The 70,908-nt window shown below is 47.2% G+C and overlaps 1 protein-coding gene across 3 annotated transcripts; it reads left to right on the top strand.

Moving 5' to 3' along the window:
* The first annotated feature begins 34,325 nt into the window (after positions 1–34,325).
* On the top strand, positions 34,326–61,337 carry ATP1A1 (ATPase Na+/K+ transporting subunit alpha 1). 3 transcript variants are annotated; one of them, XM_080613081.1, is made up of 23 exons: positions 34,326–34,586; positions 41,633–41,737; positions 43,006–43,065; positions 44,013–44,216; positions 44,550–44,663; positions 45,186–45,320; positions 45,516–45,633; positions 47,180–47,448; positions 48,472–48,670; positions 50,057–50,166; positions 51,632–51,766; positions 52,271–52,463; positions 52,925–53,100; positions 53,637–53,773; positions 55,624–55,774; positions 56,310–56,478; positions 57,094–57,248; positions 57,592–57,715; positions 58,506–58,651; positions 58,774–58,904; positions 59,472–59,573; positions 60,641–60,732; positions 61,165–61,337. In XM_080613081.1, exons 1-23 carry the CDS (start codon positions 34,575–34,577, stop codon positions 61,191–61,193), a joined length of 3,066 nt encoding a protein of 1,021 aa, XP_080469207.1. In that variant the 5' UTR covers positions 34,326–34,574; the 3' UTR covers positions 61,194–61,337. The 3 variants fall into 3 exon arrangements, 2 of the variants coding, with proteins under 2 accessions (XP_080469207.1, XP_080469208.1); XR_013956422.1 differs by lacking the exons at positions 58,774–58,904; positions 61,165–61,337 and having other exon boundaries at positions 60,641–60,722; XM_080613082.1 differs by lacking the exons at positions 58,774–58,904; positions 60,641–60,732; positions 61,165–61,337 and having other exon boundaries at positions 59,472–60,048.
* Positions 61,338–70,908: the final 9,571 nt, after the last annotated feature.

The raw sequence follows: 70,908 nt of genomic DNA, 5'->3' as shown, positions 1-70,908 counted from the left end.
TCACTCAGAAGGCACACAGATGAGGGGGACAGGGGCTGGTTTCCATCCTCATTTTGCTCTCAAATAGGCACTGTGTGCTTGCAAACAGTGCAGTGGAGAAGGCAAAACTCCTTCCCAAGCTTCTGTGCTTTCTATGGCAGGGATACTAGGACAGCCAGCTGCTGCATGGGGATGCTCGCCCAGCTGAGCTGTGGCTTGGCTTTCAAACCAAACCAGGCACACTGGGTGTAACGGAGACCCTGCTGGTGCCCCTTGCTGAAAGGAGCATTGTTATTCCACGGAAATGACCTTTGGAGCCCAAGTGTCTTTATTTAAAATGAAACAAAACCAACCCTAACCGCTCTTTAGGCAAAAACAAATTAGCTGTTATTGCTGCACAGCTCTGGATACACTGCGGTCGTGTCCCATGCTTCTCTCTGTGACAGGCCAGTCAATACATGGTGCTGCCTTAACTCATTGCTACCCTGCTCCCACGCAGGTGAGAATGGCAGGAAAAGCTGCAAGTCTCCTCCCGCACCTCATATTTAATTTCCCCTGGGTTAAATGACCACAAAAAGAGGAAAGCTGTTGTGTTGGTTTAAAACTGTTGAGCAGGAAGCAGAAAACCATTGCAAGTCTGAAGTATATTATTTTTCATTTAAAAAACCCACTTTTGTGAGGGGTTTTAAAACCCCACTTAGGGTTCTCTTCTTTCTTATTTCCCTCCAGTGAGTTGATGGCTCTTTTCAAGCATCTCCCTTTGCTGCCACTCTAGCGGAAGGTCGCAAGAGCTCTGCTTCATCTGCCTCTTGGCTGGGCGGTGAGCTGTAAAAGCAAATTTGGAAACAAGTTGCTCTGGCTGCACTGCTTGTTTGCTTTCTTTTTAGAGTATCTAACCCTTTACTTGTACGTTTATGTCCAAAGAGTTTCCCAGCCAAGCTTTGCGGTAGCAGAAAAGGTGTGTGTTCCTATTCCTTCTCTGCCTCCCTCCTCTTGTGCAGCCGCAGCCAAACGCCGTTGGTGTTAAAAGTTTGTGACCCTTGCATGGTACTTTTTGAGCTTTTCCAAGCCAAACCCAGAGACTTTGTTTCCAAACCAACTTTAGTTTTCCAGTGGGGGCTGGATAATCAGAGTGCAGAGGAGGACATTAAAACCACAGCTTGTGCTCCAGAGTTGCATGTGTCCGAAGCATTCCTCGCCTGGGAAAATCCCAGAAGTCTGCTTAAGGATGCCTTGCCTTGAGGATGTTGGTATTTGAATGGATCTTTTAGGAGGCGGAAAGGGGCTGCCTGCTTAGGAGAGAAGAGCTGACCTGGAGAGGGGGCTCTGGTGTGACCACGAAGCTACAATGGCAAGCACAAAGCACCACCAGACACCTTGACCCAGTGCTGGAAAGCAAAGCTTCCTGCACCTTGGAGGAAATCTCCATGGATGCTTCCAGCATCCACCCTTCGGGCTTTTGGGCCCTTGGGGGTGCAAGTTGAAGGGATGCTATGCAGAGGGGCATGGAGCTCCTTTCTGCACCAGCCCATGTGCAAGCCTGTGTCTGTAGCAAGAGACTTCCCAACCCAGGGCAGACATGCTGTCTCCTCTCAATAATTGCAGCTTTGTGCAGGGCTCGTGTGTCCCAGAGCAGGAGCTGGCTCCTTCTTCTCCATCGCATTGTCTCTTCCCACAGCCTGGCTCCCACGGGGCTCACAGCTTTTCCTCTCCAGCTCCCAGACCAGCTCTGCCTTGCTGGCTCAGTCTTGTCCCTCACATCTCAGTGCACTTTCCTTTCCTTTCGCTCTCCATTCAGATTTTCCCTTCTTTAGCCCCCACCTTAGTGTTCTCCTTACACTGTCTTTTGAACAGAAGTCCAAAATGTAATGGGGAGATGCAGAGGTGGGCTGCCCATTTCAGAGGCTTGTCCATCCCTTTCACCTTGTCATCTATGCTGCTGGGCTGCAAAGATCCTGACTGTGCCTGCCTGGCGGGGATGACAGGCCCCAGATCCTGGCCACACAATAGCAGCACTGTGCTGGAGAAAGCAGCTCTGTCCGGCTGCCACTGCACTCCGCATCCGCTGAGCATGTGGGAGGGGAAGGGTGTTCCTCTGCTCTCCTGCACACTGATTGGGGGACAACATCAGGGGGAGGATGGAGGGATCAATGCCCAAGACCAGCATCACCTCTTTCCCCTGAGCATTGCAAAGGCAGGTATCACTTTCCAGGGACAAGGATGGCTTTGCAGTTGCCAGGCTGGCAGAGCTTGGACCTTTGCTCTGCCACAGGTTCCCAGGGGAATTTTGGGCCAGGTATCTTGTGCCATGCTGATGCATTGTGATCCCTACAAGCCAGGTACACAGCTAGGTCCCTGCAGCTCCACACTCAAGGTATGGGGAAGGAGCCCAGGCATCCCAGCCCTGGACCAATACTATGCACAGGGCCATGAGATGCACCAACTTGGGGGTCTCTGAGGCAGCCCCATGCTATGCAGTTTGAGAAGACCCACAGACTGTCCCCATGTCCTTTGCCATCAGCAGCACAGCTCCACTGATGGGGGCCATCAGACAGACCTGATGAACATGATGATCCTGGCTCAGCATCTGGCATCACTGCTGGGCTGGTCTAAAAGGTGGCTTTCTCAGCCCTCTCCTCATCCACTAGCATCTTACAAAGCCATGAGGTATCGTAAAGGAGTGAATGTAGCATCAAAATAACATTGCTGTCACTTGCAAAGCTGTGACTGCACCCAAGGCTCCCAAAGAGGGAAGGAGGAGGGAGGCTCTTCTTGCCAGGAGAGCTGCCAGTAACAATGGCAGAGCTGGGTGGGCAATAGGAGCTAGCTGTTTTGCTCCATGGCCTTGCAGCAGCCTTGGGAGGGGTGAGAATTGGGAGCAATGTGGGGGTTTGCCCTCATGTAGGCATTCCCAGCCATGTGTCTCACCTAGAGAAAGAAAAGGCAGCTTTTTCCAGGCTGATCAGTGTGTTACCTGTCATTATTAAAGGGTAAAAAATCACAACTTCCTTCTGAGCTGCCCCTAAAGCGTAATTCATGCTGGGGCATAGGCAACCTTGGAAAGAGACGTTCCCACCACGGCTATAAACCCTCTTTCAAACCCTGACTTGGAAAACACTCAGATTTCTCTTCCTTCCTCTGAGGATTTCACTGTAAAAATCATTTGCAGAGCTCACTGCTTCACAGCTTTGGGCTGTAACACAGTATGGGAGGTTTTGATTCAAGGGGATTGGTGCTGCATTTTGGTAAGCTGGGGCCCTTCCTAACCACTCTTGTTCTAGCTTGGCCAGGAAAGCAGTGGGTTGGTTTGATGGCATCCAACAGAAGATACGCTGCTTGGCTATTGTAGGGCAGCTCGAGATCCTGCTGATGGCTGACCTGTAGGTGCAGGTTTATTATTGCAGGTTTGCTCTTGAGCTCCTCTGTGTGTAACAGTGATGATCTGGTGATGGCTGAATCACTGATACTGATCTCCCACATCTTCCTCTTTCCTTTTCCTGAAGGCCACTGCAAGCATCTTTAGTAGAAGGTGGAAACACAAAGGGCTCTGCAAGCCCACAGCAAGGAATGAAGGGCCTGTTTGGGTTTCCCTGCATGCCCCAACTCCTTCCATGCACATGCATGCCATGGGCGCCATCACAAGCCTCCTCTGTAAGTTTTGTTTTAGCTCTTGGAGAAAGAGAACATCTCCCTCACTTCAATTCATGCATTGAACTGAAACTGTGTCTTTCTGCTTCTGCCGTGTAGGGGTTAAACCCCAGAGTTCAAACTTAAACAGGGGAGATTTAGGTTGGATAGAAGGAAGAAATTATTTACTATAAGGGTGGTGATGTGCTGGCACAGGTTGCCCAGGGAAGCTATGGCTGCCCCATCCCTGGCAGTGTTCAAGGCCAGGTTGGATGGAGCTTGGAGCAACCTGGTCTAGTGGAAGGCGTTCCTGCCCATGGCAGGGGATTAAATGATTTTTAAGGTCATTTCCACCCAAACCGTTCTATGATTCTATGATTAGAAGACCAGGCTGGGGTTTAAGGGCCAGGAGGAAGCAAAGGGGTCCCAGTTGTTCTGTCTCACCCATGGGGATTGTGGTACAGCCACCCCCTCACCGGCATGCAGGGAAACTTGCTCCTGCAGGGGGGGACATGGTTTATACTGTATACATGACTTACATACAGAGCCAGTCCTTCCTACATCCTCATCAAAACCGGTCCAAATCCAGCTTTCTTCCTGGCAGCAGAGCTAGGAAGGGGCTGTGCAACCATCAGGCTGTGAGCCAGTCACTTTGTGACAGCAGGACGCCTGCAAAGCCTGGTTCCACAGCTCCAGCAAGCCGTCCGTCTGGGATAAAACACCTGAAACAATGGCCCCACTTCCCAGTGGCCAGCGATCCAAAGGATGCCGCGTGCTGAGGCAGTCAAACATGCAAGGATTAATGACAGCCAGAGGAAACTGCTCTCCACCCGCACCAGTGTGGGATTTAGCAATACAATAGCCAGAAGGAGCACGGATGCTCCTCAGCTTTTTCTCAGGGCCTAGGGTAAATAATCCCCTTCGATGGGAGCCGTATGGATTCCCGTAAAGCTGAATGGCAAAAGCAGTTTCCCAGGCTTATGGTTAATAATCATTGTTTTCCAGGCCACATAATTATTATTGTGACTGTCAGGAACCTGGGGGAAAGAGCACAGGCACCACATTTTCCCAGTCAGAACAATTTAATTCTACTTAAAAGGAGCCAGCTGTGAAACAGTAAGTGTACCCTGACCGTCAGGAGAGGAAGATGGTTGGTGTCCATGTCCTTGTGGGCCCACCCCCCCCTGCACTAGGGAGGACTTGGAGGTAAGAGCATGTGACAGAAACCACAGCTCCACATCTCATGAAATTTGTCTCCGGGCCTCAGATACCACAAAAATGCTTTGGAAATTGCTGCAGGATAGAGTGAGCAGGGAGGGAGGAAGGAATGTGCTCAACCCAGCAGGGAAAAGCAAGGCAGCTTCTGTGCAAGGGCTAGGAAGAAGCAGGGTACAAGGCTTTCTGCAGCCAAGGTGCAAGTGTTTTGCATGGCTCAGGCAGGAGAAAGCAGCAAGCAGCTAATGAGCGTGCATTCATTCATTCACAGGTGAGCTGGCAGTGCTAGAAGCCAGGTCTTTCTGGATGGGGATAGGAAGCTATGGGGAGCTGGCGACTGCAGGGCTTTTAAGCAGGGGGAGAAGGAGGACAAGCACTCCAGCAGCTCCCACAAGGGTAAATGGTGCAGAGCACTGGTTAGGTCATGCTTTTTGATTACCAGCAAATTAATTTGCATGGCAGGAGAAAAACGATGCTGCAGGCAAACTCCTGCCTTGACAGGTCAGAGCAGTTACCCAGGCAGTAGGGGTGGGACCAGCCTCAGACATCACCTAGAGGAGACAGGGCAGCTCGAGCCTGCATGGTCCCACCACACAGCAGTGCACATGCCAGTGAGCCCGAGCCCATGCAAAGAAATGGGATGCGTGCCCTGTTCCTCACACGTGCCAGAGCCAGCCAAACCCTGCCCTTGGCAGCAGCAGCGGGGCTCTGGCTGGTGGAGGAGCCACACAAATATGGCATGGCATGTTTTCTGGTCCAAAGTGTGGTGAGGTTTGTGCATCACCAAGCACCTTCCTTGCTTTGCTTGGGGGGTTCCCTGTGTTTGCACGCTGCCCACACTGGGGTGGTACTGTGAGAGGGAAGATATGGTACAGTTCAGTGAACACGTGGCCAACTTGACAACTTCGGAGACCAAAAGGCGATGCTTGAAACAGGGTGAATAGAGTCTGTGTGGGTCTCCTGTTTTCAGACTCAGTCTGGCTTGCCTCATTTACCAGCAGTGCCCTCACCTCGTTGTCCAGATCTGTCCATGCTTAATGGAAGAGATGGTTTGGGAGAACAACAGCTGGGAGTGAGACAGTCACTCAAGTGGATTCATTCATCTCCTCTCTCCCAGGCTCCTAGGTAGAACTATGGGGTGATAGCCCCAGGAATTGGAGCCTCTTATGGCTATCTTCTTTCACATCCCCCTGCCAAAAGGGTTTCACCTCAGGGATGTTATGTAAATGCTTTCCAGTGCCAGCACCCAATTTTGGCTGCTCAGGTTACAGGAAGATTGCAAGAGCCATTTGGAATAAAGGAGCAGCATTTAAAGGGGTACGGCAGCCACAGCGCATAGGGTCTGCTGGGAGCAGCACAGCTGCAACATCTCCCAGCTAAAGGCAAAGACTGAGATGTGCTGGGCTTGCAGAGGAATCCATGTTCATGGAGAGTTAGAGCAAGATCACCCCTCACTACAAGAGAGACATTGAGGTGCTGGAGCGGAGCCAGAGAAGAGCAGTGGAGCTGGTGCAGGGCCTGGAGCACACGTGTGATGGGGAATGGCTGAGGGACTGGGTGGGGGGGTTAGTCTGGAGAAGAGAATGCTCAGGGGAGACCTTATGGCTCCCTACAACTGCCTGAAAAGAGGATGGAGTGAGGTGGGGTCGGTCTCTTCTCCCAAGGAACAAGTGACAGGACATGACGAAATAGCCTCAAGCTGCACCAGGGGAGGTTTAGATGGAGATGAGGAACAATGCCTTCCCCAAAGGGTACTCAGGCATTGAACAGGCTGGCCAGGGCAGTGCTGGAGTCAAGTCACTGTCCTTGGAAGTGTTCACACACCGTGTAGAGGAGGCCCTCAGTGACATGGGTTAGTGGTGGCCTTGGCAGTGTTGGGGAACGGTTGGACTTGATGATCTTAAAGGTCTTTTTCAACCCAGCTGATTCTATGATAAGATCAGGAAAGGTTACTTTGAGCAGGTTTGAGGTGCAGGCAACAGGGGCGGTGACTTGCCTGAGGTTACACACAGCAGTAAGGTGTAAACACAGTCTCTCCTCCCCTACATTAGGACTGGTGTGCTCTTTGGCTGCAGTCTGGTTTCATCACATGGTGACTGTTCTCAGAGCCATGCTATGGAAGGAAGAAATGTTGGATTTTCTGCTTCCAGGTCTAAGTAAAGGGCTCTCCAGCTCCAAGATGTTTCTTGCAAGCAAGCACACAATTGCTCTGAGGCTTGTGGAAGCTGTGATTCCCTCAGCCCCTGCAGCTCTGCCAGTGAAGGGGAAGCCAAGTTCAGGGGTCTGCCTCGTGCCTATTGCCAGGACAGTAGCACTGCCAGTCAAATACAGGAAAAGAAATGCCTTTTCCCTGAATCCAGTTCTAGGACACATGGGTCCCTTGGGTTAGATTCTGGCTCAAAAGAGAATCTTCTCCATAGACCTTCTCTAGGGACTTTTCTGGCATCCTCTGCAAACCTTTCTCTGTGGGCCATGATACTGTCATGGAAATGGGCAGTTGAGGTTGCCGGACTGCTGGAGTGGATAACAGGATAATCTCCTGCTGGATGGGAACGGAGGGAGACAGGTGGAGGGGGAGACCTGGCAGCAGGGAAGGGCGAGGCAGGTTTCCTGATGGACACATCACATCTCTGTGCCCCACACTGCACCTTGGGAAGGTAAGGCAGGGCCCAGGCAGTGGCAAAGCTATCTTTCCCTATGCGTGCTCCTTTTCAGAACAGGACCTATCTGGACCACTCACTCCTTGGCCATTCAGCTGAGCCAGCCAGAAGAGGGTCCACGTCAGATCAGTTGGCAAGGGCTGAGTTTCTTTAGGGGAGATTAACACCAGTGACATTCAGCTTCTGACAGGGATAGTTTGGAGGTGTTGCTGCAGGAGATGGGCACCTTCTCTATGGTTTGAGCTTTGAGCAATGGGCCTGTCGACACCTCACAAAGGCACACAAAGAGCAGTAAGAAGCTGCTCCCAGCAACACAGGCGACAATAACATTCCTGTTGCCTTCAACTGCTCTCGTATTTGAACCATTGTATCTGTTGACAGTACTCTGTGGGGAGAGCTGAGGCGGTTCCAAAATGTCTCTTCAGAGCCAGCCTGTGAGTGATAGAATTCTTTGGTACCCTGTCAAGGCACCAGTGCAAACATCAACTCAGCTCCCTGAATGGCAGTGGTGGTGGGATGCTGGAGAGAAAGTGAGACCAGGATGGGGGGGATGGAAGTACAGAAAAGGGAGTGAGTGGAAGGATGGAGATACATCTGTAACCCAGACCTTCTTGCTTTTCTCTCTGACAGTGCCCCCTTCCTGCAGTATGTATGGTGAGAGAACCTGTTTATATTTTGTTTCTGTTCTGTTTCTCTCTTTGGACTTGATAGGAAAAAAAAAAAAAAAGAGAGAGCAGCAGATGCAATGGAAAAATGAAGTGAGAACAGCAATGCTCCTAGGTCACCCTTCTTCTCCTTTCCATTGTGCTTGCCAAGCACAACCCATTTCAGTCTCTGCTAACAATGCTTCGAGCTGCACTACACTATACTCCAGCCCTTCAGAGCATGAGCTGAAACAGAATCTCCTGGCAGCCCCTGGGAAATGCAGCGGTGAGGAGCACGTACAACCACCATGAGGCTTTTACCCTGACTCCAGAGCTGTGGGGTGACACCGCCGTGAGATGAGTGCACCAGGGTACCATGTGAGGATCGCAAATGGCCCAGGAAGACACCACGTGCAGCATCGGAGTGAGCAGCCAGCCACAGCTCTGCGTGCGTGAGAAATGGCATGGCAGTTAGGATGAGGCTGTTGATGAGCCCCGGGGGGGTTCATACACCAGTCTGTCATCTTTAATCAAAAAGATATAGTTTTTCCCTCTGCTTGTCCACAATCCTCATGACTCTGAACTGCTTGTGTTTTGGTCCGTCCTGAAGGAGAGCTTCAAAACACAGGGAGCATAATCCAAGGTAGAGCCCCAGGCAGTAGCATGTTCAGGTGCTTGATCCCTTGCACTTGGTCTTAAAGAGATTAAAGTTGAACTCTGTTCAGTGAAGTCACCTTTGGCCTGTGATCTGCAGCCCCCTGTTTCTGAAAGGTCCATGAAAGGTAGCTAAGGAGAAAACTTGCTGGCCAGTTTAAATTCACGGTGTGGGGCTTTTGCCTTCAAAGGGAGAAAATATCATGAAGATCTATCAGAAAGGTTGAAAGCCACCAGTAAGTGAAACTGGAGATATGGCTATGCTGGCTGTGGTGTATCTTTTTATTCCCAAAGAAGTTTTGCCTGCTTTTAGAAAGCACTGCAGGACCTGGTTCCTCTCATAGTCCTCCCTTAAGTATTGGCTACAGAGTAAATGGAGGATGTTTTTCTTCCCTGAATATCTATTTCCTTCCTAAATAAACCATGTTTGAGTCTGTTGTAGGGTTTTTGTTTTGGTTTAGGTTTGTTTTGTTTTGTTTTCTTTTAATGGAAGAAACACAAGCCAGTAAGGGTCTTACAAAGCTTTTAGTCCCTGGATACTATGAGGATTGTTGAAATCACTGAACATAGAACAGGAAAGGACCTTGGGATCAGCTAACCTATCCAACTTTCCAAGGTAGGATTAACTAAACCTAGCCCATGCCTGGCAGATGTTTTTTGACATGTCTTTAACAGCACTACTCCAGCCTACTCAGGAAGTGATTTACTCACCTTATTATTTAGATAGTTCGTGATATTGACCTGGATCTTACTGTGTTTTAGGCATGTGAGTTTGACTTTCCCAGTGGGAAAAGAGAATGGGTTACTCCCTTGCCTTTTGCAGTGACCTTTCACATGTTCATAGCTTATTACTGTGGCTCCTCTCAGTCTCCTGTATACTGGATGAAAACAAAAGCCATGCTTTCTAGACTTCCCATCGCAGTTGTGGGGTTGGCTGTGATGGGAAACTAGCTGGGCCACCCTCTCTGCAGATCTTCCACTGTCTGTGATGATGACAATAGAGAAGGAGTGGATAAAAGTATGACAGGTCAAATGCCACCAGTGCTCTGCACTCACATTGCTCAGCTGACAGCAATTCATATGCATCAGCACCAAGATGCCCTTTTGCAAACCATCCAAAGGCTTGAAGCTGTGGTTCCCCAAAACTGCCCTCATCCTCATGAGTCACAGGACAAAGGAGCCACTGGGTTTGGACCCTGTTACCTGGTCTGTGTCCTCTACTGATATGAACCTTGTGATCTCCTCTGCTCTGACTCTCACCCCTTACACCATTGAGCTTCCAGGAAGGCTTGGACTGAGACTCAAGCACCCACTCTGTGTGGGCAAGTTCAGACACAGGTTTTTGAAAACAGGTCTTTGCTTCACCTACGGACAATTTTCATCTGGGTGGTTTGCCTCCAGCCCCATCTGTTGTTGTGGCTTCACATATGCAGCTCGTGGCTTGTTCTTGCCTCCTACTCCTTGGCCTGCCAAAGTCCCATCCCTGTTGCAAATACCACAGCCTTGAAGCAGTCAGGTACAGTGCTCCTCTCATGTTACAGGGAAATCAATCCTTTTCATCCATAGAGAAGTACAACTGCATTGAACTGTTTTCTGAGTCGGCGCCACTCTTGAAGCTGGTGAAATGTCAGGATTTGGTCCATGGTTTCTGCAAGGCTATTGTATGGTAAACCTAGGCTAATCCCCTCTACGTAAGTGAAGCTAAGTTTTGTTTATGACAAGACATTGCTCCACATCCAACCTATTGCATGGACACACTTTATGTCTCTAGTGTTATTGTCTAACCCTCCTACACTTAAGACCTGGTGTCACCCCATCAATATTGCAGTGGAATGCAGCATTGTCTCACAGCATTCAGAAAGACAAAATCATGTTTGCAGGTAACATTTCAACAGCTCTTCTTATCCAGGCTGAAGCCTGGGGCATGTTTAAAGTGCTTGGGAGACTTAAGTGTGGATAGCTTCATTTTGGCCTGCTGACAGGACGTAAGACTTTGGCCCCGTCCTCCACAGGTTTCCCCTTAGCTGCTTTGCAGTGTCATAGCATCCTTTCTGCCACTACACAAACATACTTAATAGCATGCCTTCCACTTCTCCTGCAGCCAGGACTGTGGCCTGTATCACCTACATGTGCTTGTACCAGTATCATCCTCTTCACGCACTCAGAAAGAGGAACCTCTGACCTATCAATAGTAGGGTAATGAAATGGTGAGCTTGGTCATAGAGGTGGCCTGGGAAACCCAGCTTTAGTGTTCCCTCTGCCAGGTGTTCCTTGCCTCTACCAGAAAAGATGCAGCTAGGTATGGCATCTGTGCTAGCATGCTGGGGATGCTAGCTAGCTACTGCTGGGGAGTTCTGCCTCCAGAAGCCCATGCACAGCCAGTATGAAGCCCCTGCACTGAGGCTTTTGGTGGGATACTGTTGTCATTGCATAACAAAGCTTTGTAATCCCCCTCAGTACATACTCATACAAGCTTTCAAGAGCAGGTAAGTGCTTTTCACAACCACAGCAATTACATGCTGCAAATCAGGGTGTACTTCATGTTGGTGGTTGGTTGCCCCCTCCCAGTGGCAGTTTTGGGTTGGTCACTGACACGTAGGGACCACACCATGTCCTTCACAACCAGCACAGCAGTGCCTCTGACAGTTCAGTGTCTCTGTGCTCAACACTGAACAGTTTCACCTACATCCCCAAAGCATGCCTCACTGGCCTTGGAGCTGTGGTCGTCCTCACAGATCCCTACTCAGGCTGCATGAGAAAGAAACATCCTCAAAACCATAAATGATCATGTATTACTTCTATTGAGGGTATCAGTGGGAGTCCCTGCCCCAAGATGAGAATTTTACAGTGGAGATCTGTATAAACAGACACGCTCTGTGCAAACTCCTGTGTCAGTCTGCTTTGCACTTGGGGTCTGAACAAGTTGCATCTCTACTTGCAATTGCCAATCAAACTCTCCTGATGCAATTCATGTTCTAAAAGGGCAGAAGGCCTTCAGGCATTTCCTTATCCCAGAAAAGGTGGAAAAACTCTCAGAAGGTGACCTACTCTTTAACATGCTGCTTTTGTTCAGAGGGTTTCTTATGCTGAAAGCCAGGTCTGATCCTTACTTAGCTGCTCTGAGCAGTGTGAAAATGTTGTATTATGGAGTTGTCAGACAACCATGACGAGGCTTGTCCACTTGGGAAATTTTACTGACATGACTTCTTTGACTGTCTGAATTATGCTGGTGTAGCAAAAGAGATGGTAGATATGACCACATATTATATGTCATTCCTTAGCTAACAATGCTGTGCAAAGAACATGTTATGGGCAATGCCTTGTTTTGATGTCTCTGGCCTGTGTAGACGGCGGCTTCCTCAGACTGCAGTCAATTCCCAAGGTTGCACAAAGGTTATGGACTGCCTCCAAGCTTCCAGTCAGGGATCACAGTTGTGTGTAAGGGTATAGTAATAGCTAAACTACAGTTACTTCTGATTACATGCACATCAGGGACACTAGGACCAGGCTTTTGCTACATCTGCTATCAGTCAAGGTTGTGAAGAAGCGTGAACTTTTGCTTACTGAGGAGTTGAAATAAACTACAGCTGATAGTGTAAAGCTGTGTATGTTTTGCTGTACAATATAGCAGTGAGTTACCTTGAGAAGGAGTTTCTTAACAGATACCTTGCAAGACAGTGGCCAGCCAAGAGTGTTTTGCAGCTAGCAGCATCACCAAGCACCTATATAAAGAAAAGATAAAGGTTCTGTGGTCTGAAGAGCAGCAATGGAGGCAAGTCCCAAAGCAACTGAGTCCTACAAAGTCCAAGCAGAGCTCAGATCCATGCAGTGAGTTGTTTCCTAGCAAAGCCTATCAACTCTTCGCGTCTTGCCTGGTCCTCCCTGCCTATGGATACATTGACAGCTTCACCAGCTGACAGGGGAAGAGGGCTCCCAGCAAAGAGAAGCAAGATAGCCCTCTTCCGCACCTTTTAGTCCCAGGTCATTTAGCTTGACCATAGAATAGAACCATAGAATGGTTTGGGTTGGAAGGGACCATAAAGCTCATCCAGTTCCAACCCCTGCCATGGACAGGGACACCTTCCACTAGACCAGGTTGCTCCAAGCCCCGTCCAACCTTGCCTTGAACATTCAAGGGGTGAAAGCTCCACCTGGACACCATCAGCTTCAGGGAAGGACAAGACACAAACCCAACTAAAGTAGATATGTAAGATTCTATTTTTTTTCCTGTAAGTAACAAGTAGACTTTGGTCTTTTATGCTCCCTTCTGCAAGACAGCTGATTGGGAAAAGGTGAAGCTGGAAGGCTGAACACCCCAGGTGTAAATGAGATCCGTGTTATGCTAAAGAGGAGCTTTGCTACACACAGTGACATTTGTTATGCTGCTGTTTGGCCAAGCTCCTGCTGCTGTCATTAATGCCAGATTGGGTTTCCACCACCCCTCTCCTGCTGCTTTTCATTATGTGGCCATTGGCGAAAAACTCTACCCCTTAGCATGAGTGTCAGCCGATCCCAACCAAACCAGAGAGCTCTTGCAATGCAAGGGCATAAAAGAAAACAGCAGGAATGTTGGATGAGCAATGAAGGGATGAAGGTCAGAGGGTTAAAAATGCAAGAATAGGGGGCCAGGGGGGACACAGAGCAAAGCACTACCGTTCATGCCCTCCTCTCCCTATGCACATCCAGAGTGCAGAGAGAGAAATACGGAATAGGGAATAGGAGGCTGCCAAGGCCTTGTGATATTGTGGCGCTGCAGGTGGAGAGGGTGAGGTAGAAAGGTGGCGACTAAAACACATAGCCCTTGGGGAAGATGGGAGAGAGGTTGGGGTATGTCAGGTGCATGCAGAGAAGGCATTTATGTCTGGAGACTCCATAAACCATGCTATGACCATGTCCGTGCCTGTGGCTTCTGTGGGGTGTGGAGTTGGCTCATGGAGGCAGTAGTCCTCCCGGTGTCCTTCAACATCTGAGGTTAAGGGCAACTCCATTTAGGGGCTGGGAAGAGGGAGCAAGTGGAGTCCAACCATTTTTAGTCCAGAAAAGCTCTGAATTTGGTGACATCTGCCAGGACTGTTCTCTAGAGCACTAAGGTGTTTCTGCCATCTGCACACAAAAAGTGAAGGATACACAGTGGGGGCTGACCAAGGACATCCCCTCTCTGCCCCTTGGTGGCTGCAGGAGACCTGGACCCCCAACTGGACAGAGGGAGAAAATAAGATGAAAAAAATCCCTTACAGTCAAGATAGTGACAGTTTAACAATAAAAGCAAAAGCTGCACATGGAAGCAAGGCTAAAAGAGGAATTTGTTCACTTGCCATCAGCAGGCAATGTCCAGCCATGTCCTGGGAAGGCCAACCTCAGTCCACATAGTGGTTGCTTGGGAAGATAAATGCCATAACCATGAACACCCTCCTTCCTCCTATTCTTGAGATTTTACTGTTGAGTATGATATATAGTATAGTCACACGGTATATAATATCCTTTTGGTCAGTTTGGGTCAGCTGTCCCAGCTGTCCCCTTCCAATCTCTCATCCACCCCTAGCCTACTTACTTGTGGGGTTCAGGGAGGAGAGAAACAATGCCTTGACACTTGTGCAAGCATTGTTCGGCAGTACCCAAAACACTGGTGTGCTATCAATGCTGGCTTAACCACAAATGCAAAGCACAGCAACATAGGGGCAGCTATGGAGAAAGTTAACTTGCCAACTCCGTCCCAGACAAACCTAGTACAGACTGTAGGCATGGCTCATCTCTTTTGTACACACACTTGCTCACTTTTTTTTGCACACTTTTGCCATCTCATTTGGACCTGGGACTGCCTTCCCAGTGATACCCATTTCCTAAATGCCATTGTGCCAGCTCCATTATGTATACAATGAACCATTGTCTGATGTCCTCAGGATGTCCTCTGATGCCCATCTCTGATGCCAGAGATGCCCATCTCCCTCCTGCATGCTACCACATACACCTGCAAATGAGACGTTATAGATGTTTGTGCTCATACACGCCCATTTGTTCCTACCACAAATACAGCTCAAACATGAATCTGAACCTCTGTTGGCAAGCAACTTAGCAACCTGAACTCTTCACCTAAACTAGATGACTGCACAGGTGAGCAGCACTTACAATAAAAATCACATTAGCTTCCTTTCTGGCTTCCCATCCAGACAATGTGGTAGCCTGGGAGTCATGATAGGTCAAGAGATATAGAAGACAGAACTAGCTGCAGCTGCCTTGAACAGCTCTGGGAGGATCTTTGTCTTTGTTCAGTTTTGATCCTGCTTTAATACGCAAACGAAACTGGTTTAAGGCAGCATGCAGAGTCCCTGGGAAAACCACTGCCAGAGCAGACACTTAGCTTTGTCTGGTGCCTGGGCACCCCATGCAGAATGGGGACTTTGTGTTAGCCTTTAAAAGATAACTAATTCGTATAGGAGGTTCATGAATATTCAGCTTGTGCTTAAGGTTGGGAAGAACAATCCCTAAAACAAAGAGGCAAATTCTTTTACCCTTTATTCGGGGGAATGCAGTTTTCAGCCTCCGGGCTGTGAGTAGCCTGCACTCCTGGACTGTCCCAGTCGGGTCCATTAATGACCCGTGGTTTTCCAAGCCTGAGCATGCATCACTTGTCAAAAACGGATGCTGTCAGCAGGGGCTTGGAGTTAATGTTTCCGGATGAAGGAGAGTTTGGAGGTGAGTCCAAGAGCATAAGGAGCCAGGCTGAAGTCAGTCAGCTGTAGCCTCTCTGGCTTTGTCCCTTTCTGTGGCTGGTACCTGCCCTGGGAAGCTGTAGCAGAGAAGTCTCCCAGCAGTGTGGACAGGGCTTTTTCTGCGTACTGGGGGTATTCCTCTGTGCAATGAAAAGCAACCAGTACAGACTTTGCCTTCACCAAAGAGGCTTGTCAGTAACATGCTATTCCCAAAGCTGTGTGTTCTCCTGCCCCATTTTCCTTGCATAGCACACATTTTAGAGCTTAGGCTCACTGTCAAAGTACTTATAGCAACAAACTACTAATAAATAATGATTGTACCTTGTTTGTCTATGTTCAATGAGCCTGCATGTGTTTTGAACTCAAGATACTCCTTCCCAGGCAATATGCAGCTGATGAGCAGGAGTTTGCTGTGCCACAGTGACCTGGGTGCGCATCTAGCTTCCTGTATACATATTTCTCCATGCAAAGCAGTTGTTGGCATTGTTTGCAGGAATTTCCAAGTGAAATAAGCTTTCCCTGTAAAGTGAAATAAACTTTCCTGGTAAAAGTGCTCCTTTGCAGCATAATTGTACGTAGACTTGGGTTGTTACAGCTCTTTTACAAAGTGCTGTCTTCCCTCTTCCTCCCAGCCCCCTTCCAAAATGATTACACAGGTAGCACTTTTAAGTACAGCCTTGTTTTCTTTGACTTCACCCTTACAGGAACTCTCTAGGCTCCTGTAACTGTTCCGTGTTGTCCAACCAAAGCAGTAGAACAAGTTGGGTGACCACCACCCCACAGCAGGGAAGGCAAACAGCCAGGGCTCGAGCTGGGCAAAGTGGGCACTGCTTGTGCCAAATGAAGGTGGTGTTACTTTTGTAGATCTCTGGTCTGGTCCCAAAACTCTGCTCCAGAGGTGGCAGTTGCTAACTGTACATCAGTGCTACCTCCTGGGTGTGCAAGGCACCTGCCCAGAGATGTGTGTGCTGTGAAGGAGGCTCTGTGTGAACTTTTCCCACTTGGTGTGTGAAACACCAGTTCCCATTGCCAGACCCTCCTCCATGCTTCCACCCATTGCCTTTCTTTTGCAAGGGTGTCTGTGTCCTCCTTTCTCCCCTTTCCTCTTTTACTCTCTTTTCTCCTTCTGCTCAGCTCCAGCTTTTTCATCCGGCTTCATACTGCAACCCTCCAGTCCTCCTGCCTTCCTCCAGCCCTGTCTTTCCTCACCCTCTATCACCATTCCTGTTTTTGTTTTCCCAGGAAAGGGGCTGCTCAGGCTGTCCACCCGCTGACCAAGGAGGAGGAACAGGGATGAAGGAGAGACACAGTCCATGGGCAGCAAGACTGGTGCAGCATAACCCTACACTGCTTTCACCCTGAGCAGTGATGGAGAGGGCTGTCACACCGTTATTGTTGTGTTGACACGGCAAAGGTGGGAGGGAGGAGGCAGGGGATGGGGGGAAGGGACTTGAAATTTCAGTTGCCCCTTTGTCTTTTTACCTCCTCCAGTTTATCTGGTACCCTGTGGAATTTATGATCCTCCCCCCTGCAAAAGGGCTGTTGTATTTCAAGTCACCGAGTGCCTTCCAGCTGGGTGATAGACTTCCAGTACTTTGGCCAGCTAGCCTGCCCTTTAAAAACCTCAAAGGCTTTAATGAGCAATAATGAACTTTCTCCCAGCAACAGATTTGAGAAGACTGATTATCTCTGCTGTACAAGTGCAGAAACAGTGCTGACCCAGTCTGAGCCTTTGTGGTAGAGCTGAGTGATGGACACAGCCCACAGTTTTTCATACATTATCCTGAGGCTGCTAAGAATCCCTTGTCCATTTTCCCTCTCCATGTTCAGCTGGATAATTGTCCAACTTGGGGAGAATAAGGACATTAACTCTTGTCATCTGAAGAGGCAGAGAACAGCTAAAGCTGAGACAAGTCCAGCAGAAGTCAGCCAGAACAATCCCATCTCAGTAGCAGTTGTCATCTAGGTACTGGTTTCCAGGTAACCCAGTTGAAGTACCTAAGCAGTGTCAGCTTTATCTGTTTCTTCTCTAATTGCTATAGTGAGTTGCAAAGGGAACAAGAAGCGTGGCTTGAGAGGATGTAGCCCCTGCAATTGGAAAACCACAGCTTCCAAAGCTGTTCTGCCAGCAACAGCTTTTAGAAACACAGCAGCTCCTCAGTGAAGCCCCAGCACCAGCAAGCATGACAGGCAGTTCCCCAATCCCACCACCCCATGTCAGACCACCCATCAGGGGCTGACCTCTACCTCCCCTCTCCTTCAGGCAAGGTCACAAACGGGATGAGCCCTAACAGCATCAGGACAGCCCCAGCAGCACTGCCTTTTTCTGATTAGTGGGACACAGCTGAGAGTCATTGAGAACTGGAGATAAGCCCAGCACTGGGAGCATGACTTCTGTCAGCTCTGTGGTATGGTGGGAGAGGCACATGAATACAAAGATGGGGATTTCACACCCTCTATACAAGGTTTGAGGCTCTGGAGGAGCCTTGAGCACCTGAGGATGTGGCAGGCTGACCAGAAGCCCTCTGAGGATGCAGGTAGGTGCTGATGTAGCCTTCTGCATGCTGGGTGAAGCACCAGGTATCTCAGCTCCTGAGGCAAGGTATCATGTGCAAGGTATCATTTGTTGCTGGTGGTTCCGCATCCCTCTGTAGCTCAGCCAGGGGTGGAAGGACACACAGACTTCTGGCAAGCAGAGTGCCTGGCAGGTATGGCTTTGTCTGAGCGCTGCCAGCCCAGCTTCCTCTGTCTGGGCACCTGGGCTGGCTTTACTGCAGTGGCACAAAGTGCAGCTCTGCCAGTGCTGCTGTGTGCTCCCCAGTGCCCTTTCCTGCCACTCAGGCATCCCAGACACCCTGAAACCATCCCTTTCCCTAAGAACACAGGAGCCTGAAGGCACATCAGTCTACCTTTTCTCTTTGTCTTGGCACATACAGTGCCTTTAGGCTGTAGTAGGTAGCTGTAAGGTTGTTAACTTCTTCCTCCCTATCCTGAGATGCAGTTACACCAGTCAGAGCTTTTGTGCAACCAACACCCAGACTGTCAGCTTGATAGGAATGGCCTCCTCTGTTATCACCTGGCACTCCAGATGTGTCAGCCTTCCTCCTGGATGCCAAGTTTCAGAGATCAAGAGGATACCCTTGAGATTCAGCGCTCTTGCAGTCACTTTCCATGCTCTCCTGGAATCTCTATGGCTCAGAAAGGGACACATAAGCTGCGAACTTGTTGGATTTGCATTATTTTTTATATTTGTCAAATGTGGAAGGCCTGTTCTTCAGTAGCTCTGATACTGCTGCACTGACATCCTCTCAGTGGGATTTGCAACAGGATAGCTGATGCTAGCATGTTTCCTGGATCAATTTCAGCTTGCCTTCCCGTGGCTCTGCCATGGCTGCTCTGGTTACCACTTGTAGGTGTGCTGAAACCCAGAGTAGTAATGCACACCATGTCTTCTGCTGTGTGTGCTCATGTGAGGGTGAGGAGGAGTGCCACCTGCAAAGGCTCCTCCAGCTCCGCCACCACAGAGAGGGCATGTAAGCCTCAGTGCTAAGACCTGCAACTCAATCTGTAGACATAATCTTTTTGGTAAATCAAGCTGAGCATCCAAAGTTCTAATTCTCCTGAATTATTAATGTTTTGCTCAGGAGTTTATGTGGGTCAGGCTCTGTCTATGGGCCCATGTACTCATTTCAAGTGTAAGCTTATCCAGAGTTTGGAGATAGCTAAAGGCAGGAGTTTTGCTCAGTCTTCCTTTTTTAAAAAGATCCTATGAAGTTATGACCCAGGGACAAGTATTCCCATAGACAAATGGGGCCTACATTTCAGTTTTCTATTCTTTCACCAGGGAATTGTTCACTTAAGGCCATGGGGAATTTTATGTTGATGTTAGAATCCAGATGGAGTTTGAGTTGTATCAGGTTAAAGGTTTGGACAGGTGAACAATAACTTTAAGAGAAAGCAGCAAGAACATGTGATGGAGCCTGGCATGTTTTCCTATGGACACAGCAACTGGGGAGAGACCAGAAAGCCTGCCCTTTCATACACATTGTGATGCATTGCCCTTCATGTTCACAGAAGCAAGGCAGGCCTGGCTTGATTTATAATTAAGGATGATTTATGGTAGGCATTGGGGAAAAAGTTCCAAGTTTTTAAGGGTCAGTAGTCCTCCAGTAAGAACCCACAGTCTCTGCCACTGCCATCCATCAGTTCTTAAAAGTCCCTGCAGTTCAGGCAGGGCAGGGTATGCTGCCTCAGAGCAATGGGTGGGTTAGATCAGCATGAGTTAACGAGTGAGGCAATCGGGATTCCAAGGAATTTTCCAGTTCCTTGGAAGAAGCAGCCTTTTGGGGTATACATTCAGTCAGCATCCCCTTCAGTCAGCTGTGTGTGGGGCTGGGTGATGGAGAGCCAGAGGTGTCCTGGCTGTACCTCTGTAGGAGGAAGCATGGGCACACCTTGTATACAAGTGCATGCACAGTGGGAAACGAATTTACAGCTTGATCTTATTCATGGTTCAGCTCTAAACCCTACCCTTTGGATCAAGCTTTTCTTTCTCCTTCAGATTTAAGGTAGAAATCTAGTCTTGCAGTCAGACAGGTATAAAGGTCTAGTAACTACTCAGATATGCAGTGCAAAGCACAGAATTAGGTGCACTACTTTGATTACGTTTTTTCATTACACTACAATATTGCTTCAAGGCATTCACTTTTATAGTGGCAATGACCCAGTTCATGCTCCTTAACTTGGGTGCACTGACAGCAAGGAGCTTGGCTTTCCTAACCCAACCGCATCAAACAAACAACACAATCCTGCATCAACAGAGGCACAAGCACTACTTGCCAGCAGGAATCAGATGTGTAACCTGCACCCACTTGCATGGTTGTTTTCCAGCCCAGCCTTCTCTGACCATTACATCTGGAAGAGACATTTTGCAATCTATTGCAGAAGAAATGAGGCTCCATATGGCATATCAGGAGAGTGGAAATGTTAAAAGTTAACAGCATGAGGTGGAGTACCAGTTATGTCCAAGTGCCTCTGCAGTCCTGAACACCTTCTTCAGGTGAAGAAGGGGAGCTGACATATTTCCATTGTGTTCCAGCTTGCCACAGCTGCCTCATGGCACCCTGTCTGAAGTCCCCATGTCTGATCACACACTGGTCTTTACTGTGCTGTGATTTATTTCTTGCTATCCTATAAGCTGATTTCAGGATTGCTAGATGGCCACAGATCTTGAAGGCACTCGTGTTTTGCTGTCAAGGACTCTGGAAGTGCTGCTCGAATCTAGCTGACCCCTGATTCCCTGTTGCATGTGTTGGCAACATGGATGAAAAGTATTTCCTAAACTCAAAAGCAGAGCAACCTCCCTCTTTGGAAGACCAATAAGTGAACCTTCTCTCCTCTTTTACTCAAACATTCTTCCACCCCCCCCACTCCTGGCTTCTACTTCTCAGGGGTTATGCCCTTTTCTCACTTAGTTGCCTGGGAGAGGCAGGAAACTCGACATGACAGATCCATCTTTCTTAGGGTGGAAGCTCTCCCAGAAGCCTCAGCATATTGGTGAAATCCAATGCCTCTGAGATCCACCCACCCCACTCATGTTAAAACCATTTCTTTAAAGATTGCATGGAACAGTCTGTTGCGCAACTCTCAGAACATCAAATAACCCCCTTATTTATAGTATATACACTTACAACAATAAACCTCCCTTTAGAGCTGTATTGGCCAATACAGATTTAAAAGGCTTTTTTTCCCTTTAATCAACCTCACAATTTGTTGTTTAAGTGCTTTAGCTTGAGTGGAGCTGGTCTCGTGACTTCCTGCAGGACTAGTTGATTAGGTTTGCAAAGCTTGTTTCCTCTGCTGTGGTTCTTCAGGAGAAGATGGGACCGCTCCAATTTAGTAATGCCAGCTTCTTGCTCAATAACCTCAGCTTGCATTGAGAAGCCTATGTTTTGAGATTGGAAGTATACGTGGAAAATGTCCCAAAAATGAAGCAAGAAGAAAAGGGACATTTGTGCAAGCTGTTAAGTAAGATTAGAAAATAGCTGTAAAATTCAAAAGGCTGTTTCTGCAGTAACCCCAGCCTGTAAAGGCCAGCAGCAGAACATCAACTGCTTCTAAGCAGCCCCCTCCATGCCCACTGCAGCTGAAATAATGTGTTTCTGCCAGTGCCCTGGGCACTAAGGCCCCAGAAGTCACACATATCTCTTAGGTCCAAGCTAGTAGCCTTGGCCAAGGGCAGCTGTCCCTTGGCCAGATGAAGTCCCTCCATGATGGCCAAGAGAGACAGGCTAGCTCAGGCCAGGTGCAATGCCTGAGCCACACTGGTCCTGTTGTATCAGCAGCACCCTGACCCCATCAAGGGTCACCATAGGTGATCAGCTCGGGGTACACTGAGCCAGGAGGAGAGCCCTCTGCACCATTCCCTGGTCCTGCTGGCCAGCACAGTGAGCTTGGCTTCTCCATCACCTATCTTGTTCCAGCCCCCTTATTTCAGTCAGGGAAGAGCTGACCCCCTCCAGCTCTTCCCCAGTCTTTTCCATCTCTTATTGCTGGTGACTTCCTTAGAGCAAGGAAATACTTTCTTTCACCCGTTGGTACAGTTCTTAGGGAACGATTTGCATGCTTTTATAGGCAGTACGTGCCCTTGCCTGGAGATGCAGGAAAAGAGGATTGCACGGGCGTGACACGCATTAGCTCTTCAGAACATACCTCGGGGAGGCTGTCTGGTGAGTTTGGCAATGTCCTTGGAGAGGCACACTCTGAGGTAATAAGCTGCAAACAATGAAGACAAGGCTGGGGCTGTTTGTTACTGCTGTCTTCCTACTTATCAATGCATAAATAACAGAGAGGAAGCTCACACTATGTAGGAACTGGAAGCAAGGCAAAGCTTTGTCATCTGTCTATTGGTATAGACTGGAGATGACTCAGGCTGTTTTCCTCACTACCTCTTTGCAACATATACATATTTATACATGTTTATTTCAGCAAGGTTTTACTTTTAAAATTTCCAGGTGTAAGTATTTCAGAAGAGCATCCCAGCAAACCTTCCTCATGGGAGAGCTGCTTTTGCTGTCACAAGAGAGTTCTGTCGGTTTAGCCGATTTCAGTAAGTGAAACAAAAATTACTATATATTGGCAAAAAGACTTATAAATGGATTCAACAGCATTGCACTAAAGGCTTTTACTATTATGGAAATTTCAACTACCCTGCCAAAAAAAAAAAAAAGGGGTGGGGTGGGGAAGATGCTCCTTAACAATATTGCTATTCTGGCACAAGAAAAGACTTTCACAGATCTGCCTTAAAATTAATTTTCTCACATATTTATTCAGCTCATGATTAGCCTCTCCCCACTAAACACTTCTTCAGTGTAGCTAGAGACTAGGCTCAAAAGAAGCTAGTGCATCCAGGAGTCCTCCTGAATGCTCACATATGGGAACAAGATCTGAACTGACGCTGAGCCCTCAAACTAAAATAAAATCCTCAGGCTCTTTAGAACTGAGAGAAATCACCTTTAGAAATGCTGGTTCTGGTGCATTTTCACTTTTAGCTGCAACAGAGGAATCTGCTGGATTTGAGCATTAGATCAGAACATCTTGTGGCTTAAGGGTGGATCTCAATTATGCAGCTCAGGTCTATCACTAACCTTAATGGGCTGTCTGCATTGTTTCTTGAGGACATGCCCACGCAGACAATAGCTATGTGCTGGCAAGCCAAGGTCTAAACGCACCTAAACCACTATATAATCGTTTAAAAAAACCCACACTGGCGGATAGGGAGTTGAGCTGATGTACTTCATGTACTTGGCAGATACCTGCACACTGTAGAGAGTAATGTTCACTGGAGGAGCAAAGCACATTCTCCTGGGACATGCTATTCCTCAGAGCTGCTCACCTGGCCTACCATCTGCACTGTAATTGCCTCTTGGAATGCTCAGTGCTAATGCAATGGCCCCAGAGAATGCTGCTTTTTCAGCAGCCTGTGGTAAAGAACAAAGAGGATGACAGGAGAGTGCTGGGAGCAAAGCACAATGGTAGGCACCTCACTCTTCTTCAGGGGAAAACCCCAAGCTACAAGTCAGCAGATTTACCACAACTTCAGCACTATTAACCCAACATTATGGCAAGTGTACACATATGCGTTGCATGAAAGAAGCTGCACTTGCCCAAAAGCAGCTGGTGCCAGAAGGACACTGAAAAGAACCGTTACTATCCTGGTGAAGAGCCGATGTTCACCTAAGCAGAGGCTGCGCTTTCAAGTTTGCCTGGTATCCCAAGCAGAATACGGACTCTGCCATGAACTTTCCAAGAAGCTTGCGCAAGACAAGTTTTGGTGCAATTCATTGTCTCTAACTTTAGATTATTAAAAAATTAGGCCTTTGAACAGGGACAAAGTTAGTGGAGAAATGTGGCATCTTCCAGAGTGACACCTCACTTCTAGGCTCAGTGGTGGATGTTGGTAGAATGAATTGAGTATGGAAACATCATGAATCACACCCTTGCCCCTCTCTGCTATGTTTCTTTGTCCCTTCTGTACAATGTAAATAACAGCAAAATGAGGTTCTTGCTGTGGGACTGCAATTGGAGACACAGTTTGCGAGCTGGGTAAATCTGCAAGTGGCTAATACAGTGCATCAAAGACGATATGAGAGCATGAGTGAGCTCTCAGAAGGGTGTATCATGTGCACCTCTCATTACTCATGGTAAGTGGACAGCATCCTCACTTCAGTGGGTATTGCCTTGTGCAGCCAAGGGAACTGACGCATCCACATGATCTTCCCCAACAGTAACTTGTTCCCATGTGCATGGTCTGTGTTCCTGTCAACTGCCATCTTGTACTTCAGGCTTTTCACTTTTTCTTAATCTGGGTGTAATCCCTCAGACAGGACCTATCACAGCCTCTGGCTAATGTGCAACTCTTATCCTGGGCAACCAGAAGCTTTACTCAAGTGTGACAATTGCATGATAGTCTGCCTGGTACAATGGGGTGGAGGTGGCTGGCCTCAGTCAGACTTGCCACTGTATTCCCGTCAGCAGTACAGAGATATCACAGAGGTGCCTTGCTGATACAGGGGAGTGCCTGAAAGTTCTAAGTCAGAAGCATACCTGGGCAGATAACTTGGAGCAGCCTTTTGGATGTATCTGAGCAGGGCTGTAAATCCTCTCAGTCTGCAGAACCCCAAAGTCAGAGGATGGAGAAAGAAAGGGAGCAGCATCCTCTGCAGAGCTTCTCCTTGGTGGCTGGCTCTGCCCTGCCAAAAAAGATGGGGTGACTTGCATGCCTGGAGGAGACAACATGGGTCCTTCCTTGGTTTGAGTCTGAGCCACTTCTGCTCTGCACCAACTTTTGGAAAGATGCTTCATCAGGGACTGTAGTGATAGGACAAGGGGTGATGGGTTCAAACGGAAATAGGGTAAGTTCAGGTTAGATCTTAGGCAGAAGTTCTTCCCTGTGAGGGTGGTGAGGTGCTGGCACAGGTTGCCCAGAGAAGCTGTGGCTGCCCCATCCCTGGCAGTGCTCAAGGCCAAGTTGGACAGATCTTGGAGCAACCTGGCCTAGTGGAAGGTGCCCCTGCCCATGGCAGGAGGTTGGAACTGGACGATCTTAAGGTCCTTTCCAACCCAAATCATTCTATAATGAGCTTTCTGCTGCTCTGCTCTGTAGTCAGACCACAGCTACACTCAGCATATGTGCTGAGGGGTGCTAGGATAGCAGTGTCCAGACATGCTCCTGTGGGTATGTCATACATCTGTGCCCATTCCACTCAAACCCTTTCTTTGCAATTTGTGCTGAACCTGATTAAAGCATGATAGCCCCCATGTCCTCTGGTCTTTACACAGGGGAAGCAACAATACAGACAACACTTGCTAGGACTTTGCTCTAACTTTCCCAGGTCTAACAAACTTTACCCATTTTCAGGTAAAACTGCAGGTTTAGGTATGTTCTTTCTGAAACTGAAGGGGAACTACATCTTGTCCTTACTGTTGGAGTAAGGAGCCATCCATGATTTATTTAAAACGTGAAGCAAAAATATATGCATGCATTTGTGTGAAACTGATGGAAAAATCTCTGGGCTAGCACTTGTCCTTGAGGACACCAGAAACCCCAAGTAATGCCAGTAACAGTGAGGAGGTTAGGCTGAGCTCTTGTAACAAGGGACAGAATGGATTTCTAAGTATTTGCTTTCAAAAAGTTGCTCTACTTTTTCATCATGATGAGGAACCCTTCTCAAAATTTCTGTTATCATGAGTCGAGGGTGCTTTTTAGTCTTTCTTGTTTGGGTGCTGAACATACAGACACAACACTTTTATAATGACATTTTTGTAAGAGCCAGCAACCTTGTCAACTATGTTTGTCATCTGAGTTCTCCCTCTCACTCATCAGTTCTCTTATTGTCATTAATTTCCTTATTTTTCCATAGAGCAATATTGCAAAGTGTTGATAAGCAGCTCTATTCTTTTTCTCTGGGACAGTGATCAGTGCAAACAGGTAGTTTGTAAAATCCTTGAAGAGAAAGATGTTCTGCAAACAGAACTTGTTACTGGGTTAAAATGATGTTGCAGACAAGAAAGACTCATAAACTTGAAGCAAAAATCTATAGCTAGTCAGTGCTTTGCTTGCTCATGCCTATTGGAGTTGCTTTGGGCAGTAAACACTTTGGGAATACAACACATCCTTGGGCTATAGCCCATTTGCACAGAACAATTTTGCTGCTGAATGTGCATTTCTTACTAAGGGCAACTGCTTATCTTAAGGCTATAATGATACTGATGCACTCATGCCATGAACTGCAACCACTGTTCTGGAAGTTCTCTTGTTTTATTTCGCCACCACAAGAGCTGAAATGAATTGTATTTCATGGTGAGGCTTATTTTTGCTGGCTTTCTATCTCAGGAGGTGGAGGATTTTATGGAGCTATCTTGTCTATTTCAAAACCTTTTCTTAATCATCCTTTTTCCCAGCAGTTATATTGTCCTGAAATAGCCCTGTGTATAAACACCAACCATGCATATGTGGTTCATGGTTCCCAGAGTAGAAAACTCCCTTTTACATACACGGTTTAGGAGAACTACTGACACTCCTGCTCCTTCCTAGACTTCTTGTGCATCCAGCTAAGGTGACAAGCAATTTCTCTGCACGTAAACTCCAGAACTACTTCTGAGCATCAGGGATTAGGACCATATTCAGACTGTCCCAGATCCAGAAGGGGTGTTTCCTAGCTCCTTCCCTGCCTCTGTCACTTCTGCAGGACCCCAGGGACATCCTACTTGAGGCTCTACCTCTGTGCCTCAGGCAGATAAGAGCATTTCCTTATTAATTCCACGTGGGCAGGATGCTCTACCTAACAACTGTGAAGCACTTGGCATAAACTATGGGATCTGTATAGGAACTATACTTAATTATAAGCAAATGTGGGGGCTCCTGGCTCCCATGCCATGGTGGCAACACCAGTTTATGGCAATGTTGCCTTGTGCTGGTACTGCTGTTTGTGAAGACCTGATGTGAGAGCAGATCCTTGAGTAAAGGACTCCAAGGAGAAAACATGGGATGCCTTCTACATGTTTCTTTCAAGTGGGACCAGTTCTCCAACCTGTTTCATACTATTTGTCCACAGCATTTGGGCCAACACAGTTGCTGGGAGAGATGGGAAGTGCCATGGCAGCAGAAGGAAGGACAGGAGATTATGGTGGTGAGGCAAAGCTTTTGCCCTGCTAGTGCTGATGGATGTCTTGGAACATCCAGGCACAGCCTGACTCCTGAATGATAAGATTACTCTCCCTCTTTCTTAGTGACATACCTTTCGAATGTACCTTGGGGATATGCCTTTACTCATTTTGGTTTCTTCCTTACCACGCACTGCTTTTGAGACAGTTACATAAAGGAACTACTACAATATCTGCTCTGTAGTGCTTGCCTTCTCACAATACCTGGTTTTGTAGCTTTTTGTGAAAGTCTTCATGGGAGTTGGATTATCCCAAAAGTGAACCTGCACAATGAGTGACTGTATGTCAGAGCTCAATACTTTTAATCTTCTCTATAATCCTGAGGTTGCACAGAAGAATTTCCTTGGTTCAGGGAAAACCAACCAACCAAAAACCCCCAACAAAATAGATCAGTACCACTTCTAAACAACAACTACCTCCTTCCCAAAGCTCAAGTACTTCCATGACAGTTTGATAACTACAGGCTGAAAAATGTGTCTGGTGGAAGACCCACAGTAAGAGTCTGGGCCTTGAGAACAGGGTCCTAATCCATAACCTATTACTGTGCACAGCACTTGCCAAGAGACCACACAGTGAGGTTGCACCATGATCTCTCCTTCCTTGAATAAAAAATGCCTGCTCTAATGAGAAGCTAGTCCCTGATTCAGCAAAGCACTAAAGTGTTTTGATGAACCAGGGCCAGACTGAACATCTTGTGCAGAACTCAGTTGTCTAGCGAACAATATCAAATATTTTATCGATGGATGCAGACTTAAATGAAAATTAAAGATGTGGCTATTTAAGGCTGTAGGTGCCCAAGCTCACATTGTTCATTTTTTATTGTATTAAAGTAATCATTTGTACGGGAACAGAAGCAGCCGCCTCCAGAAAATCCATCCCTGTCATGCTGGGAAGAATATTCTAAGTCCTCCCTGCAGTGTCCTGTCAATTTGATGGCTTATGTAGCTTGCCTAGAAACTCATCACATTCAGACTACTTCAAATCAACAATTTTCAGCCATATACTCTTTTTTTTCTTACCAGGAATGCTCAGCTTTAGTACCCCTACTGGTTGTATAAGGTATGGGGAAGTGAGGCACAGCATCCTGTAGGCCAGATCAGACATTAGAAGGTATGATTGACATGGTTGAGCACCACCAGGCAGGTCTTAAGATTCTGCCATCACCATTACTTGGCAGTCAGTCAACAGGGAAGGCACTGAGCTTCATGCTGACCTTGGTCTCTGAGGTTGCAGCCAGCAAGGGTCTCTGTCAGCCTGCTTTCCTCTAATACCTCCGTTTGTCCTGCTAAAAGGGGCTTTTGAACTCAGAGAACATTAGTTTTGGAACATGAAGCATGATGACAGGTGAAGATAAAACTGTCTATTAAAGCTGCCTTCCTCTCATTCATTGTGCAGCATTTCATGTGTTGTAACTGAAGGCTGCACCACAGTGCATGCAGTCAGGTGGAGAGAGCAGAGGTTGTGCTTTGGCACATCCTGACATTAAGGTGTTTTCTCTTTGGAAATATATTTTTCTAACAACAAAATTTAATGGAAAATTATCAATGCCTGAAAATGTATTTGTAGCACAGTAAAATGTCAAACTGGTTTTAATATGGTGACATACGCTTTATAATTTCTCGTTCTCCACCCTTGAGCAACAATCTTCAACTCCCTTTAACTTATCAGCAATACACCCACTTGCCTTCTCAGCTGGGTGAAAAACAGTCAAGGTATGGATAAAAAAGTGGCATTTTTCACCAGCCTGTATGTATTTATATGCTATCACTTTTCTGCCATTGAATACAAGCAGGTGCAAAGGGGAGGAAAAGGAAAAAACTCTAAATAAAGAGTACATGCAGACGTTTCTGGCTCAGCCTTATGCTCTTTGAGATATATTCCCTACAGCCACTAGTGCTCAAACGATTTGCAGAGAAGGTGTAAGTTCCATGGCACTTAGTTTATCTTTCTGGAATAGCAACATGCACACAGAGATATACACTGTGGTTCCATGGAGTCTAGGGATTACAAAGCTGCTTTATCTCCCAGATAACCCACTGGCAAAGAAGGGTGAACTAAAACCAACATTAGTAACTAAAAATGGAAGGATAGGTTATGATTATGGGCTTTAAAAAAAGAAGTGTCACTTCGATGCATATTACGGCTTTGCCCAGAGCAAGAATTGAACCCTTTATTTCTTAGATTTGTGGATTCTTCACCATTTTTCCTGGAGAAGCACAAATCCTTGAATAGTGGATTTCAGCCTATTGCTGTTGGCTTTGCTTCTTGTGCTCTCACAGCATACCCCCTCCTCAAAGCAGTCTTTGGGGATTTGTGAACCAGTAGTAAAACCCCATCTCCTAGCAGCCGGACAGGAAACATGCTGTCCTAAATTCCACACATTGATCTGATTCACTGCATGACTTCAGTAGGCCTCCACCTCCTCTCTGGTAAAATGCAAAAAATCCAGTTTTTTAGCTGTGGGGCCGAAGCACTTTGAGTTTACTATTGGGGAGGGCTGAGCAGCTGGAGTTCCCACCTACGGAAGTGCCAATTGCCCAGGAATTTCATGCACGCATAGCACTGAGGCACATGAAATGACAGGAATGCTGCGTATTTCTGCCCTTCGCCTCTGTAGCCCTCAACACCACTGCTCTAAAAGAAGGTAATACCAGTTACATGCAGTGGCAAAGGCTGTAGCCCTCATTTTCCCTTGTGAGGAGTCTTTGTCGTGTTTTTGAAACAGCATTTGAATGGCACAGAAGGGCTCAGAACAATACAAAATACTGTCAAAAAATGCAAAACATTTGTATACCACAGCTGGGGGGAGAAAAAAAGCAGAGGAAGAAACTTAACCAAATGCGACCAGTGCAGCAGATCTTGATCTTTGCTCACCTCATAGTCAGATATTCCCCCCCCCCAACACTTCTTTAATGGAGTTACTGCCTTATCTCTTAAAGTGATCTCATTAAAAGCAGGGACACAACAACGGGGGTGTGAGACCTGTAATTACAGAGGGAAGGTCGATAGAAATAGTTACGTGCAACCACCTCATCTTCTTTGAGTCCCCTCTTAGTGGAATTATCCTTCAAAAAGCATGAATCCCTTTTGAGCACCTTTCTGAACCACACTGACAGAGACATCATGGTGGAGCACATCTTGCTGTATCTGCACAGCTGCTGCTTTTGTTGCCTGCTTTAATCTGCCCCATCCTCTGGAGACAAGTGAGATAAGGTACAAGTGCATAAGGGTAAATAGCTTATTTGGGCCCAGCTTCCATTCCTTATGTTTTGCAGAGTAAGTGGAGCCACAAGAGGTTTTCTTATCTGCCAGGAAGGGTACTGTACTGAACATAGGCAGTGTCCCACTATGTATGTATTCATTGCCACTGAAGCTTTGGTTTTCAAGCTCAAGGCCAAAGTGAGGCGGTTGTTGTGACGCATGCAAAATGCTGGTGAACATGGGAGATGTCACAGAAAGAAAAAACATGTGGGAGATGACATTCTTTCCTATTCTGGGTAGTATCCACTGCTGGGATCCTAGTTTTCCCAGCTGCAGTTGATCCCAGTTTTTCCTAGCTGCTGCAAATGCAGCCCTTGGCTGTGGCAGTTGCAAAGAGATAAAGAAGATTTGTTTCTCTGTGTCAAGCTGGATGCACTGTGCTACTGGAAGCAGGAATATGAATGAGCAGAAGCTGTCATATGTAGCAGCAAGGGCAAATGTCTTTTAGACCTTTGGACTCTTAACTAGAACCTACAAAAGCTTTTCTGCATGCCTGACTCCATTTTCCTGTCCTTAAACAGGTCATAATAAAACTGTCTGCCCCAAAACACTTCTCAAAGTAAAAAGAGCTGCAGGAGGGCCGCATCAGTAGGCATTCATATAGCACCCTGCACTGTTTACCTAAGGCCCACCCTTCTTTCAGTGCATGCTGTGATGCCTACCCCTGGAATTCAACCGCTGCTCAGCAGCCCACAGCCGCACCACAAAGAGCAAGTGGTTCGAAGGGAACACGATGTTTTGCTGCAAATCTACAAAGTAACGATTCACGGTTACTCCCAGAATGAAATGAGAGGGAAATACAAGCCAAAGAGCAGGAATTTTCAGGTAAAACCTGATTTGGATCTGACCTGCTGGCACGAATGAAGTTCCCTGTATGTTATCTCTGCTGCTCTTGGTCACCCTGCCAAGGTATCAAAAAGAGTTTGTAATTGCTTGTAGATACTGCAAACAGAGCTCTCCTGATTTTTCTTCAGTTAATCTCACTGATACCAACTACAGCTGGAGAACACAAGTACTCTGTCCTCCCTGCCTGTTTTGACATAATAAAATTGAGTTTGACCTATATGGATTTGCAATTTGTTTAAATCACTGCCAGGTACAGAACTGAGACACACTTTTTTCTCCTGAAAGAGACTCTAGATCTGAGTTTACAGAACTACAGTTGCATGCTACAGTTTCATGTTGAGAAGAAATGCATCAGCCACCCCAAGGCAAAAGCTGGATCAAACTGATAGTGTGCCAAATCAGCCACAATAGTTAGGTGGCACTTCAAGGGGCAATATGGCTCAGAAGTTGTGTGGAGGTCTTTTAGTGTCCAACTGATGATGCTTCACTGCCATATAGAAAGAAACCCAAGTCTGGTACAGTGGATTGCTCTTAAGGACTGAAATGGTGTTAAGGAGTGGAAATGAAATTAATAGGTGATTTCAGGCTCTGAAACTTCTACCGAGTTCCCCTTCTCCCTGCCTGCTGGCAAGAGCCAGGCCTTTCATGGGAAGACTTAAAAGAAAACCTCAAAGATGAGTAATGAGAGCTTGAGAGTGCTGCCTCGGGGTCAAGACAGTGCAGCTTGGGAGGGGGATGGCTGCTCAGGTGCCATGTATTGTCTAGGTAAACCAAAAGCTTCTGTCAACACAGTGCCAGATCCAATAAAGACCATCAGAGGCACAAAAAGGAGCTTATGCAGAAGACTAAAAAAGTGTCTCTGAAATGCTGGCCTGCTGTCCAAAATTGCATCTGATCTCATTGCTGGTTTTTACTTTAGAGTTCAGGATGGTCAGGCCCAGAAGCACTGCAGTATTGAGCTGGCTGAGCTGTTTCTAAGTCCAGATGGAATCACAAAGATGGAGTGTCCTCCATGTCCACAAGCACCAGATCCATCAGAAGCTTTAAAAGCAGGTCTATGGCATGGTGATATGACGAAGCTCCATCACCTGTGTGGTGCCTCCACTGCTTTTTCAAACACTGTGGTAGTTGTAGTGGCCTCCCTTCCACTCACATACATGGGCCTGTGGGGCAAACTGATGGACAAGCTCTCGTGCAGGATGTTTTAGGGCTGAGTTCAGTTCTTTCCTCCTGCAGAGGGGAGTTTCAAGCCCCGTTTAGCAGGGAAGTGCCATAACTATGTTCTTCCTCCTCAAGAATGTTCCCATTTCTGGTGCCCTCAGCAGGTGAAGCTTCCCATGGGGAGAAGGCTACTGAAATACTTTCTCATTTCCAGGCTCATGCAGGGTCCTGGAAGTTTTTCTAAGCTGTGAAGAATGAGAAAGAGCAGGAGCTGAATTTCTTTGCCAGAGAATCAAGACAAATGATCAAACACAGCCACAACTTCTGCATCCGTCTTTCCCACAGTTTGAAAGATGATGCCTGTACTGGGTGCCTGGAACTGCAGAGGGCACAGAAAGATGCCCTGGAACTTCAGCATGCCCTTGATCACCAAGTGTAGTGATCACTAACCATGCTTTGAAGTGGTTTCTGGCACATACATGTGCATCTCCCAGGGTACAGAGCACACCTTAGCTTCGTAAGGCCTGTGGCATGGCCCCTCACAGCCCACTGAGGCAGCTGCACAGGCTCAGGTTTGGGTGGGAAGGGGTCCCCGGAGGTCTTGTGCCCCCCAGGTGACAAGTGGCATCCCTCAGGGGTCTATATTGGGCACAGTACTGTTGAATACCTTCACCAGTGACAGTGGGATTGAGTGTGCTGCCAGCAAGTTTGAAGATGACATGAAGCTGAGTGGTGCAATTGACACACCTGAGAGATGGGAAGCTATCCAGAACTTGGGACAGGCTGGAGCAGTAGGTCCATGCAAACCTCATGAGGTTTAATGCAGCTAAGTGTAGAGTCCTGCATGTGGGTCAGTGCAATCCCCAGTATCTACAGGCTGGGGGATGGAGGGATTGAGAGTACTCCTGAGGAGAAGGACTTGTGGGTACTGGTGGATGGAAGATTAGACATGAGCCGGCAGTGTGCACTTGCAGCCCAGGCAGCCAACCTTATCCACGGCTGCATGCAAAGGAGCGTGGCCAGCAGGCGGAGGGAAGTGATTCTGCCTTCCTACTCTGCTCTAGCGAGACCTCACCTGGAGTGCTGCATCCAGCTCTGGGGCCCTCAGTAGAGGAAAGGCACAGACATGTTGGAGAGGGTCCAGAGAAGGGCCACAAAAATGATCAGGTGGATGGAGGAGCACTTCTCCTACGAGGAAAAGCCGAGTTGGGGTTGTTCAGCCTGGAAGAGACTGGGCCTTTCAGTTCTTAAAAGGGGCCTGTTGTAATAGGATATGGGGTGATGGTTTTAAACTAAAAGAGGGGAGATTAAGGCTGGATTGGAGGAAAAAAATCTTTACAATAAGGGTGGTAAAACACAGGCTGCCTAGAGAGGTGATGGATGCGCCACCCCTGGAGACATTCAACCTGCTTTAGTGGAAGGTGTCCCTGCTCACTGCAGGGGGGTTGGAACTGGATGAGCTTTAAGGTCCTTCCCAACCCAAACCATTCCGTGATTCTGTGACTTCAGGCGGGGCGGGCTCCCGAAGGATTAACCGCCAAACCCTCCCTGTGCGGCGAGGGGCCGGCCCGGGCGAGCCCGGCATGGCGGCGGCCTCGCCCCCGGGCGGGAGGAACGAGCCTTCCCCGTAGCGAAAGGAGCCCGGAGCCCCGCGCCCCGTCCCGCCTCCCGTCTACCCCCTCTCTGTCGAGGCAGTGGCGCGGCTCCTGCACCCGGTGCCGGGCCCGCGGGCACCATGCCCGCCCACAGCCCCAGCTCTCCGCCCCCTCCGTCGCTCTGGTCCCGTCCCGTCCCCTCCCGGCCGCCTCGGAGGGGCGGACCGGGGCGGGGCGGTGTGGCAGGGGTTCTTTATGCGGCGGGAAGCCGGCTGCTCCTGGAGCTGCGGGTGGCTGCGGCCCCAGAAAGGAGCGAGCCGGGTAGGGGGAGAGGCGAAGACAGGAACCGAGGAGGAGGAAGAAGGAGAAGAAGCAAACGAGCGGCGGCCGGGGTGCTGCTATTGTTCCGCACCTGCCGCCGGCCGGGACACGTGGCGCCGCCGCTGAGTCCCGCTCTTCGCACGCAGTCGCTTGACCCGCACGCCGTTGCTCGGCATCATGGGCAGAGGGGTGAGCGGCGGGGCTGGCTGGGGAAGCTCACGGCCGGGAGTGGGAAATTCAAGGAGCCGGACCATGGCTGTTCCCCATTCCCCTCCAGCTGCGGCGGGCGCGGCTCCGCTTTGTCTGTGTCGGCGAAAGAGGGGGTGAGGGGGAGGCCACGTCGTGGTCGGGGCGGGCTGGTAAACGGTAGCGGCCGTTAGAGGGCGTCGCCGGTGCTGCTGCCCCCGAGCAACGCGCCCCGGCGGCCGCCAGCCCGCCCGCCGCCTCCTGGAGAGGAAGTAACGGGCGGGGCGGGAGGCGCGCACGGCGGGCCCTGTCGCAGACATGGCCGCGGAGGGGGCCCGGTGCCGGTGAGCCCGGGGGGAGGTGTGTGTATTGTGGGGAGGTGCCGGTTCAAACCCGCCGTCTTCCTCATTGCTGAGCTCTCCCTCAGAGGGGCCTCTTGCCTCCCGGCCATGTGGGGCCCGCAGCCCCCGGGGCTCGTGTTATCTGATGCCCTTTTGGAGCTGAGCTGCCGAGCATGGCTGCTCCCGTGTCTCCCTAGGAGTACTTTAGACTTGTTGAGACGGGAGGGCCAGGGAGGGGAGGAGAATTGTCAAGACTATTAGGATTAATTTTCCTCTTGGTAGCAGTGAGGGAGTGATGGTGGTAGGAGGGTGGTGATCGCCCCTGACTTTGTTGTGTCTATGCTGTTAATGGGGGTGATAAAAGCCTCGCGGAAGGCCATGGCACGGTTTCTGCCCAGTACCAGCGTTATTTCTACCTCCTAGCCCGCAAGGAGTTCTTAATTCAGATCATACCTTTTAACTAACGAAAAGTGAATGTGAAGGCTGTTGAACACAGGAGTGAAGACTTTCTGGAGTTGGGTGTTGTGATCAAGCACCCGTGTGTGGAGCAGCAACACCTCTTAGGTTGCTTCAATTTTATTTTGTTTTCAGAAAGTAAAGACCGGTTTCTGGATGTTACTGTTTGGATGTTTTCTTTTTCCCCTCCATTCAAACACTTCCCTGTGTATCCTGTATAGCTGGAGGTGTGTAGACTTTTGTTTACTTTTGGTTTAGACTCATTCCTGGAAAATGCCAAATTTCTCTACTCCTCCAGGAGAGGGTGAACCGTGCAGGGCCTTGAGATGCAGAGGTGGTAGCCTCATTCCTGCCTGCAGGTGTTCTGTGCTTCCCAAGCGCTGTTCAAACATTGACTTGACTTTGCATTGTCCTCATCGGTGTGGTACAACAGGCGGCAATGTTGACATAACTGCCAGAATAGTAGGGGAGCTGCAAGAACATGGCTGAAGGGACAGTTACTTGGAAAAGGAAATTGTGAGGAGGGAGTGGGGTGGGCTTTTGGGATGTGTTTGTGTGTGTTTTTTTTCCTCAGTGAAGTTCTTTTGATGCTTAGCAGCCCAGAGTGATGTAGTTCAGTCTGGTGGGCAACAGGCAGTGTGCACAGGAAGAGGTCATCTAAAACACCGAGGAAGGATTTGGTCGTATAGCAGTCTTCTGGGTGCTTTAATTTGTCAAAGAAGCCTTGGAGTTATGTGTGTATGTGTAAGTGCAGTGAAGAAGGTTTTGGGGGTTTTGCATTGCTTTGTCTGGATTTATAGGAGATACACATGCCTTCTGATCCAGAAGACTGTTGGCTGTGTCTCTTCCATTTCAGCTTTCATAGGTTGCATGGATAATAAAGCAGCAGTTGGCCTGAAACTGAAGTACCCACATGAGGGATAATTCAAACAGTGTACAGCTGCCTCCGGCTTTCTTATAGCAAGTCACAAGATTTGTCAGTGAGAATGCATGTGGGTAACTGGGGACACCCTGGAAAATGGAGATGTGAGAGAGCAAGGCTTGTGAAAAAGGCAGTGTGTTGCTGCAACCCTGTACAGCATGTGCCTGCCCTGAGTTAGGGTGCCTGGAAAGGAAATCTCCCTTCCATGGGAGCCTGGGCTGGAAGAGAAAGTAGGAGTGTTGAGTGTGAGAGAACAAGTTCCTTGTCTCTGTGCCTGTGAGGAGAAGCCGAGCGGAGTGTCTGTTTTACTTTAAATGGTAACGGGACAAGGGGAGGGCTGTGAACTGCCCAGCTGTGGTGTTCAGCCTAAAAAGCAGATTATCCAAGGCGGGGTGTGTAGTGGAGGAAAGCAGACGGGATTTCATTTCTGTTCAGGGCTGCCTGGAAGCTGTCTGCAGGCAGCAGTGTGTTCTACTCCATCTCCCTGGCTGCACAGGCATAGCACACAGTCGTTAGCAGGTGCTTTGAGTTGCCTCTGGATTTTAGTGCTAACGCTTGAACCCCAGGTAAGGTTTTTTTCTGTCAGAGACTAAGGAAGGATTATTGCATAATGGACCAACTGAGGAGAAATGTTACGGATCAAAGCAGTGCTTATCGGGTACAATTAAGAAATCTGAATAAATTACTCTTCCACCACCTTTCTCATTCCAACTTTGTATCGCTGTGGCTGGAGGATATGCCTTTGCTAAAGAAAGCCTTGGGCCTAGTCAGCCCATGTTTCTGCAAAGAGTGGTGTAATGGGATGAAGGGTTTCTAGCAAGTGGTATGTCCCTGTGGATTATCCCACAACCCGGTGGGATCCTGACCTGAAAAGTGCAGAAGGTTGCTTTTCACCCAGGCCTTCAGGGAAACTGAAGTCACCAGCTCCTATACTGTGTCCAGGCCACTCATCTTCATGTGTTTGACAACTACTACTGATGTCTACTTTGATGGAAAGGTGTACTAATGTTCGAGGCAAAGAACTGTGGGAGATGACACTCTGTAGCTGGCACAGCATTGAAAAGCCAGGAAGGGCTGCTCAGCTGCACAGTTTGGTGGCGTTTGGAAAGCCAGCTCTGCATCTGGGTCTTCAGGCAGCTCCATGAGAAGTAGAGATGTTTGTCCTAATATCCAGAGAAGACTTAAGGTGTGTGGGTGCTCCTGTTTTTACCCTGATGATGAAAACATGTGCAAGGTTTAGATCCCTTGTGTTGGAAGGTAAACTTGTCCTTCCATAATTTGGAAAGTGGCACTGCATGCGCAATGAGCAATTACTAGCTGTTGAGTAAAACCTGCTTTGTACTGGCCTAGATGCTGTTCAATTGATGCAGTAGATTAGACTTTTGATTAAAGATAGGAGATTGAATGCAGCTCTTGGGAGGGAGTAAGAAGAATCCAGAGAAGGTATTCACATCCTTGCTAGGATTATATAGGGCCACAGAGCGGTATTTCCATTCCAATAGGCATAGTCTGTATCATGACTCATCTGGTTAATATATTTACTGAAGACTGTCTCATGAGGCAGCAGGACAGTAACTTTTCTGTTTTCTCTGCACAGTTGATTATAATGACATAAGTACTAGAACAGACCAGGCCTCCAGAGACTGTGTAATTTGTTCTGGCTCTTGCTTGATGTTTCTTCTTGGATTAGGTGATGTTAGAATAGTGTACTTCTGAGGCTGATTTGCACCCCTCCCTGGTGCAAATGGTTTCCTGGTCAATCAGACCTTATGTTGAGAATATCAGCCACCAATGGCTCAATTAGTCCAGAGTGGAAAAGCATAAGCTGTATCTGACAGATAATAGTTTTTTCTGGAAGCTGTATGAAACTTGTTACGCTGGTATGTACAAATGTTGTGCTTAAGCCAATGGGGGGGGAAACACTCCAAAGCTATGTTGTTCTTTCTGTGGCACTTTTGATGAGTCAGAATTCCTAGGCCAAGTCAAGTAACAGGGGTGACATTTCTGATGAGACAGACCTTCCTTTGTGTTCAGGCCATGTGATTGTTTCTCAGCAAGATGTGGCTCTGGAGTACCGTAAACTTTCTTCTCATTGTATGGCAGGAAAAGGAGGGAGAGAGCAGGGAAATCCTGCAGTGGTGAGGGGTGGGATGAACCCCTCGTCCCCTAGCAGCCTGGCCAGCACTAGCCTTTTGTTGAACGGTTGGGCTCATCTTGCCAGAAGGGAGGCAAAGGCCATGAAGGCACAGAAAAGGGGCAGGACTTTGAGGGATGTGTCTAGATCAGATTTGAATGATGAAGCAGGAAGTTTCATACTCTGTGTGGAATGATTGTATGGCAAGAGCTGAAACCAATGCTACTGACTTACCTTTTGTTTAAGGGTGAGATGCAGTACTAAAGCAACAGAAGGGAGGAACTCTGAGCTCCAGAAGATGGATTCTATTAAGGCTCAGTTACTTGGGTGCTTAAAGAAACAAGTAATTCTGCTTTCTGTCTGGACTGCAGCTGATTGCTGGGGGTTTTGCTCGAGTTTTTTAAGCAAATCATGCTTAAACAAGAGCAGTGAACCTTTTCATGCTTACCCACTTGTCGTTTGTCTCTGTAGCTGAAAGATCTAAATGCCTACCACCCTGTAAGCTGAGTAAGTTTCAAAGAGCCAGGAGGCTTTTAGGTCACCAGGAAGAGCTTGCCAAGCTTTTCTTGGGGGAAAGGGATGAAGCTGAAGGTGATGGACTGTTACTAAAGGTACCAGCTCCTTCACTTTTGCTAGAAATCATTTATTGCCTAGTGCAGTAATCAAGAAGCATGTGTTATGTGCAGGACTGTGTTTGGACTTGTCTGCTAGAGCTCTAGCAGAAATCAAGAGTTGTTTCCTTTGGAGACTGAATGAGAGAAATGCCTCATGGTGACTGTTCATGAATTGCCCCATGGCAAATTCTTGTGATGCTGGCATGCAAGAATCCTGCTGATTTAAGTTCTGTGGCTTTCACTTCTTTTTTTAATGAAGTGAAATGGGAGGTTTGGTACAGGAAAGGGAATGTCAGGAATGCTGACAGTCTGTAGTTCTGTGTCCTTTTCCTGGATAAGAGGAGGCAAACGGCTCAGCTCCACTTATTCAGAACTTGTTCCATTGCACAGCTCTATAGCTGTATGCAAGGCTGTGGGGGATGCCAAGCCTGCTTTTACTGAATAGGGCAAGAGAGAGCTTCTGTGCATGTGAAATGTATGACTGTGGCTGCAGTGGTGTGCACAGAACTTTCTCAGAACAATAAAAATCCTCATCCTGATGTAACTGACAGCTGCTTTTAGAAAGGTCATGGGGTTGGTTTTTTTCTGTTTCCCCTTTAGCGTCACTTTTGGTTTTGGTTTCTACTTCTCTTGGAGTAAATAATAAAACTTTCCCATGTTTGCTGCTCAACAGGGCAGTTCTTGCATCCTAACAACAGTTTCTGTGTCCAGATAGCTCAGGAATCCAGTTTGTGATTCGAGGTGCTCATGCAGAGATCAAGCAAGGCGATGCCTTTGAAACCTTTCCTTAATCGTGTTAACAGTTTGACTCTGGTGCCACTAACTGCTGTTTGATCTCAAAAGACTTCTCGCGGAGGTCATTGGGTGAAAATCTCATCACATTAAACTTGGCAGGGATGTGGTAGGTCCCACACAGAATGAAGGGAAGGGAAAAGTTGCTATTGGAGGCTTGTGAGAGGCTGGAAATGTATGGAGTACTTGATGAAGGAACTGCGCTGCAAGGCTGTGGTGGTGCCTGGTTCTGGTATCTTCCAGGGTGTTCAAATGTCTTGCAGTTTAGGGTTATTTCTGCCTGTAATTATTCTGTACTTTTTAATCTTTTAAGTGATGTTTATATGTGCTACTTCACAATTTGTCCTTAGGTGCTTGTTTACCCCATCATTACAAGATCTAACTCTCTGCATGATTTCATGCAGAATTAACCACAACAGAAGTGAATGAAAATCCATCTGAATAAAGAAGCTTTAAGCAAATCATCTGCTCTGTGAAGAGTAAGCAAGATTGAGCACAGACTGGATTTGCAGAAGTTTACTATGGCTTTGTATACCATTCTCAATGGTCAAACTGCCATAAATTGAAAGCAAATTTCTGTTGTGTAACCAGCCAGCTAGAGTGCCAAACTGAAAAAGAAAGTGTTGGAACTGATCACCCAGATTCAAGCTCAGTTGATAGGCTGCTCTCTGCCAGAGGATGTGGAAGATTGAGAGGGGGAAGGAGGAGTTAAAGCCTTGAAGGGAACATACTTGTGCACACAAGTCTTGGTTTCTTCTGCTCTTTCAGCTTGAGCTGGGGCTTGCGCATAAAGACTAACTGAATAGCATGTAGCTTGCTTTCTTCCCAGCTGTATTTGCACAATGTCTGGCTTTAATCTGTCAGGGATGCTGTTGAGCAGACTTGTCTGCTCACTAGCTCATGTTTTTTTTGGGTTTTTTTTATTTATTGAAGTGGCTTATCTTTCATAGAGTCATAGAATTCTTTAGGTTGGAAAAGACCTTGTAAGAGAGTAGAGTCCAACCATTACCCCAGCACTGCCCAGTCCACCATTAAACCATGTCATTAAGGGCCGCATCTACATGTCTCTTCCATATTTCCAGGGATGGTGAATCCACCACTGCCCTGGGACTTGACAACTCTTTTGGTCAAGAAGTTTTTCCTAATCTTCAGTCTAAACCTCCCCTGGCGTAACTTGGGGCAGTTTTTCTTGTCCTATCACTTCTTACCTGGGAGAAGAGATCAGCCACCTCCTGGCTCCATTCTCCTTTCAGGCAGTTGTAGAGAGCGATAAGGTCCCTCCTGAGCTTTCTCCTCTACAGACTAAACCTCCCAGGTCCCTCAGCCGTTCCTCATCACACTTGTGCTGCAGGCCGTGCACCAGCTCCATTGTCCTTCTCTGGCCCCGCTCCAGCACCTCAATGTCTCTCCTGTAGTGAGGGGCCCAGAACTGAACCCAGTATTTGAGGTGCGGGCCTCACCAGTACTGAGTGTACACTCAATCCCCTCATCTGAATCATGGATAATACTGAGCCCTGGGGAACATCACTTCTGACCAACCACCAGCTGGGTTTAATTCCATTCACCACCACTCTTTAGGCTTGGCTATTTAACCAGTTTTTTACCCAGTGAGGATATGAGCACCTGTTTTTCCAGGAGGATGCTGTGAGAGTGTCAAAGGCTTTAGTAAAGTCTAGCTATAAACAACTTTAATAATCCATAATAATTTTGTCTGCCTGTCAGTATTGTGTGTATGGTTAGTGGTACTGCTGTAGAGGCTGTTTCTAATGGTATTGTGTCTTCTCTTTCAGGCTGGAAGAGACAAGTATGAGCCCACTGCTACATCAGAGCATGGCTCGAAGAAAAAGGGGAAGAAGGAGAGGGACATGGATGAGCTTAAAAAGGAAGTCACAATGGTAAGAGTGTAGGGCATGGAAAGAGCAGCTTTAAGAATAGGCACATGGCTTTGGGGGAAGTGAACAATGTGGCTGATGTGCCGATAGCATGGTGTAACTGAAGGCACTGATATCCCTTCTTGTCCCTGCTGTCTCCAAGCCAGTCATGCTGCATATGTTTTGGCATCAAGACAGACACACAGTAGGCCCTGAAACATCGCTTCTTGAAAGGCACTTGACACAGAACCTAAGTCTCTGCTTTGCCTTGTTAGCCACAGCACAGTCTAGCTGCATTTCCCTAGCCAGGCAAGCAGCCTGGATAGTAGTGGTGCAGGCTTTATTGTGCTGTCATGTAAGACTGCTGTTTTCATTCCAGCTGAGTGGAGTCTGTAGAGCTCCATTTACTGCTGGCCTCTGCTCAGACTGACCTCAGTATTCCTTCTAATCATGTTTGAGGCTGTTGGGAGTCTCTCCCATCCCCATCTGTGAATGCTGGATGATGCTGTACATCTGTCTATGAGTGTCATCCAGCTTAGATCTGCTCTTCTTGAAGATGATGCAGATTTTGTTTCTGTGCTGTGATTTTGATTCTGGGCTTTCATGTTTTTGGACCCTCTCTTAGGATCTTTTAGGGAAAGAGAAATCTAAAGCTTGCTCATAGGTGAGATTGTGCCTGGTAGCAATGCTAACTTAAAGTATCTGCTCCCTCCAGTAGAACCTCTTCAGTGAGGCAGTGCTCTGCACCAACATGATCCAACTGAAAAATAGCCTGGCTCTGAAAAGGAGCCTCTTGGTGGGAAGAAACACTGCTTAAGCTGGTGGCATTACTTAAAAATGTGTGAAACTACAGGGTTAATATTCTGTACATTCTGACCTTCCCTCCCAACTCCTTTCCTTCCTGCCCCCAATCCAAAAAACCAAACCAACCAAACAAAAACACTCCACCAGAAAGAAAACCCAAACCAAAGAAAAAACAAAACCCACTGAGACTTCACAGAATCTTCTGGGAGTATAAAGGCAGCACTGAAATATAGTCAGTTTGTTTGAAAAGCCATCATGTCATTCCCAAATAATCACAAGAATGCTTAAGATGGGACCACTTTGAGTTGCAGAATGAGATAGAGATTCTCTTCACAGAGAAGATGTGTTGGGGTCCTGCTCTCCCATTAGATTGTTACAAATGGGAAACCTGGGGTAGAGGATGGAATTGCTGAGTTCTTGCTTATCAACCTGCAGGGACCGTGATCTCTTCTCCCCCACCCAACTGCAACTATTTTCTTGTCTTTCAGGATGACCACAAGCTGAGCCTTGATGAGCTTCATCGTAAATATGGAACAGACTTGAGTCGGGTAGGTAGACTTTGTTTTCCCTCCCTCCTTCCCTGATCTGAAAAGGAACAGTCTCGGTTCAGAGCACTTCACAAAGGGAGATCTGGGTGGTCTGTATTTTTTTTGTTTAATCTCCCCTCCTCCAGTTAAGTTTCCCAGGCTTTGGGAGAACTGTTGAGCTCACAAATAATTCTCTTCATCCTCCCACTGTAGAGCCTGGCTGCAGTAATTTAGTGACTTTATCTGAATTGTTCCAAGGTCAAGTTGATCTTTGGATTTATGTTTGGCTTTTTTCCTGAGGAGTTTATAGTAAAGGCAAATGTTTGTTAAGTTGCAGATGTGGTCTAGTGAGCTAGCACATACCTACAGACTTAATGGTGGCTAGTAGCAGTTAAAATATTACCTTTTTGTAGTAAGAGATGTGCAAATGGCCTAACTAGCCTCAAAGTCCAGTACAGAAGCACTGCAGTGGCTTTGCACCTTGGCTGTTGTTTGCTTTGCTTAATGCATTTTTTTTGCATGGTTGTGTATAGCAACAAGTCTGCTCTTACTCTATAACATCAGACTTGCTTATTTCTGTCAAAGACCTTGGCTTCTGAAAGCTGAACTTCCTGGAAAGCTAATCCAAAGTGTCATCATCTTTATGGCCCCCAGCTTTCACTTGTTCCATAATTTCATAGAATGGGCTGTTCCTCAGATCTCAAGGTCTGCTGCTGTAGCCTACTTGTCCTGCCCTTCTTCAGTGTTTGTAGCCCCGTGGCTTCTCCAGCAGAATTCAACATACTGTAGCTCCTCTTCTTGAATTTGGCTTTCACATCCTGCACTTGTGTTGCAGAGCCCTGGCTGTTGTGGAGATCTTAATTACCTCTTAGCATCTCCTTGTTGCTGTGGTAGAATAGGAACAAACTCGGAGCTACTTTCCCCAGATGGTCTTGCCATGATGCTTATAAAAGGAACCTCTCTTCTAGGGTTTAACTTCTGCACGTGCAGCTGAGATTTTGGCTCGTGATGGCCCAAATGCCCTCACACCCCCACCCACCACTCCTGAATGGGTAAAGTTCTGTCGGCAGCTCTTTGGAGGATTCTCACTCCTGTTGTGGATTGGTGCTATTCTCTGTTTTCTGGCTTATGGCATACAAAGTGTGATGGAGGAAGAGCTAAACAATGATAATGTAAGTAAAAATGTCAAAGGCAGGCTCAGCAGCCTCTTTGGCTCAAAGCAGATTGACTTCCTTTAAGCATTCAGTCCAGAAGCTTTTCCCATAACCAGGGGAAATTCAGTGTGTGAGCTTAACATGCCTTGGAATGCTTCCACATAATGAAATGAACAGCTTTCTCTGTGTTGTGTTAACACTAGCATGTGGACAGCCTTTGTGTACAAAATGTACAGAGACTGCAAGTACCTCCATGCTCTCTAATAGGGCACTCAAATACCAAGCAGTTTATCTGAACTAACTGCCTCTCAGGCAGATCATCCTCTGACTCACTTTCTCTGCTCCTTGTAGCTATACCTAGGTGTTGTGTTGGCAGCTGTGGTTATCATTACTGGCTGTTTCTCTTATTACCAAGAAGCAAAAAGTTCCAAGATTATGGAGTCCTTCAAGAACATGGTGCCTCAGGTATGGAATACCTCATTTCCTTGAGATCTGCCAAGCTGTAGTGTGCTTAAGGTTATTAACTGTTTTAAACGTTGACTTCAATTGCAAAAGGCCTGCTGTTAGTGTGGGTTACTAGCTCTTAATTTTGAGGGGTCTGTGAGACTCCTTCCTTTTTATGCTCTAAGTAGCTACTCTAATATGCTGGGGTACTCTTGGGTTCTACCAGCTTACTGACATTCATAGGACACTTCCTCTATTGTCTGAGGAGCTCAGTAACTGGTGTGATAAGTACTAAAACTCGGATTCCTTCACAAACGGTTTGTATCATAACTATCTTACTGTCACCTTGGCAACAAGGAACTTCAATATCAAGAAAACAAAAATAGCTATTTTCCTTAAATAACATCCATATTGGAGATAAATGTCTTAGTACAAGTAGAAACCTTGTAGAGCCATAGCACAACTATTTTAAGACACTCAGATCTTTTGAGCCCCTTCTTAAGAGTTGTATTTTACATAGGTTGTTTCTTCACTGTCTTTCAGCAAGCTCTTGTAGTCAGAAATGGTGAGAAGATGAGCATAAATGCTGAAGGTGTTGTAGTTGGAGATCTAGTGGAAGTAAAAGGAGGAGATAGAATCCCAGCCGACCTTCGGATCATATCTGCACATGGTTGCAAGGTACAGCAGTGACAGGCTCTCTGAAAGCTTCATTAAGAAGGGTGATGAGTTGGTCTGGTTTCAAAGAATGTCTTCTATGCTGTCAGTGGGTGATGGAGTGGAAGAGAAGGGAGGGGAGTGCCTAGTGTTTTACCTGCTTGCATTGCTGAAGGCATCAGCCTGCTTGTGTATGACAAAGTGTTCTCTTCCATGTAGGTGGATAACTCCTCACTCACTGGTGAATCAGAACCTCAGACCAGGTCTCCAGACTTTTCCCATGAAAATCCACTGGAGACCAGGAATATTGCCTTCTTTTCCACAAACTGTGTGGAAGGTATGTGACTGTCCTACTTCCTTAAAGTATTGACAATGCTAGTGATTGAACTGCAAAGATAAGCAATGCAAATGCCCTGAGTTCAGTTGGTAGCATACTCCTACCATGCAAGAGCAGGCTGGAAGTTCCTAGCAAAGGCTTCGCGTATTCCAACTGCAGTAATGTGCAGTGACCCAAGAAGACTCCACAGCGCTGTTGTTCTTTTCTTCTCAGACACACACAGCTATGTAGTGTGGTTTTGAGCATGACTGCCTTACTACGGCAGCATTAAAGTGTAATAATGATATCTTATGATGGGTAACGTAATGCAAAGCAAGATGGTTAAGTAGAGCTGTAAGGAATTCTACAGCTGCTGCAGAAAGCAGGAAATTCAAACATCTCTGGCAGAACTTCCTGTTGCAGCTGAGTATGATGGTAGGCAGTCTTTGTGCTGAAGCCCGGAGCATCTTTTCCACTTCCACAGGGTGTCAAGCTGTGACTGTTCAGTGATGGTGTAGAGTTCTCTCAGGAGAGGACTCCTATTGTGTCATCTCCTGACAGATTCTCACCAGCAAACTGTTCTCTGCTTTTTTTGACCTGTCTTGGTTTAAACCCCCCCTTTTCCCCCTCCTGCTCCTGGAGGGAAGGAGGGGAGAATCGAAAGAATGTAAACCCCACAGGTTGAGATAAGAACAGTCCGATAACTAAAGTATAATACAAAACTACTGCTACTACTAATAATGATAAAGGAAATAACAAGGGGAAAGAATATAAAACTGAAAAGGGAAGGGGAAAAAACACCAAGAAACACAAGTGGTGCCCAGTACAATTGCCCACCACCTGCTGACCAATACCCAGCCCAACCTGAGCAGCGATCTGGGCCTTCCAGGAGACTCCCCCCCCCATTTCTATACTGGCCATGATGTGCTGTGGTATGGAATACTCCTTTGGCTAGTTTGGGTCAGGTGTCCTGTCTTTGCTCCCTCCTGGCTTCTTGTGCCCCTCCTCACTGGTAGAGCATGAGACTGAGAAGTCCTTGATGGGGCAACTGCTACTGAGCAACAACTAAAACATTGGTGTGTTATCAGCATTGTTCTCAGGCTGAAGTTGAAAACCCAGCACTGCACCAGATATTGGGAAGGAGACAAATAACTGTTACAGCTGAACCCAGGACACTAAACCTCAAAGAAAAAAAAACACGAAACAATACAAAAACAGCCCAGCCAAACTGAAGGATATTCTTTCTCAAAAGCCTTGGGGAGAAAAGAGGATATTGTCTACTTGAACTTGGCTTCTAATTCCCTGCATTTGGCACTTAATTCCCTGACATGGAAGGGAGAGGGCATACAGCTTGACCAGTCACATGAGAATCCTGTGCAGCACACTTCCACATATTTCTCGTTCTGCTAGAGATTAGGAAACGCTGCAGTGGGAGGCTTTGGCTGCTGTAATGCCTACCTGCAGAATCTTGGGCAAAGCTTGCTAAACTCTAGGACAGGCCAAACAAATGCAGTTTAGCGTGTTTTGGGAAGGGTTTTTGTGTTATAACACCTCTCTCTTTTTCTAGGTACTGCCCGTGGTATTGTCATTAGCACTGGGGATCGCACTGTGATGGGCCGTATTGCCAGTTTGGCTTCTGGACTGGAAGGGGGCAAAACTCCAATTGCCATGGAGATTGAGCACTTTATCCACCTCATCACTGGAGTGGCTGTGTTTTTGGGTGTCTCTTTCTTCATTCTTTCACTCATCCTTGAGTACACGTGGCTGGAGGCTGTGATCTTCCTCATTGGGATCATTGTTGCCAATGTCCCTGAGGGGCTGCTTGCAACTGTCACGGTGAGTGAAGCTCGGAAAAAAAGCTTGAATGAGTTACGTATATGGCTCATGAGGAGGTGGAGTGCTTCATGCTCAGTGTGCATTCAGAGGTAAACACTAAACTAATAGAAGGTACTTTGTGGTGAGTGGTAGTGTTAGGCTTTCTAAACTTGGTGTATTCAGACTAGCTGTCCAAATCAATGTCAAGTTCTGCAGCTCTTTTTCTAATAAAGATTGGTCCCTAAGATATACCTGCACAGAGGCTTGGCTTTGTAGAACTGAAATGAGCAAGACTGAGAGTTCTGGACTTGTCTTTTCTGTGGCAAGAAGGGGCTTTCCTGTTACAACGGTTTCTGCACCCAAGTGCACACCAGCCCCTCCAACCTTGAAGGGCTGGTGGAGCATCCTGCAAGTTTTGCTCTAGCCTCAGCTTTTGATCTGGGACCTGGCAGAGGTTCTTGTAAATTTGGTTTCCAAAAGACATAGTGTGAGAGACCATAGTGAGAATATCTAGGTGTGCTCAGCTGTGGAGGACGTTGGCAGGGCTAGAGGCTTCCATGCAGCCTGAGGAAACAGAGCAGCAACTGAAGCAGGGAGTGAACAGTTGGGAGGTAGAACCAGGTAAGAGCCTCTGGCAAGAAGGGGTAACTGGGACTGCTTGTTTCCTACACCAGTAAGTTGCAGCCCTATCACTAAAGCTATTTTGGGCCTTCTCATATGTGGCCTCCCTCCATCTATTTTGAGAATTCCTATGATTAGGGAGCTGCAACTTTAAGTAAAATGTTACTCCGGGGCATGTTATTTCCTTCCGAATGCCCTGAAAAGTGGGAAACTGAAGCCTGTGAGTCCTTTTTCTGGAAGCTTTATGAGGAAAATGTCATTTAAGCTTAGCAGCTGGGCCTAAATGCTGCTGTTTATTTTACACTGGCAGGGTGAGCATGGAGTTAAGGAATTGCTGCAGGCACATAAGCAGTTTATCATTCCATGCCCACAGTGAGTTGGGTAGCACAGTCACATCTAACCTGTTTTCTTCTTTGTCTCCAGGTATGTCTGACACTAACAGCCAAGCGTATGGCTCGTAAGAACTGCTTAGTGAAGAACCTGGAGGCTGTGGAAACCCTGGGCTCCACATCCACTATCTGCTCTGACAAAACAGGCACCCTGACACAGAACCGCATGACTGTTGCGCACATGTGGTTTGACAATCAGATTCATGAGGCCGATACTACAGAGAACCAGAGTGGTAAGAACATCTCTTTGTGCTTGAGGCATTTCCCTGGGGCTTCTTACACACCTGTACTTCTATGAGCCCATGTTTCTAGCTGTCCAGTCCAAGTGAAGTCCACACTGCAAGGACTTCAAACGTATGATCTACAATGAGCATTAAAAGACTTATGGTGACACATAGACAGCGTTGAGTTTTTCCACAGTTCTTTTAATCCCTAAACTCCACATAGGCTGCTTTTGCTCAGGGTTACTCCACTGGAATTTGAGTCTCTTGAGCGTTCAGTGCTTTGTTTGTCCTGTGTGTAGAAATATTTGCTGTTCTGTACTTCAGAGTAGCAGATTATTTTTGCTAAAATATATCTGGTGGAGTTGCCCCACCTTAAGTCTTGCTGCAAGTGTGGACAGCAAAGGTGTTGACCTTGGTAATAAATTGACCTGGATGTAGATGAAAAATTTCCCATGTTGAAATAGATGGCTGCCTTTAAACAAGGGTTTTCCCAAAACATCCTGGTTGTGTTTGCAGAGCAGTAGTAATGAATGCAAGACTTCTGCAGGAAATTTCTTCTAGATATTGATAAGAATCTGAAATCTCAGTGTGGTGTGCAATTGAGAGAGGTATTTACCTCTCCAGAGCGGTTCAGTACAACCAAATTCAGGAGTTTCCTAGCTGTCATCTACCTTGTGAAATGTAGTGCTTGCAACACGTTATTAGCATAAATATTTTTCACTGGTGCTACTGCACCCTGCCCCAACCATTCCAAAACATTGTGCTTGTCTGAACCACTTAAAAAAAAGCTGCTTTATTGGTCTTTAACAGTAGTACATAAACAGTGCTATTTGGAAGCACTTGGTTTTGGCCTGGCAACAGTTGGCTTGGCTGCAGTAGAGATAAGCCTAGAAGATTTCACTTCATGGAAGATGCATTAGCTTATCAGCTAACCTGCTGTTCAGTTCATCTCCCTTGAAGCCAATTTAAGGGTCAGTGTGAAAAAAGCAGTATCTTTCTTTAAAGATTATTCATTTGGGAGCTATTTCGTCCAGTTCCTGTGTGATGGATAAAGTGAGACAATATGGAGATGGAATTCAGCATCCCTTAGTCAGGCCTCTCTGAAAGAATGTTATCTGTCCAAAATTCGTTGGCTTTGTCAGCATGGATGCTGCTGTTAGTGGAATCTTTAAAGCAGAGGTGTTCTCTTGCACTGTTGCCATTCCACCCTCTGGTCTTAAAACAGTCAACTGCTCATCAAGTACCTGGGAAGGGAGGAGGTTTGAAAGAGATGTAGTGTGCTAACAGGCTTTAAGTGTTCCTGATTTCTGAGGTAAAGGCTTCTTGCTCTTGAAACTATGGGATTTCAGGCTTATTTTTTGAGGGGTGGACTTTTTGACATTCTTTTACTTTCAGGTGCTTCCTTTGACAAGAGCTCAGCTACTTGGACTGCTTTGTCCAGAATTGCCGGTCTCTGCAACCGTGCTGTGTTTCAGGCCAACCAGGAAAATATACCAATTCTTAAGGTGAGTTCCTAAAAGAAACATAAGTCCTGTTCCCTACCACTGCCCTCCCATAATGGTAATGAGATTACATCCTGTGGGTGACAGGAACCTGCAAGTAGAGGTTATCTTAATTACATTAATTACATTAATTAATCACTCTTAATCTTTACTGCAGTTTGGTACTGTTATAGGAGATGGGACTGGGAAGATACATTTCCCACAGCAGACTCTGGACATCCACTGATAGTCTGTGTGGGAGGTCAGATGCTTCAGACATGTTTAGGAAAGACAAAAAAGGTTTCCTAGGCATTTCCCAATGTCTGGCTGTTCCAACAGTCTCTATCTCTGGCATTTGTACACTTAAAAGCTACAAACATCCAATTCTGGGAGCTCAGAGTAGTAGACACCAGAGCTAGGGGAGCAGCAGTCATGAGAGACTGTCTTTAGCCAGTCTGTTCTCACTGGCAAGTCTTGGCTTTTTTTAAGCTTTGCTGGTTCAGCATTGGTGCAGATGCCAACAGAACATCAATTCAAATTCGTGCTTCTGAACTGTGACCCAGCCAGGCCTGAAATTAACTGTACAGTGCTTATCTGCCAAATACTAGTCATGTTGCTTAGTAAACTTCCCAGGGGTGTTCTGGTACTCTGGTAATAGAAATGATGGAACAAACTATTTTTCCCTAGCACTCCTCTGACTGTAACTTCAGGTCATGTTCTTTAGACCTAAGATGAAGAGCTGGAGTTCTTCCCATCTAAGGAAGACTTGGGAGGGGGGAGTTTTGAAAAGTCTTTAGATACCAAAAAGCAGTAGAAAAATGGGAAGAAAGGGGAGGAAGGAGGGGGGGGGGGGGGGGGGAAACAACCACAAAACCAAAACTCAACAAGAAACACCCAAAAAAACCCCTAAAAATTCTCTTGGCTAGAGAGACCAGAAGGGCAAGAAGTCTTAGTTTAAAATGCAGCAAAGGCAACTCGAGCAGGACATTGAGCACACACAGATCTCAAGGGCTGAGAACCCCCATCTACAATCTCTATCAGTGCCAACCTAATGGGACAAGAGATGGGGACAGATTAAATTTTCCCTGCCAGAGGCTCAATAAACTGATCTTGTGTTAGGGTGGGAAAGCACATGCAAGTGTCATCGGTCTTCCTGTCACATTTGCTGTTCTTTGTGGCAAGGAATGTACATAGTTAAAGTTTACCCTCCAGCCTCTCTTTCGCTGGCTGCATCTGGTTATCTGACTTTCTCTGCCCTTTTAAAGGGCTGCTTGCCTTTGGCACCACAAGACTACTGCTGTCTCAGAGTGGGAGGCCTGTCATTCTGAAATGCAGTATTTGTCACTAGATAATAGAATTATTTATTCACTCTCATATCGTGTTACATAGAAGCTGAGATGAATACACCTGAGATGAATACATGTTTCTTTAAAAATATCTGTGGTGAGTTTGCTGGGATGTATGCATTGATAGTTGTCTCTTTCCCCAGAGAGCAGTGGCAGGAGATGCCTCTGAGTCTGCGCTTCTGAAATGCATTGAGTTGTGCTGTGGTTCTGTCAAGGAAATGAGAGATAGGTATCCCAAAGTGGTGGAAATACCATTTAACTCTACCAACAAGTACCAGGTAAGCATGTGCACTTAAGGGAGAGCTGCTATGTGAAGCACTGGTGTAAATTTGTATGCAGTGTGCCTCAAAACATTTTTTGGCACTAAAATCTTGTCTAGCCATTATATGCTTGTAGACTATAAAGAGCTTCTGGAGCTGCCTTGACATTAAGATGTCAGCTGCTGAGAAAGGACCAGACATGTTTCCAACCTGTGCAGCAGTAGCGCACAGAGAATGGAAGAACTTGAATCTTGGAGTAGAAATGAACTGCTTGAAAATGACCTTAAAAGGTAGAGCTTGGATGCAAAAAACGTCATTGCAACATCTGTGGTTATATGTTAAAGAATACATAGGAATTTTCCGTAGTTGTTGAACCTATTTAAGGTGCTGGTAAATGGAAACTAGAGCAGAATATCACAAACTGTTCTGAGCTGCTGTAATGGACAACAATTGAGTGATGGGGATTACTTTTGACCATCACAGTACGTGTCTATAGCACTAGTTTTATTTCTTCCACCCTAGCTGTCTATCCACAAAAATGCAAACCCATCAGAATCCCGTTACTTGCTGGTGATGAAGGGAGCTCCAGAGAGGATCTTGGATCGCTGCAGCACCATTCTTATTCATGGCAAAGAGCAACCACTGGATGAGGAAATGAAAGATGCTTTTCAGAATGCCTACCTTGAGTTGGGAGGCCTTGGGGAGAGAGTGTTAGGTAAGGAAATGCAACCTTAAATTGAAAAGATATGTCCCTCGTGCTCCTGTGTAAAGTCCCCATAGATTTAGTGAAGGGTTGTACTCTGTTCCTGCAGTGTAACCATAGTGTTGAGTCAAGGTTGCTTCAATGCATATAGGAACAGTTCTGCTTTAGCCTTTAATCTAAAAGGAAGCCTGCAGGGTCTTATCTTGCCCAGCAGCTGGGTCTCCTAGATCAAAATGAAGCAAAGCATTTGGGGCCTTCAGTCTCCATGGGGACACATGGATTTGGTCCACTGCATGTGAACCAAGCTGTGCCTGGGCACCTAGCAACACCTATTAGTTATCAGAAGATGAGTGTGACTCCTGCCTCAGTAGCCCTGTTGTTATTGTGCAGCTGTTTGCAGAAGCAATAAGCATGTGCTGTCTCTGCCTCCTCATGTGTAGTAACAGAGTAAACATGGATTTGATGTGTTACAGGATTCTGTCACTTGGCTCTGCCTGACGATCAGTTCCCTGAAGGCTTCCAGTTTGACACAGATGAATTGAACTTCCCTGTAGACAAACTCTGCTTTGTAGGACTGATGTCTATGATTGATCCTCCTCGTGCTGCTGTGCCAGATGCTGTTGGCAAATGCAGAAGTGCTGGGATCAAGGTAGTTTGTTCCTGGGTTGACAATAACTTTGCTCTACGCCTGTGGATGTTTTTGTATGGCTTTGCTCACTCTCTGTGTTGCTGCAATGTGAGTGACTGAAGTATTGGTCAGGATTTAACTACTACTAATTGAGGTTTCATTTCTGAGTTAAATATGAATGATTGTATGTTTATGGACTGAAAATAGAGTTGGACTCCAAACTGACAGGTGCTGATGACATGGTGTCCCAAAGCAAGCATGTGATTTGGCTTGAGTATGTTCTGTGTGTCCCCCAGCACTGACTGAAATGAGAGTGCGAAGCACAGGCTGGAAATAGAACTGAATCTGACTTGAGGATTAACAATTTTGTCTTCCATTCACCTCAATCCCCTGCATACTGGTAACAGATCACTACCTGTACCTCAGGCTTGCTCTGTGCCAGGGCTCGCTTGTAGAACAAAAGCCACGTGGCCTTTCTGGTCTTAAGGGACTTGCCTTTGAGCAGTGTTGCTCTGCAGTACAGGCACGGCTTTCATAGCAGTCTGTTTGCATTTCAGGTTATCATGGTTACCGGAGACCATCCCATCACAGCCAAAGCCATTGCCAAGGGTGTTGGCATCATCTCTGAGGGCAATGAAACCGTAGAAGATATTGCTGCTCGACTCAACATTCCTGTTAGCCAGGTCAACCCCAGGTACTGACTGGTGGGGAAGGCCAGAGCTGTTCAAAGAATTGAGCATTTGCCTCTCTGCTTGGCTTGGATAATGCCTCAGCATCTCTCCCTAGACGTGAAAAGCTTAGCATCTGCTTAGCCTACCACGCTGTGGCTCTTCAGTGTGTATAATGGGTTATATGAAGAATGCACAAAGCTGTCCTGAGTGTGCATGTCTTGTAAATGGGAAGTAGTTAGAAGTAAGGCTATACAGAAAGCTGGCAGTTTCTTCCATCGTTTCCCTGCCCCATAGCTGTCTGTCCTGATGGTCTGTCCTCCACTGGGGGAAGGAAACAGCTGGCTGAGTGAAGTCTTTTTTCCCCTGAGCTGAGCATTTGCCCTGCCTGGTTCATGTCACGGCACAAGCACCATGTACTGGCCTAATGTAGCAGACAGGGAAAAGTATCCAAAGTGGCATAGGGGAGGGGGTTGGCTGTTTTGGGACTGTTTTGAGCAATGATGCTGCAGAGCCTGAAATTGCGTCCCCCTCTGTTTCCAGATCTTTAAGTAGAGGGTGGGTTTAGTTTTGCCATCAGACATGTACTTAGTCAAGCTTATTTGGTGAGGTAACTTACAGGTAATGGGAAAACTCTGGTAAAAAGAAAATGGGTTGGTTTAGTCACAATCCAGACTGAATGAGCTACTGAAAGTAAACTGTTTAACTGTTTTATGTTGTTCAGAGAAAAGAGCTGCAATGCCTCTTAAACTTGATCATTCAAAGTCCAGTTCTGTCCCTCTTGCTCTCATACTCTCTTCTGGGTCTGATACCTGATACCTGCAAACTTTGACCACCTGCAGGTCAAAGGGAGCAGGACTAGGACTGGGTAGAGGAATTGATACTAGTCAGTAGCTACAAGGAGAATAAATGTGAAAATGGAATTCCTTCCTCACAGGGGTTAATGTTAGCCTTCCTAGCCTGGTGCAGAACTGAAGCACCCTCAAAAAATGTGCTTTGGCATAAGCAGGCTGTTTGCAGAATGGCTGGGCTGTCTGCATTGCTTAGCTTGACCCAGCCTGTGTTTGGGCTGGAGGGTAGCCATGTAGTTTATGAACTGTGAATAGACACCCTGTAGAATGAAATTGCTTGGGGAAGACAAGTATTGTGGCTGAATTCTACTCACTTCTCAAGGGTAACTTCACAACCTAGCAAAGCAAGCTGAGGATCACTGGGCTGTGTGACTGAGCAGCTCAGCAGCTGGCTGTAAGGGTGGGGAAGGAATTTCCCAGTCTAATGATGTCATGGGCTGTGTGGAGAGTCTCCTAGACCTATAAGGGATGGTATGTTGGGTTAGAGAGGTGGTATTTTGCCGTAGCATGCAGGGTACCAAACCAGTCTAAATATAACGCTGCATGCTTTTGTTGAAGAGTGTGAAATAGTCTGAAGTAACACAGTGTGAGCTCTCTGTGAAGAGCCACATGTAGATCATCAGTCTGTTGCGAATAGGATTGCCTGCAGAAGACCACAGCATGTCTTGTGATGTTGGAAGCTAACAGCCTGAGCCAGGGACTCTTTTCTTGCAGAGAAGCCAAGCTGTGGAAACAACTAGTCTGTGCCTTGATTCATTTTAAAAAGCCATAGAGCAAATTAGTCTCCCTATGAGTCTCTGGGGCTCTTTGTCTGTTGCTTGGCACAGTCTTTTTCTTTGTGTTTCCCATGTACTTTTTAAACTTGGATCATCCAACTTATGTGCAGAGTCTGCCTGGATTAGTATTTAGCACAGCAGGAACCAGTCGTTTCCTAGAGCACTGAAGAGCTGTAGTAGGCAAATACAACTAATGAGAAACTTGGTTTAACTTGTGAAGTAAAACAACATATTGTCTCTTGATTGCAGGGATGCCAAAGCTTGCGTTGTTCATGGCACAGATTTGAAGGACATGAGTAGTGAGCAACTGGATGACATCCTGACTCATCATACAGAAATTGTCTTTGCCAGGACATCTCCTCAGCAGAAGCTTATCATTGTGGAAGGCTGCCAGCGCCAGGTAAAGAGAGGGGAGTCCAAGGATTTCATGTGGAGAAATCCCCAGACATGTATATATAGCTACTAACCAGTGCTGCCTTCTGAGGTGGCAGGACTTAGTTCTCTGACTGCCATCTGATAAAGGGCCAGACTTAGATCTCAGCCTGTCAGCAGCCACCAGCTGCTGATGTCAGGTTGCTCTACAATACATAAGAGTCTTTCAGGAAAGTATCTCAATTTTGTATTGAGGCTTTCTTCTGATCCTAGAATGTTGAACACTTAATTCCTAAATGCTCTGGAGGTGCTTGGGAGAGGAGGATTCAACATGTTTATATATTGTCCAATATCTCCTTTATCAGAGAACCATGCTGCTCTCCAAGCCTGATCAGAATGGGGAAAAGGGGTGAGGGAGGACAAGGAGAAATTGGGGTCTCCTTCCAACAAAGTGAAGTAGTTTTTTGTGCTTCATCACCTGAAGATAGGAGAAAGCTTTTCTGCCTGAAACATGTTACATGATGATTTCATTTCAGTCTTTCTGTGCCTCTCTTTGTGATTAGGGTGCCATTGTAGCAGTCACAGGTGATGGTGTGAATGATTCCCCAGCCCTGAAGAAGGCTGACATTGGTGTTGCTATGGGTATTTCTGGCTCAGATGTCTCCAAGCAGGCTGCTGACATGATTCTGCTGGATGATAACTTTGCCTCCATTGTCACTGGGGTTGAAGAAGGTGAGTTTATAACATGTGTGCAGTGGTGGCAAAGTGGCATAATTCAGCAGTGCTACTGATTTCCTCTGGAATAGAGGTTTCTGGAGGGCTCTCCTGTTTTTTGAGCTTATCTCCACAAGTGCTTTCAAGGAGGGCTTTCCTCTTCCCTTCAGAAGTCTTCTCCCTTTCCATGGGACCAGCATGAGCCTTTGGGATGGGTAACTGGAGGAAACAGCTGAGTAACAAAGCTACTTTGTCCTTTTCCCTATCACGTGACCCTAGAGTCATCTTTGCCAGCTGAGTCTGACACATTTCCCTCCCTGATGGAGCAATAGCTCTCAAACAGGAGCAGAACAGAGGGTGCTTCCAGGGGCTCTTAATGATCCTCAGAGCTCAGGGCTTAATATCCTGCTGCTGTGTGCAGTGAACCCTGATTGCTGTGCCCAGAAATGTTACTCTGTATAGGTAATGCTGTGCATGGAGCACAGTCTCACCTTTACATGCAGGGAACCCCTTCAGGTTGCTGCACTAGCATTTTGCTTTTCAGTGTTAATACTGAAGCTGCCCATGTGCTACTTGGCTGCCTTCTGCTGATAACTAAGAGTTACATTAGTTGTTCTCTCTTCCTTGACACAGGGCGTCTGATCTTTGATAACCTGAAGAAGTCTATTGCTTACACCCTGACCAGTAACATTCCTGAAATCACGCCGTTCCTGATCTTCATCATTGCAAACATACCCCTTCCACTGGGAACAGTCACAATCCTCTGCATTGACTTGGGCACTGACATGGTAGATTTTATCTTTTTGTCTTGAGAAGAAATGTGGGTGTTCTTGGGGTACCCTAAAGAAAGAACAGGTGGAAGGAAAATGCTTAAATAGAGTTTTCTGTAGTGTTCTGATTTAAAATAAGTACCATTTGATACTCCTTGTCTTGTAGCTCTCTGAGTCCGAGGGCCCTTCAGTTCCATGTAAGAGCAAACTGGGAATGGGGAGGAGGATAAGGTCCTTCCTGAATACTACAGCTATGGTTTTTGGACAATGCTGTTTCTCAGGCAGAACATAACGGGGCGAGGAAGGCTATATGCAGTGGAGAATTGGAACTGTTCTAACAGCAGTCCTACTACCTCCAAAGGTCCCTGCTATTTCCCTGGCATACGAGCAAGCAGAGAGTGACATCATGAAGAGGCAGCCCAGAAATCCCAAAACAGACAAGCTGGTGAATGAGCGGCTGATCAGCATGGCCTATGGGCAGATTGGTAAGCTGGTCTGTTTTCTCCGGTGCTTATTTGAGCTCGGTAGTAGCAGGGATTATACACCACCCTAACTCAGTGATCGTTCTGCTTACCTTGGTAGGGTTGAGGTTTGGGATATGTGAACCAGAACCTTGGGCTGTTAAGAACTTGCTGTGATTCTGTCACCATATGCCACATAGCGGTGGCTTGCCCAGCTTGATCCGCTGAATCGCTTTCACAGTAATGTTGTTTAATTGCACAGTGCTGTAAAGGAACTGGCTGACAACCAGCTCTCCTCTGGTTCAGACTTGTTCAGCAAGAACATAGATCCCATTGTTAGTTTAATTAGAAGTAAAGGATTCTCTCCAGCATATCCCTAAACACACAGTATTAGGAGCCTTGATTAAAAGCAGCTACAGAGACGTGCCCAGTTTACAGGACAGGAGCTCATGCTTAATTGCAGCAGACCTTGGGAACCTTCTTGACTGTATTTTGCAAGGGTTGGGGGTGGGCAAGGCTTAATGAGAATACAAAGAGTGTTTTATCTTGTGTCCTTGAGTACTGTGCCATCACAGCACAGGGCAGAACAGAACAGAAGTAACTCTGTACGAGGTTGGGAGGAGAAGCTGCTCAGCAAGAGGGATGCAGCTGAGTTTGATGTTAGCAGGAGCTGTTTCTATGGCTGTTGCCTGGGAGACTGAGCCCCAGAAGGAGCAATTTTTTAGGTGTTTGGGGTCTCATGGAGACTGCTTTCCATTGTAATTGCACTGCACAGTAGCTTCATCAGTCTTGTCATCCTTTCTTACCTGTTCAGGTATGATCCAGGCCCTTGGGGGTTTCTTCACCTATTTTGTAATCATGGCAGAGAATGGGTTCTGGCCTTATGGCTTATTAGGGATCAGAGTTCAGTGGGATGACCGATGGATTAATGATGTGGAAGACAGCTACGGGCAGCAATGGGTAAGTTTTGAGGCACAGCTTATAGCCTGACAGCCAAAATACTAATGCCTGCTAAACTTGGTGTAAGTTCCAGAGAGCAAAGGCAGCATGTTTGAACCAATGCTCTCTGCTTTGGTTTCTAGACCTACGAACAGAGGAAAATAGTGGAGTTCACTTGCCATACTGCCTTCTTTGTCAGCATTGTGGTTGTGCAGTGGGCAGACTTGATCATTTGTAAGACCCGAAGAAACTCTGTCTTCCAGCAGGGAATGAAGTAAGTCAGGCTGTCCAAGGAGGATGTATTCTCCAGCACACAGTATTCTAGTTCTTCATCTCAGCAGTGTCTGGGCGTTTTGGCATAAGTCTTCAACAGTCTGGTGCCTTGGTAGTGGGTAAAAGAGGGAGTGGGGCTCTCCTTCTTGTCATACCTGCCGTGGTTGAGACAAAGTGAAATGACTTCTTCTGGCATTGTCTCTGGGAGCTAGCCCACCTCAAAGGACAGTGACATACTCCATTACACAGTTTTGTGCTGCAGCTTAGCAGCTGATGGATCAAGAGATCTGGTGGCACGAACCTCAGCCTCCCTCTGATTTGTGATGAAAGCTATTGCTGGTTAGTTGCTGACTTAGTTGTGATCTGGAATATCTTTGTCTGGAGACATAAAAGGCCTTTGCAACAACTGTGCCATCAGCTTTGATGGCCTGGTAGTCCCCATCTGATGGATTTCCGGGCTAGACCAGGATATATGTTTCTATTCACTACCATGTGGCAAATAGATTTTTTTTTTTTTTTTAGGATATCAGCTGGAAAAGTATTTTGACTGCTTTCCTGTTTTCACTAGGAACAAGATCTTAATATTTGGTCTTTTTGAGGAGACTGCTCTGGCCGCCTTCCTCTCCTACTGCCCTGGCATGGATGTTGCTTTAAGGATGTACCCTCTCAAGTAAGTTGCAGCTTTTGTGCAGCAGGCTGTACCACAGAACAGCAGTGCTTGGGTGGGGAGATGGATAAAAGTGGTTATGAGCTTGTGGAGAATGAAACCTAGTTTTAACCCAGAAGAGCTCAGGCTGGAGGGTGCAAGTGATCCTTTGCTGTAGCGTGGCACACCAGGGGTTAGATATTCTTTATTGCTTATGGAATGTTTATAGGGAGCCTATAGTTCAGTGCCCCACTTAAAGCACCATAACCTTGGTTGTACCACTGTGCTGTAGTGCAGCTGCTGTTACACTTACATGGGGTATTTTTATGGGTAGGGAACTGCATCTCTAAAGACAGTTGAATTGCTCTAAAACATAGGCCAGGTGACTCTTTACAAACTGATGAGGATGGTGCCTTGTGCCTTTTTCTGCCCCCCATAGAAATAGTACTAGTAATAGAGTCTCTGGGAAGATGCTGCATAGTGCAGATGACCAGCTTTCCTAACAGTGGGGAGGGTGCCAACATCTTAAGCATTGCTCAATAGCATTGCAACATTTTATTACAGGGTTTAGTCTCAAACTATGAACAGCCCTCTAGCTTCTGTGCCATGAAATTTTCATGGCAAAAAGATCCTGGTACACCAGGAAGAAGTGTCATCTAGAATTTGGTTCTGAAGTGCTGGCCTTTGCCCAATGCCTGCAGCAGCTAGATGTTAGCACGTGTAAATCATAAGGCAGATGAGTGCAGTTCAAGTGAGCAGGGCTGTGGGCACAAAGGTTATGTGTACTTGGAGGAAATGCTGCTAGATTAATAGGTGGGGAGGTGCTGGTACAGAGAAGCACAAAGGTGCTGTGACGCACCTAATGTTGGAATTAATAGCCAAATAGTGGATTAACCTATTGCAGCAGATAACTTGGTGGTAATTCTTGGCTTGGAGGGTTCTCAGCTGAACCACAGCTTTGTGGTTGCTGGTGCACTGGCAGGCTGGGACATGCCAGCCTTCCTGCATTCCTCTGTGCCATGAAGTCAGAGCTCTGCTAGGCACAGAGTATCTTTGCTGCCTGCGTTCTTACAGTCTTCTCTCCGATACAGGCCGACCTGGTGGTTCTGTGCTTTCCCATACTCCCTCCTCATATTCCTGTATGATGAAATCAGAAAGCTCATTATCAGACGCAACCCTGGTGGTAAGAACATGATGCTAATCTGTGTGTTTCCTTCCCTGCCTCCTCAGGCTGCTGAGCTCTGACAGTGTTCAAGGACCTCCACTGCAGACACTATGCAGTGCTGTGTTTTCCCTTCCTCAACACTAATGGTGCAGTTAGTTCAAATTAAGGACTTGTTGTTCCTCTCCCTGCATTCCTGTGCAGCATATGAAAGTACCAGTGCACTGATAGAGATGGAAAAGACTGGTAATGCTTTGGGTAATTCTAGACAGCTGGAACAGGGCCTGAAAGCTTCAGCACATCAGCAATTTGGCAAGACTTTTCCATTGTGGTGGGTCACTTCCTAGTTCAGGTGCTACACTACAAGTTTGCAGAGCCTAAAAGGAGCTCTCATGAACCTCCTAATTACTCTGCTTTAGGACTAACTCTGCTTTCTCCTTTCTCTTCTCTTAGGTTGGGTGGAAAAAGAGACCTACTACTAAAAAGCGCCTGTAAACCATTCCACGCACAGCCCATGCCACCTCTCCTCCACCTCTCCACCACCTCCCCTGTGTGCGTACTTCATTTTCGCAAGCGCAGAACTGTGCTTGGGCAGGAGTGAGCTGAAACTAAAGGAAACCTGAAGAAACATGGACTGAAGGAGAAAGCAATGGGGGAGGTTGGGGTGGGGGGAGTGTCTGACCATCAGTCCATGGGGATGAGAGTTTGAGTAGTTTTATGTGCCTTTTTGTTTTTGTAAAAGGAAACCGAAGATTTTATATGTGGATTTTTACAAATAAAGATGGATTATAAGAGGATGCCCCCACATGGTCTTAGGTGGATGGTTTTTCTCAAGGCAAAAACTGGGTCAGGGCAGCCTCCCTTCCCTGCTGAGAGTGTGGTGGTGACCAGCCCTTGGTGCTTCCCTTTTGTATAGTAGGGAAGCAGAGCTGCTTGACCCGAAGACAACAGCACGTGGCTTTTACCAGCACTGGTGAATCTGCCTCTACCTCAGTGCGTAATGTGTTGAACTGCTTCTACACACTTGGTTTTCAAAGTAAAGCTCAGGGAGCCTTCTGGCCTCTGCATCTTGGCTACTTCCCACTAATATAGCACTGAGTGGAGAGAAGTGCTGATGGCTTGTTGTCTGTCTGGCTTGCTGCAGGAGGCTGCGACTTGCTTGCTGGGCTCAGAATGAGAACAGGCTTCCACTGAATGGCACTTGGATCCCAGCAGCTTTGTTCTCAAAATCCTGACATTGATTTTCCTGCTTGCTTTGCCAAGCAAGGGATAGTTTCCCAGTGTCCTCTGTGCATGCACATGCTTGCTCTGGCATGGTGCTTGCCCCATCTTGATGCCTGCAGTGGAGTGAGGGAAGTGTCTGATCACAGGTACAGGATCCTTCACCTTCCACTTCTGAGGAAGGCATCTCTGGGTTCCAAGTTGGCGCTCTGGGCTCAAGTGAGTTGTGCTGCTTCCCTCTGCCTAGTCATTTTACTATGTAATGATGGTTGTCTGGCTTGCTTCTGAGAACTCGGTGGGGGTGCTGGCCTTTTGCATGTGGACAGTCACCATGAAGTCTCATTTCATGCTCCTACTGCTTTTGTGCTAAAGCCACCTTTGGAAACGCTTCAGGCCCTCGGTCCTATTCCTGAACTGCTGGTCTGTGTCCCTCTTAGTATTTACTTCTGCAAAGGATCACTCCAAACTATAGCACTGAAATGATTGCAGTTAAAACTCCATGTTGTTATCCTTCCTGATTATGTTTTCTTAAGATTACTTTAAAGCCAAGTTCTCTCATGTACTGAACAATATAAATTTAATAGCACTAGGGAGGGGAGAAAAGGAGAGGCCAAGGGTGGCAACTGTTTTAACTTGTCTTGGACACTTTAATGTAGAACACCTATTAAAAATAATAAAGTCTTCCATTCATTGGAGTCTGCATATGCTAACAGCTGCATTGATGCAACTGGGCTTGAGAGGAGCCAAGCTGGGAAGGGGAGATGAGGAGCTCTACTGAGGGAGGAAGAAGGTGGGATGAATTTTGTTGGTGATGATGATGCTTGTTCCACCCAGGCGTGACACTTGAACTTTTTGATTAGTACTTCAGACTTCCTCTGAGTTCTGCTGCAATGGAGTTGCAACATGAGGGCTGCTTGTCTGATGCACAAGAGGGGAAAAAAGGAACCTGTTCTTCCCCTGCTATTTCAGCTTTAAACAGCCTTAGCAGTGGGCCTTTTGGTAGAATACAAGGTGTGAGGAGGGGCTCCAAGCGCTGCTGCTTCCAGAGTGCACATGGACAGACTGCTGGTGGCCTTGTTCAGGAGTATTGGCAGGGCTCTCATACCTCTGAGCTCCTGGGCCAGAGCTGAACCTGTGCTTCATGCTCATGCTGTTCCTCACTAGGTTGTCCTTGCTCTGTAGTGTAGCTGAGGCTCCTTTGCAGCCAGGTCCAAGGCATGTCTGGCAGGAATATGTTCTGGCTACACTTGCTGCTCAGGAGTAACACATCATCTGGACATCTCACACCACTCCAGGAGCACCCCTTGTGTTGGCCAGTCTAGTTACCATCTCCTGAGAGAAACTGAAAACTGGAGCAAGCACTGGCTAACAAAGGAAGCTTCACCCCACTGTGGCTGCTTTAACGTCCTTGTCTGGATAACAGACTGGGGCAAATAGGGCTCCCATGCTTGGGGAAGGGAGCAGGTAACCAGGGCTGGGGTGGTGGTGGAGGCAACATAAGATGTTCTATCATGCTTCTAGATGTTGGTCAATATTTAGAAGCCAAGCAATACGCAGTAATTAGAGACAGTATTTACAGCAGCTTCCCCATAGCACAGTGGGCTCTTGGCACACAGCTGAGGTCATCCTTTCCACCCTCAGAGTGTGGAATGTGCTGGTGCCAACAGCATCTTCTTTAACTGAAATCAAGGGGGAAGATTTTGCATGATGTGTTGTGACTCACCCTTTCCTACCAGTAAAGTGACCTGAAACAGAAATGGTCTCTGAGCAGGTGGTCACAGAATGGCTCCCAGAAGGCAAAGGTCACAGGGAACAGAGGGACAGCAGAGGCATGTGGCTGACCCGCACGTCTCCTTTGCTGGAGATGGGGCCCTGAGGGTGAGGGCAAGGCATGGGGTATCCAGCATGATGCCCACCAGGCTTTGGGAGCCTCAGCAGACCCTGAAGAGCAGTGACCTCTTAGTGCCAGGCTCTTGCTGAGGTGGTTTTTTTTATTCCCAGTAATCCTTCATTTCCATGAGACCCACCAATTAGTGAGAAGAAAGGCACCAGTCCCTGCTGGGGACATGCTCCCAGCACCATTCCTCAAGGGATAAAGCACTTTTCCACCAGACCTGACAGCAGGCAGCTCCGAGCCCCTCCACAGCGGTTGCTGTCCCCTGACTCCACAGCCTGAAACAAGGAGAGCAGAACACACCCCTCCAACCTGTGAGGCCTGTGACCCAGCCGATTAGCCAGGACACAGAGCAGATTAACTCCAATTAGGTGGAAATGTATAAACAAACATAGTCAGTAAAGCCTTTTGGACACGTTCCCCAGGAGCCTGGCTTTGAACACATCACCCAGGGATCTCCCTTAGCTCACAGCTTCATACTGCATCAGCTCCCAAACAGTACTGATGCTTGGGGCCTCTTCTGTGCTCTCCCATTTCTCCCTGCTGCAGGCTTGCTCAAACTCTACCTGCACTTGCTTTAGATGTTGCTGTGTCTTCTCCTTTCCTCTCTTCTCCTCCTCCAGCCTCCACAGACCTCCTCTCTTCCCCTTACTCCATGTGCCACCCCAAGAGCCTCTGGACTCATGGCCTTTGCTGATGAAGAGTATGGCAGGGAGTGTCTGTCTATGGAAAGTTTTAAGTTCCTATAAGGAGGGATAGAAATCCCTTTTCTCCCATGAGATCTGTCTCCCTTCTTCTTCCATCTGGCTTCCCAACCACAATAACATCTTCACTTGCCTGAAACTTTCTGAGCCCTCTTCAGCAGACTGGAAAGCCAAAATGGCCACTTTGCCCAGCTCTGGTATCAGCAGCAATAGGATCTTGCATTTCTGTGGTTCCTTTCACTTTGGAAGGCCCCAGATTTCCTGCATGGTACACAAAAAAATCCCCTCTGCCTCCCAGAGGCTTGTACTACTGTCAGGCAAACAGCCAGTTCAAACAGCCTAGAGGAGAGATATGACTGGGAGGGAGATAACGAGAAGTGGAATGCCACTGGAACTTTCCTATTATAGTGGAAAAGAGCTGTGCTTCCTAAGGAGCCCTTGGGAAGGTTGGTGCCAAATCGGATCCCCAAACTGGTGCAGAGACAAGCCAGAAAGTGAGGGATGGTTTGAAGGATTGTGGAGGAATGGGAAAGCTCTGTGCAGGCAGAGCAGCTCACTCCTCCCCATAGTGCTGCAGAGGGGAGGCTGAATGGCTGGCAGGAAAAAATCACAGTAGGGTTTTTAAATGCAAAGAAAAGGGAAAAACCAAGGATTCTTGACAGGATGTCATGTGCATGGACTGGGACCATGGCTGACAGAAACCACAGCTCCACCAGCACTGACGGGCTGAGAGCAGCCTTCAGCGTGAATGAGGCCCAAGGTGCGTTGTGAAATCTAACTCAAGTGTGGTTTCTATGGAGGGTTATTTACCTTGGTCTTCATGCCTGTTGGGCATAAGATACTACTCTCAGGGTTCACAGCTAAATAGATCTGGGCCTGATGGAGAGATGAAGCAGGAAGTTGACAGGAGCACCATTATGGAGGGTGCAGCCCCACACAGCTTCTCAGCAACAGCACCAACCAAAGGAGTTTCTGGCTGTGGACCCTTGCCCAGACAAACTGATCCAGCTAACTTGTGACGCCACTTGGTGACTTGGCTTTCAAACAACCTCCTGAAGCCCTTCATTCGTGCAACACCTACCTGCCTATCCATGAATATACTGGGTGCTATGCATTAGGTGGTGAGGATATGATCATTTACACCCAACAATGCCAACCTGCAGTATCCATCCCTAAATATCTGTTCTGCCTGAAGCATGGGAACAGTGTTGTGTTTCTGGTGGATGAGCCAGAGCATCACACGGTGGCTTCGTCCCATGTCTGGGAGGACAAGACAGCACCTGATACAGGATAAAACCAGAGCAGAACAGGCATGAAGCTTGGCTATGGGAGAGCTATTGTCTTGAAAACTCACAAGAGATTTGGAACCAACAAGTTCATACTTATCTGCCCTGTGCATGGCATGGCCAGGGTGTGTTTGATCTCATGTCAGCAGCCCTACAGTCAGGTTTACCACATCATAAAGCTACAACCTGAAACACCTGACCAAAGCCTCCCCGCAGCTCGGTGCTGCCCCAGCCCCAAAGCAGAGGAGAAGGGGAAGAGGCTTAGCAGGCAGTTAGGTTGTCTCCTCCCCCATTAGGGTGTTTTCCCCAGTTGTTTCCAGCTGTAACTGCAGATCAGCATCCAGGAACTTCTAGGCTTTTTTCTTCTAAAAAACACTTTCTCAAAGCAAACCAGTGCAACAGGCGGTGGAAACATGGCTGTCCCCAGCCTCCTCTTTCTCACATGTGCTTGCCTGCACGCTCTTTACTTCTCTGCTCTTCTGAGGATTTTTAGGAGATAAAAATAGAAACAAAGAGATTTTTTTTTTTTCCATGGAGAGAATAATATTTCCGAGTGACCTTCTTGTGCGAATTACTTCTAAAGCAACAGATACTTGCAGGCTCCATAGAGTCATAAAATCAACTTGGTTGGAAAAGACCTTTAAGATCATCAAGTCCAACCATTACCCCAGCACTGCCGAGGCCACCACTAACCCACGGCACTGAGGGCCTCATCTGCACGGTGTGTGAACACTTCCAGGCATGGTGACTGCAGCACTGCCCTGGGCAGCCTGTTCCAATGCCTGAGCACCCTTTGAGAAAGGAATTGTTCCTCATTTCCATCTAAACATCCCCTGGTGCAGCTTGAGGCTGTTTCCTCTTGTCCTATCATTTGTTCCCTAGGAGAAGAGACCGACCCCACCTCACTCCATCCTCCTGTCAGGTAACTGTAGAGAGCGATAAGGTCCCCCCTGAGCCTTCTCTTCTCCAGACTAAGCCCCCCAGGCCCCTCAGCCATTCCTCATAAGTGAAGTCTTCTCATTACTGTAGACCAGGGAACAGCTCAGCTGCATGGCTGGCATCCAGCACAAGCTGCTGGAAACACTGTGATCACCTGGAAATACAAAGGCGTGATAGGAAAGAAAACTTAGTACTTGAATGAGCACCCTCAGGATCCGCTGGGGAAGATCCATTTTGGTCACAGAGAGCAGTCAAAGCAGGATCCTCACTACCTCCTCTGGAAGCAGTCAGTCAGACACAGTTTGCTTGAACCTTCCTCTTTTTCACTCTGGATTTCAGTGTGGTTTTGTAATCGGCTGTCTGAATTCATCACCTTTAACCCTCCAAGTGTCATAGCTGGCATCAAGAAATTTGCAATGGTGTCAGCAGGGTCCCTTTTCATACCCTCATGGTTTCATTTTACCAATGAGGTTACGGGAAATCCCCAAATTACTACCGAATTTAGAAGAAGAACTAATCATCTCCTCCTCTCTGTGCGTCATCCTTCAGTTAGCCCCTTGTGTGAAGCTCTCCACTCTTACTGCCGCAGGCACGTTGCTGCTGGAGCTGGAACCCACCTCCCTGAAACACAAGTGGTATGAAACAACTGTGCTATAAGAGGACTTTTCTGCTTGTATTATCCTTACGGACTCTGTCTTCACTCACATCAATGGAATATCAACACCTGAATGCTCAGGCAAGATCTAGTTGTTTAAATACATAACCACAGATGTCTTACAAGTACAGCTGTATAAATACAGCTACATAAACCCTTTCCTGCCTGACCACCTTTCAGGCTTGAAGAGGCTTGTCTAGTGCTTCACAAACAGCACAGCAATGCTATTGCTCCCAGGGCATCAGTGCAGCTTGACCTCCAGCAGCTCAGCATCCCAGCCCTGTCCTAAGGGTATCAGAGTGCTGCCTCTGGATATCCTCCAGTAGCAGCCTGGGAAGGACAGAGCAGTCTCAGGGACAGGGCTCTGTTCAAACACACAGGGAGAGGCAGGGATTTTGCCCAAGGTTTCATGGAATTGCCAGCAGCTTGTTTGCCACAAGCAGGATGTGCTTCTGGGGCCATAAGTATGTGATGGCTCAAAAGCGATGGGGGAAAGCAAGCCGTTTGAGAAAGGCACCCTGCTAGAGTCAAGCTTGAGGAAGGAAGAAGTACAGAAAAGCCTTTTCCTTTGACAGCGTCACCCCTATCAAGCCTTGAGCAGGGAAAGGGGGGTCAGCCCTTCTCTGTTGTGTCAGGCTAACGTCTGTGATCCAGCCCTAACAAAGCCTGTCCCACTTTGCTGAGGGACAAATGTGTCCTCAGATGCCATGTGCTGTGTTGCTGTCAGCTCTTCACACATCCATGGGGTGAGTTCCTGCACTCGCTGTGTACGGCGGGGACACAACCCTCTGCTCTCCCACAGATGAGGCAGGATTTAGGGTTAGGTTTGATGGAAGGGGACATGGCACAAGCAGGAAAAGAAAAGCCCTTGGGCCCCGCAGCAGCCCCATAAGGGAGTGCACAATGTGTCCCACCTTGAGCCACTGGTTCCACTTGAAGCTGTTCCTCTTCCTGGTGCTCATCCCTGACAGCTGGTGGCACATCTTTGGTGCACCCTGGATAGTCATGGTGTTGGCTGAGGCTGTTCAGCTCATATCCCTTTCTTGCCAAAAAATGTGAGAAAGGGGATTTTTGCTTTCCTTCATTGTAAAGCACTTGGGAGCAGAGAGATTTTTTCTATAAATGGCAACTTTATGGGGAAAACTATGTCCCCCTTGGCCTAGGAGTAGAGAGCTAGCCAAATCAGAGATACTCTTCTGTATTCACATCATTCCCAGCTCCCTTAAACTTCCCATCACCAGCCAAGGCTATGCATTAGGGAACACAGGACGGGGGGTGAGTGGTAGGAGGATAAGGAGTTCTTAGGAGAAGATCAAATCTCAAACCATCATATTTGCATTCATTAGGAGGCAGTAAAGAAGCTAGGCAGGCAGGACAATCAGAGATAAGGGCAAGCAACATGCTGTTCCCAGCCCGAGGTCCTGCCTGCTGGTTAAAGTGGGGGTGCAGCTCAATGCATTCTTGACATTTTGTTCTTCCAACTGATGCCAGGTCAGTTCTTATCAGAGATCTCCACGGCCAATGATTTTTCATAGTGGATAACACTGCTGAACTGCATAGGAAAAAATCATAAACCTCTGTCCTAGGCAGCTGAGCAGAATGTTCCCTTCCCGTCCTTCGCATGGGGGTATTTGTGGCTTTACCTTTTCCACTCTTCTTCACTTAACCTCTTTCCTGCCTCTGACAGGAATCTGACCTTGTGCATGTCAGCCTGTCCTCCCAGCAGAAGTGGCACATGAAGCTCCCTCCTGAGTGCATTTTGGCTAAGTCTCAAGGATGCTTTTGCTGCTGTTCTTCCTTTACACTGACCTATGTGAAGCTGAGCTTGGTGTCATCGCGCCATGTGACACACCCTCCTTGTTCTGCTCTGCATCCAGCTTTCTGCTAAAGCAATATTTGGGGATTTTGGTTCTGTGTGTCGAAGCCGGGGGAGCTGGGGATGCAATCCAACTGCTTCCCTTCAGAGTCTGTGCTCCAGGATAAGAAAGATTTCCAGTAAGCGATCACACCCCGGTGATAAGGGTGACAAAAGCACACCCTTGCCTAGGTTAACACATGATAGTACTGTTAATGCAAGTAAGGTGCTGCTGTGCCCTCCACCCATGTGTACAACAGCTTGAGGCTTTTCCAGGACTTCCTGGGATGAGTCCTCACAGATTAGGCAACAAGGAGCATGTTAGTTTTGCCTTCCACCTACCCTGGGCTGCGTACCCCAGGGGCTCCCCTTTTGCAGCACCCTAACCCTGGAGCACTGAGTGTGTTCCTCTGGACACCTTTTCATGTGTAGTACAACTCACACCACAGCTTGCAGAACCACTAGGTCTGTATCTGTCAGGCACCATGCCCAGTGCCACATCTTCCTTTTCAGAACTGGGAGAGCAACAGCAGAGTTCATTAGTGTAGAGCATCACAGCCAGGGCAACTCACTGCTGCTGTTGTTCAGACTTGCAGGGTTCCTCAAGGACATTGGCAATTGCCCCCAGGAGCAGGGTGTTTCATATCCCCTGTGAGGCACAGGGATCTTGTTCTGCTGTAGCATTCCCTGCTCCCTAAATTCAGATCCTGGGGGTGGTTTTGGTTTTACCTTACTTGTCTCTTTGTACTGCTTTAAATCCAGGCATCAGGGCCTTTCTTTTCAGGTTTCTGTTGAAGGTGATGCCATCAGGCAGAAACATGCTCCTCATTACCTGCTCTATTATAACACATATATATTGTGACATGTATATTATGTGCATAGTATGTATTGCCTGTCAGTGTGTGTATATATCCCTAGATATATAAACACATGTCTACACAGACATACATATACCTCTGTAATCTGTGTTTATACTTACATGCATGACACTACTTGCAGATTACTAGTTGCTCTGCAGTGCTTTGCTATGGAAGTGATCTTGAAACTGTGATAGCAGGGCATCCAGGAGATGAGCTCCTTGGCAAGTTTCTGAGCCATTTTAGGTCCTTCTTTGGGTCTTACTCAGAATAAGTAGGATTATTTTCCATTCTGTCCGTTCTTCCATATTGGCAATGATAGGCATCAGCAGTATGAATCTATTCTGTACAGACTGCTCTACCACAGACCCACTAAGCTGTAGTCAGTCTCATGCATTACCACATTACAGCATCAGATGTCAGCTATATCCAGCCGTGTTTACATTGGCATGGCTTGCATGGCTTTCCTAGGGCCCGCAGGTCTGTGTGCAGTCATCCTTGACCACACACCTTGCTCTGAAGGTCCTAACTCCCTTCCTCGCAGTGCTGTGGATCCCCAGCTCTACAGTTTCAGGACCCTGTTTGCCCACCCATAGCTGTGCTTTTGGAAGGGATGTGCTGTATTGCTTGGCACAGCCAGGGTTAGTTCTGGCTCTCCAGCAGTCCTCCTTGTTTTCAGTTCCTCTGATGGAGCTGGCTACGCTCCTCTTTTCCTTTCTCCTCCCCTAAAACTACCAAACCTATCAAACACATCAGCGCCAGTAGGTGTAAGAACTAGGACTACTT

Source organism: Psittacula echo (genome assembly GCF_963264785.1).
Source record: "Psittacula echo genome assembly, chromosome: 3".
NCBI classification, from domain to species: Eukaryota; Metazoa; Chordata; class Aves; order Psittaciformes; family Psittacidae; genus Psittacula; species Psittacula echo.
This window is presented reverse-complemented; position numbering and strand designations above follow the sequence as displayed.

Bases quoted from the DNA above. Each gene is read 5' to 3' on its own strand.
- ATP1A1 (XM_080613081.1), top strand. The intron at 55,775-56,309 runs GTAAAGAGAGGG...CTTTGTGATTAG, and splicing joins TGGAAGGCTGCCAGCGCCAG to GGTGCCATTGTAGCAGTCAC. The intron at 56,479-57,093 runs GTGAGTTTATAA...TCCTTGACACAG, and splicing joins TGTCACTGGGGTTGAAGAAG to GGCGTCTGATCTTTGATAAC.